Source organism: Protomyctophum parallelum (assembly GCF_964188405.1).
Source record: "Protomyctophum parallelum genome assembly, chromosome: 4".
NCBI classification, from domain to species: domain Eukaryota; kingdom Metazoa; phylum Chordata; class Actinopteri; order Myctophiformes; family Myctophidae; genus Protomyctophum; species Protomyctophum parallelum.
In genome coordinates, this window is record NC_139700.1 from 57,304,271 (window position 1) to 57,376,155 (window position 71,885).

Genomic DNA, 71,885 nt, shown 5'->3' on the forward strand with positions numbered 1-71,885 from the left:
GGTTGGGATAGAAGCTAGATGGCTCACTCTGGCCAATGGAGAGCGACGTTGCTACGTATATAAGCGTAGCTAGCATAGATAGGTCCTGACAGCCTAGCTATGTATATAAGCGTAGCTAGCATAGATTAGGTCCTGACAGCCTAGCTATGTATATAAGCGTAGCTAGCATAGATTAGGTCCTGACAGCCTAGCTATGTATATAAGCGTAGCTAGCATAGATTAGGTCCTGACAGCCTAGCTATGTATATAAGCGTAGCTAGCATAGATTAGGTCCTGATAGCCTAGCTATGTATATAAGCGTAGCTAGCATAGATTAGGTCCCGACAGCCTAGCTATGTATATAAGCGTAGCTAGCATAGATAGGTCCTGACAGCCTAGCTATGGCAAGAAAGGAATTTAATGACCTTAACGATGCCCTGGCAGCTGGTTAGCGGCAGACCCACCAGGCTGGTGTCGTTGATGGACATGATCTGGTCTCCAACGCTGAGCCTTCCAGAGCGAGCAGCCGGGCCTCCATTCAGCAGGCTGGCCAGGATGACGGTGGGCAGGATGGACCCCCACCCGGACTCTACGATGACCACCCCGAGACCCTCCCCACGATGCTTCTCTATGTACAGCTGTAGGAGACACAAACAACATGAGACCCTCCCCTCTCTATGTAGAGCAGTAGGAGACACAAACAACATGAGACCCTCCCCTCTCTATGTAGGAGACACAGAGAGTCCTGGAGTTACTTGGATTACTTTCGTACGTAATACGTACACACAGAGACGTGGTGTATTTATACATAAGATGGATAATAATAATATGTACATGTCTGTCTGTGTGTCTGTCTGTCTGTCACTGTGACTGCCGTAGCACCTCACTGCCTGCACCAATCACTCCCACTTTTCACACAGGCATTGGCCATAATAATATGGAGGTCTTAACGAAGCCCTTTTTTCGATTTGACACATTAATGATTAATAATGAATTTATTAGTGAATTAAAACACCGACTTAAACGCGCCACCTCGCACCCTGACACACCTCCGCCCCAATTAGCGACACCTGCATGACAGGCCACCGTTCTCACCGTTACCCCACTGGCATGCTTCCTCTAGCTACCGCCGCAACACAACAAAGAGTGCCCTATACAATTTGGCGCCACGGCACACACACACAGCTAGTTAAAAATTTTAAGTTAAAATTAAGAGCAATTAAATATATGTATGGGGGGCAATAGTCCACACAACGGGTAAGGACTAGTTTTTTATAATTTAAAAGTCTAAACAAACTAGTTAGAGAAGTGGATAATAATGTAATTAAATAAATTAGGCCACACCTCCTTGCAGTTGTCCGAGTTGGAGAAGTGGATGAGGTCATCGTTGTACATCTGCTGGGAGTTGATGATGTCACTGTATTGTTTCTGACTCAGGTCCTTAGGGTTGATCCCATTGGCTCTCAGGAACTCTCTGTAGGCCACGCTGAAGGCTTGACCAATGGACTGGGCGATGAGCTGAGCCTGTAGCCAATCGGATGAGAGTATACACATATACGCTGAACGCCTGGCCAATGGACTGAGCCATCAGCTGGGCCTGTAGAAACATATTAACCAATGAAATGAGACTATAGGAACATTCTGACCAATGAGAGGAGCCTAGCAACTGGATAGGTATGGAGTTATAGACTCCACCAAATGGCGGAGGTATGGAGTTATCTGGTGATTTAGCTCGGGCGCCCGAGCACATGACCTTCAGGGTCGCGACAGCGGCCAAATCCAATATGGCCACCACTAAAAAAAATGGTTTTGGTTGTACATTTTGAATCAGATGAGCTACAAATGCAAACGTGGGTGTCTAGTTCATGATTTTTGACCATTACAAACATGTTAGAATGCTTATAATTATTATTGGGTGTGTCTGGAACCCTAATTTGCAATAACATGTGATTTATATTAAATGATACTCATAATGTTATAATATTATGACTTTTTTTTTACGTTGGTTGTAGTTCCACTGTATTGTGACACTCACGTCCTCCGACTCAAATACGTAACAAATCATCCTGTACTGATTGGTTCCTTCATCGGGGGAGGGCAGGTCCTCTGTGAGGTCATCAGAGGGCGACTGTGACATCGTCCTCCCTGTGATGTCATCAGAGGGCGACTGTGACATCCTCCTCCCTGTGATGTCATCAGAGGGCGACTGCGACATCCTCCTCCCTGTGATGTCATCAGAGGGCGACTGCGACATCCTCCTCCCTGTGAGGTCATCAGAGGGCGACTGCGACATCCTCCTCCCTGTGAGGTCATCAGAGGGCGACTGCGACATCCTCCTCCCTGTGAGGTCATCAGAGGGCGACTGCGACATCCTCCTCCCTATGATGTCATCAGAGGGCGACTGCGACATCCTTCTCCTCGCCATCAGCACCACGACGCTTCCGATGTCTGCGATGTAGGAGATGGTCCTTAAAGAGCTGTCCATCATGGTCTCCTGATTAAAATATAGCATATTATACATTTAGTATATGTTTCCATCCAGATTCACTGTAGAACAGTATTCTCTAGCTTTAGCCTTGTTTCAAGCCTGATTCGCTCGTGCCGCCATTTGCTTTGTGACTGCTCTAATAGACTGACACCACGTTAGACAGGAACGCCCACAAATGTCACATCCGGTTTTAGCCTGGGGTAAGAATTTTCTATTGCTGGCAATGCAACTTGGTCCAATCCTTAATCACATACGGACAAACATCTATGCCGATAATATCTAACTTGCGGAGGTAACGTGCCTTGTCCACGGGCAACAGATCTTTCAACGTATGGCATTGTAAATACGTTTGATAATCGCTACTCTGCGCAATATTGTTTTGGAAATGCCGCAAATTGCATCGCAGTGAACGAGAGCAAATCACAACTTCCCCGGGGGGTGGTGACTCCGCCCTGAATACGCGCCGTGGTGTCAGTCTATGGCCAGCCTCCTGTTTGACTGGTATTTCATAACGTCACCTGTAGCAGTAGCAGTAGCAGCAGCAGCAGTAGTAGACTAGTAGTAGCAGTAGCAGTAATAGCAGTAGCAGTAGCAGTAGCAGTAGTAGTAGCAGTAGCAGTAGCAGTAGCAGTAGCAGTAGCAGTAGTAGCAGTAGCAGTAGCAGTAGTAGTAGCAGTAGCAGTAGTAGCAGTAGCAGTAATAGTAGTAGCAGTAGCAGTAGCAGTAGCAGTAGCAGTAGCAGTAGTAGTAGCAGTAGCAGTAGCAGTAGCAGTAGCAGTAGCAGTAGCAGTAGCAGTAGCAGTAGTAGTAGCAGTAGCAGTAGCAGTAGCAGTAGCAGTAGCAGTAGCAGTAGCAGTAGCAGTAGCAGTAGCAGTAGCAGTAGCAGTAGCAGTAGCAGTAGCAGTAGCAGTAGCAGTAGTAGTAGCAGTAGCAGTAGCAGTAGCAGTAGCAGTAGCAGTAGCAGTAGCAGTAGCAGTAGCAGTAGCAGTAGCAGTAGCAGTAGCAGTAGCAGTAGCAGCAGTAGCAGTAGCAGTAATAGTAGTAGCAGTAGCAGTAGCAGTAGTAATATATACCTGTGTATCTGCGTTGAGTACTTTGACAGCTTTAGTAGAAATGAACAGATCAACCTCTGTCACCATCTGACACTCTTCATCCTGAAACACAACACAGGGAGTGAAATTAAGCTCTAATCAAGCCCCGGATATCGCATTTTGGACTTTAGGTCTAGGGACTTTACCTTGATGCGGCTCACAGCCTCCTGGGCCTGCGTCATGCGGATGTTCTTAGAAGGGTTCTTGTCAGACAGAACGACGGTGCAGCCCAGGTAGTTTGCAGCGAAGATGATGCCGTCGATCAGGTCCTCTGGCTCGCACGGCCCGGGCACTGAAACACAATGACCTCATGTTACACTGACTCTACAACTTAATGGAAATGCATTATTTTTTACAATCTAAGAATAAGAAGTATTTACCGTCGACAAAGCTGGGGAAAGAGGCCGAGGCAGCTTCCTGGGTCTTATGGATGGGGAAAGAGGCAGCTTCTTGGGTCCTCTGGCTGGGGAAAGAGCCAGCCTCCTGGGTCTTCTCTCTGGGGAAAGAGCCAGCCTCCTGGGTCCTCTGGCTGGGGAAAGAGCCAGCCTCCTGGGTCCTCTGGCTGGGGAAAGAGCCAGCCTCCTGGGTCTTCTCTCTGGGGAAAGAGCCAGCCTCCTGGGTCCTCTGGCTGGGGAAAGAGCCAGCCTCCTGGGTCTTCTCTCTGGGTAAAGAGCCAGCCTCCTGGGTCTTCTCTCTGGGGAAAGAGCCAGCCTCCTGGGTCTTCTCTCTGGGTAAAGAGCCAGCCTCCTGGGTCTTCTCTCTGGGGAAAGAGCCAGCCTCCTGGGTCTTCTCTCTGGGTAAAGAGCCAGCCTCCTGGGTCTTCTCTCTGGGTAAAGAGCCAGCCTCCTGGGTCTTCTCTCTGGGGAAAGAGCCAGCCTCCTGGGTCTTCTCTCTGGGGAAAGAGCCAGCCTCCTGGGTCCTCTGGCTGGGGAAAGAGCCAGCCTCCTGGGTCTTCTCTCTGGGTAAAGAGCCAGCCTCCTGGGTCTTCTCCCTGGGGAAAGAGCCAGCCTCCTGGGTCTTCTCTCTGGGTAAAGAGCCAGCCTCCTGGGTCTTCTCTCTGGGTAAAGAGCCAGCCTCCTGGGTCTTCTCTCTGGGGAAAGAGCCAGCCTCCTGGGTCTTCTCTCTGGGTAAAGAGCCAGCCTCCTGGGTCTTCTCTCTGGGTAAAGAGCCAGCCTCCTGGGTCTTCTCTCTGGGTAAAGAGCCAGCCTCCTGGGTCTTCTCTCTGGGGAAAGAGCCAGCCTCCTGGGTCTTCTCTCTGGGTAAAGAGCCAGCCTCCTGGGTCTTCTCCCTGGGGAAAGAGCCAGCCTCCTGGGTCTTCTCTCTGGGTAAAGAGCCAGCCTCCTGGGTCTTCTCTCTGGGTAAAGAGCCAGCCTCCTGGGTCTTCTCTCTGGGTAAAGAGCCAGCCTCCTGGGTCTTCTCCCTGGGGAAAGAGCCAGCCTCCTGGGTCTTCTCTCTGGGGAAAGAGCCAGCCTCCTGAATAGAATAGAATAGACTTTATTGGGACATTTTGGAGCTCATCTCCCAGCAGGGTTAGCATTAAAAGAAAAAAACTTAAAATCCTAGAATAGTACCTCATAGTCTACCTAAAAACTCTGGTTTACCTTATAGGGGTGTGGTTAGGGGGGGTGTGGTTTACCTTGGGGGTGTGGTTTCTGTTCTCCATCTCCAGTGCAGCCTTGGTGTTGACCTCCAGGGGGAGCTCTTCACTCTGCCGAGTTGAAAAGAGCTCAAAGTAAAGTTACATTCAGTCTAAAGACCAGATAACAGGCAAACGCTGATACGAATAACCCAACACCGTTCTACCCTCTGGTTAACCACATTAGGGTCAATGTGTTAACCCTAATGGGTTAACACATTAACACAGGGGTTAATGTTCTACCCTCTGGTTAACCACATCAGGTAAATGTAATAGAAAATACAAACCTCTGGATGTCTCCGGGTGTCATCAGGGGCCGGGGGTGATTGCTGAACTCTGGAGTGGATTTCCTGGTCGTGTGGATCTGGAGCTGGGGGTGATTGCTGAACTCTGGAGTGGATTTCCTGGTCGTGTGGATCTGGAGCTGGGGGTGATTGCTGAACTCTGGACTGGATTTCCTGCTCGCGTGGATCTGGAGCTGGGGGTGATTGCTGAACTCTGGAGTGGATTTCCTGGTCGTGTGGATCTGGAGCTGGGGGTGGTTGCTGAACTCTGGAGTGGATTTCCTGGTCGTGTGGATCTGGAGCTGGGGGTGGTTGCTGAACTCTGGAGTGGATTTCCTGGTCGTGTGGAGCGGCAGCGGTTCTGGGAGGGGGAGGAGTCTCTCTACAGTGCTGCTGGACTGGTTCGGTGCGGCTCTGACCTTTGACTTGGGAATGGCTCTGACCTTGGGCTTGAACCTGCGTCTGGGTTTGACCCTGGGTTTTGTTCGGACCCTGGGTCTGGGTTTGACCTTGATACTGCAGCGGGCCTTGGGTATGGGGCTGGCCTTGGGTCTGGCCTTGGGTATGGGGCTGTGTATAGGTCTGGGTTGGATGGGTAGAAGGGTTACGGTTAGATGCATGTTGGGTCGATGGGTGTTGGGTCGATGGGTGTTGGGTCGATGGGTGTTGGGCCGATGGGTGTTGGGTCGAAGGGTGTTGGGTCGAAGGGTGATGGGTTGAAGGGTGTTGGGTAGAAGGGTGTTGTGCTGAAGGGTGTTGGGTAGAAGGGTGTTGTGCTGAAGGGTGTTGGGTTGAAGGGTGTTGGGCAGAAGGGTGTTGGGTTGAAGGGTGTTGGGTTGAAGGGTGTTGGGCAGAAGGGTGTTGGGTTGAAGGGTGTTGGGTTGATGGGTGTTGGGTTGAAGGGTGTTGGGTCGAAGGGTGTTGTGCTGAAGGGTGTTGGGTTGAAGGGTGTTGGGTTGAAGGGTGTTGGGTCGATGGGTGTTGGGTCGATGGGTGTTGGGTCGATGGGTGTTGGGTCGATGGGTGTTGGGTCGAGGTGGGTTTACCGCCTCTAGGTTTGGTCCTAGGAGGTTTTGGCGCCGCTGGATATTTGCCGTCTTTGGAGATCACCTTCAGATGTGAGACGTCCTGCCCCCTCCGTCCCCCTGAGTCCTCCTCCCCCCTCCGTCCCACTGAGTCCTCCGTCCCCCTTCGTCCCCCTGAGACGTCCTCCACTGCTGGCCTCCGTCCGCGGCCTCTGGTCTGTCGCTCCTTCTCCTTTGAAGACCTCTGAGAGGACGAGGAGGCTTCACAGGGAGGAGGCCTGTGGGACGAGGGCTTCCTAGCGCCCCCTGGTGGTTCATAGTGTCTGGCGGTGCGAGGAGGACCAGCAGCGCAATCCTCCCTCGTCCTGCCGTCTCCTCCTGGCTTCCTGACTCGCTCTGCGTCGCTGGAGCCGCGAGGAACCTTCTGCTCTGCGTCGCTGGAGCCGCGAGGAACCTTCTGCTCTGCCTCGCTGGAGCCGCGAGGAACCTTCTGCTCTGCCTCGTTGGAGCCTCGAGGAACCTTCTGCTCTGCCTCGCTGGAGCCTCGAGGAACCTTCTGCTCTGCCTCGCTGGAGCCTCGAGGAACCTTCTGCTCTGCCTCGTTGGAACCTCGAGGAACCTTCTGCCGGTCTTTCTCCTCCAGGTCTTCTATGAACCTGGCTCCGTCCAGCACCACTTCCTCCATCTCCTCCGGGTCGGCGCCCGAGTAGAAGCAGACCTTCTGGGTCTCCTCTAGCGCTGGTGTGTCTGAACCACCGGAGTAGAAGCAGACCTTCTGGGTCTCCTCTAGCTGACCCACCAGGCCGTCGGGGGGAGGAGGCTGACCCACAGCCCTGACAGCGTCGACCTGACACTTGGTGTAGCTGCCGTCCTCGGGGCAGTACTGGCTGTAGTACCTATAGTAGAAACAAATGTGTTTTATTATGCAAGTAGTAGTAGTAGTAGTATAGTAGTAGTAGTAGCAGTAGTAGTATTAGTAGTATCAGTAGTAGTATTAGTAGTAGTAGTAGTACTACTAGTTAAGGCTCATACATAGTCTGGATTTTCGGTGGTTAGGTGACCACCGAACTACAACATGACGTCACTGAGGTGACCACCGAACTACAACATGACGTCACTGAGGTGACCACCGAACTACAACATGACGTCACTGAGGTGACCACCGAACTACAACATGACGTCACTGAGGTGACCACCGAACTACAACATGACGTCACTGAGGTGACCACCGAACTACAACATGATGTCACTGCGGTGACCACCGAACTACAACATGACGTCACGAGCCGCGGTGAAGAGCAAACCACCGCCACCGCTCCAGCCCTTCTCTCTGTTTTTACTCACCACCGCTCAACGTTATTTCAGCTCCGGTGGTCATCTCACCACCGGAGCGGTGGTCACCTCACCACCGAGAATCCAGACTATGAACAGGCCTTTAGTGTTATAAAGTAGTACCTCCGGTCCACCACGGCTCCGTCTCGGACCACGTGCAGAACTTCGCTGTAGTCCTGCTCCACGTCGGAACCCACGTTGTCGTACTCGGAGCAGGTGTCCTCGTCCCCGTCCTCACAGTCCATCAAGTACTGACCCCCGGGACAGGGCGCAGGGTTCTGGGGACCCCCGGGACAGGGCGCAGGGTTCTGGGGACCCAGGAGGATCCTGTTCAGCGGTTCTGGTCTCTTTCCTTGAGCCATGGTGGCGCTGGAGCTTCTCCAATGAGCACTCAGTCCTGCATGGAGTGAAAGATACAATTACAATTTACAATTTAGGCATTTATCAGACGCTCTTAATCCAGAGCGACTTACATTTAAGCAAGAACAAAAGCATGGGAATACATCACATAAAAGCATTTATCATGAAACATGCATAAGCTAAGAAAGTAACAGTGGAATATCTATATAATTAAACTATACATACACTATACATACAAACTATACATATTTACTACTATGCTATACATATGTACTATGGCGTGCTATGACTATATACAATGCAATTATAGTGCTGTCTACATAACATGCTATAAGTCTGTATCAAATGCTATCTAAGTCTACAGAAATGCTATCTAAGGGGGTAGGGTAAGTGCTATGGGCCATGATGGAGTCTGAAAAGGTGGGTTTTCAGACTACGGCGGAAGATTGGGAGTGATGCTGCAGTTCTGACATTGTGTGTGTCAGTACAGTGCATTCCACAGTTTTGGAGCCAGAAGGGAGAAGAGTTTGGGACGTGTGGAGCGTTGTCCCGGCGTTGTTGGTTTTTAATTGAATGCACACAAAACACACATCACAGCTGTCACTCTATGCTTCCTCATCCAGGCGTCAGCCAATCAGACCCTTCCTAACCCAGGAGTCATGGCTCCCCCATATCCATATCTTGCACGTCTGATCGAACCCTACAAACCTTAGAGTATATATGAATAGAGAAGACATCCGAGTTCTCCTTCCATCCACTTGCATTAAGTTGCTCAAGAGCGCATGAGGCGATTTCACTCCTCCTTCCGGGTAGGAACAGAGTGCATTCTGGGATGGATTGCAATAGTGATTGGGCCCCAAACACATGAACGCGCTGCCGTTGAGCATGCACGAGCGTGCTTCCGTCGTGAACGTGCACAATGATAGTCAACGGACCAGCGCGCTCATGTGTTTGGGGCCAACTGCAATACCTTCATTCGGCCACTATGTCCATTTGGCCTCAGTGTTTCCTCTGGGTGCCTTCTCTATTCATATATACTCTAAGCTCTGGGTGCCTTCTCTATTCATATATACTCTAAGGTCTTATCTTATGTCCATTTGGCCTCAGTGTTTCCTCTGGGTGCCTTCTCTATTCATATATACTCTAAGGTCTTATCTTATGTCCATTTGGCCTCAGTGTTTCCTCTGGGTGCCTTCTCTATTCATATATACTCTAAGCTGGGTGCCGTCTCTATTCATATATACTCTAAGCTACAAACCCACCCGGGCACTCAGATCAGCTGACGCAGGGAAGCTGGAAGTACCTGTTGTGTGAAGGGTTAACACTGAAGAGCCAATGAGAACGCTCGATATACAGTAACACCAGGGTGTATCATGTCACGTCGTTATTATGCTGGCTTGAGAAGTAAACTGAACTACCTCACCCTCTGCCCTGTTATCATTAGACTAGGATAATAACATAACAGTAGCTTCACTAAAAACGCTCCACACATCCCAAACTCTGCTCCCTTATTCTGGCTCCAAAACTATAAGAACAGGTCCATAGATATTTATATTGCTGCTCACACATGAGATGAGTTAGAGAGAGAGAGAGAGAGAGAGAAAGAGAGAGACACGCGCACGCACGCACACACACACACACACACACACACACACACACACACACACACACACACACACACACACACACACACACACACACACACACACACACACACCTAGAAGGTGTATTAGGAGACTGACTGCAGATGCATGTTGTTTGTTGAGAAAAAAGATCCTTCTAACAACAGATGTAGAGACTATACTATAACACAGGCACGCACACGCAGCACACTGTGTCGTTCTAGAGGCAGAGAGACAGAGAGACATAGAGAGAGAGAGAGAGAGAGAGAGAGAGAGAGAGAGAGAGAGAGAGAGAGAGAGAGAGAGACTGCTTTCTAACGACGTCGTTTCTTGTGAACCAAAACATGACAGATCGTTACGACAAACTTTGCCGCAGCAGCTGAGCTGCAGCAGATATAAACTGGGCGGCAGGGGGCGCTGTTGTTCCACAACATCCACAGCAACGATGATGATCCAAACATAAAGCATTTATCATCAGACTGAATAATAATAATAATAATAATAATTAAGGACTGAAGTGAAATAAGCATCACACTAACATTAATATTAGTCTAGTGTTGCAATCCAGGATCATTAATTAATTTACTGTTTGTAGCCAAACCGTAGACTATATACCATAGCATTCAGATGGTAAATTACACCCTACCATAGCATTCAGATGGTGCATATTACAATACCATAGCATTCAGATGATAGAAATTACACCCTGTCATAGCATTCAGATGGTGCATATTACAGATGGTACATATTACAGATGGTACATATTACACCCTGCCGGTGCATATCAGATCTGCTGCAGCAGGTCCAGATGGTGCTGATCAGATCTTCATTAGGCTACGCTGCTATGGTGGTGCAAATTCAACCCTAGATGGTGCATATCAATTAAACCCTAGATGGTGCAAATTAAACCCTAGATGGTGCATATCAATTAAACCCTAGATGGTGCATATCAATTAAACCCTAGATGGTGCATATCAATTAAACCCTAGATGGTGCATATTAAACCCTACATGGTGCATATTAAACCCTACATGGTGCATATTAAACCCTAGATGGTGCATATTAAACCCTACATGGTGCATATTAAACCCTACATGGTGCATATTAAACCCTGCATGGTGCATATTAAACCCTAGATGGTGCATATTAAACCCTACATGGTGCATATTAAACCCTACATGGTGCATATTAAACCCTGCATGGTGCATATTAAACCCTAGATGGTGCATGTTGTTTCCATTAGGCTGCAGAGCTATTGTTTTAGCATCACAATAACAAAACGCATCCAGATGATGATGATGATGATGATGATGATGATGATGACATAATGAAGTCATTAAACAGATCACTGTACCTGCAGCGGGGATGGAGGTACCATGACGGAACCTCTGTGCCACTGTACCGCTGGTCCACTGTATCACTGTACCAGACCACTGTACCAGACCTACTGTACCAGAGGATGGACGCTGTTCTAGTGATCACATCCTCACAGCCTCCCGAACGACTGAGTGCGTGGACCACATTATCCACCCCGGAACATGTGTAGAGGCAATACAGATCACAATATCCACCCTGGAACATGTGTAGAGGCAATACAGATCACAATATCCACCCTGGAACATGTGTAGAGGCAATACGGATCACAATATCCACCCTGAAACATGTGTAGAGGCAATACGGATCACAATATCCACCCTGGAACATGTGTAGAGGCAATACAGATCACATTATCCACCCTGGAACATGTGTAGAGACAATACAGATCACAGTATCCACCCTGGAACATGTGTAGAGGCAATACAGATCACAATATCCACCCTGGAACATGTGTAGAGGCAGTACAGCCCACAATATCGAGCAGTGTTCCGCCAGCAGATATAAGCTGAGAAATATAAGAATTCCGTTGGACGATTTCTTCAAAATAAGAGTATACTCTCTAGAGAAAACGGAATCCATTGGAAAAACGATTTGTTTGCACATTAAAACTATAAATTAAGTATTTGAACGATGCTCTACAGCAGATACATGGGCAACTGGCGGCCCGGGGGCCACATGCGGCCCCCACCATCACTTTAATGCGACCGGGTTAATATCGGATATTGATTTCTGCTGTTAATTCCAAACATGACTCGCTTTAATTAATTCAGTCTATGCATGTAGCTGAATGACAAGTATTTTGTCAGTATTTTATTGTTTTTTATGTCCAATTTATTTGCATTTAAGTTCATAAAGTTAACATATGAACTAAATGTATTTGAAATATAATACAAATGTTACTTTGCAGGATTCAATTAAAAATAGCAAACAAAATAAATCAGGATTTAAATTCAAATATAGCAACAAAAAGAAAAACTCGATCTACAAGCTCAAAACTGGAGTGTAACCCTAACCCTATTTTAGACAAAAAGAAGAAAATAATAATAATACAATCTTATTCTGAAGGCAACCGGAAACCTTCTTTCAGCTAGCTCATAAACAGGAAGTGTAATTCGTGTTCACAGAACGGAGCTGAATCAACGTATAGAACCATAGAAACATATAACTCAGGGGTGGGCAACTGGTGGCCCGGGGGCCACATGCGGCCCCCACCTTCACTTAATGCGGTCCTCAGGTTAATGATTACTGATATAATATCGGTTTCAATTTCAGCTGTTTACAATTCCACAACATGCAAACATGACCTGCTTTAATTACTCCAGTCTAAATGAGTAGCTCCTTGCTCAACACACGTATAATTAAAGGCATATGAAATGACATGAAAATGTTAATTTTCAGGATTCCAATTCAAAAATAGCAAAAGTTCAAGATTTCAATTCGAACATAGCAAAAATAGCCGATCTACATGCTCAAAACGCGTCGCAGCGTGACCGCTTTGAGCTTGTAGATCGGCTATTTTTGCTACGACAGCAATATATGGCCCTATAGGCAGTTAGTGTGGAAATATAGTGGCCCTCTCCATCGTCAAAGTTGCCCACCCCTGATATTATAACTAATGAGATATTACATATTAATATATTAAACACTATTCTGATATAAACTAAATGTGGTAAATATTTGCGAGAATGATCCTTTCATTATTATTTTGTTTCTTCAGGTTTCTCTTGAGTCTTTGTGCACAATTTACACAAATTATACTATACTTGCCCTAAATATTAAAAACACCAACAACAGCAACATAGTATTTTTAGGTTAAGTATTTCTTGCGTGCGTTTGTGTGTGCGTGTGTGCGTGTGCGTGTGCGTGTGCGTGTGTGTGTGTGTGTGTGTGTGTGTGTGTGTGTGTGTGTGTGTGTGTGTGTGTGTGTGCGTGCGTGCGTGTGTGTGTGTGTGTGTGTGTGTGTGTGTGTGTGTGCGTGCGTGTGTGTGTGCGTGCGTGTGCGTGTGTGTGTGTGTGTGTGTGTGTGTGTGTGTGTGTGTGTGTGTGTGTGTGTGTGCGCGTGTGTGTGTGTGTGTGTGTGTGTGTGTGTGTGTGTGTGTGTGCGTGCGTGCGTGTGCGTGCGTGCGTGTGTGTGTGTGTGTGTGTGTGTGTGTGTGTGTGTGTGTGTGTGTGTGTGTGTGTGTGTGTGTGCGTGTGTGATCCATTACTCCTGGCTGTGTTCGGTGAGTCGGTGATCTGCTACGTGGTCTGTGTGTAGAAACCATGTCTGTTTATTTATAAACATCCTGATGATGTTTATAACTTTAATATGAATTAAATCGCAGATCTGTAAACAGGCGGAACGTCTCCAACAGGTCAGTTCTTTATCATCATGAGCACAGATTAATAAACCCTCTTTACTCTGTCATCTGTTCTCACTACGCTGTGTGTGTGTGTGTGTGTGTGTGTGTGTGTGTGTGTGTGTGTGTGTGTGTGTGTGTGTGTGTGCTCTGCTCTCTCTGCTGTTAGTTTTTATTGTCTTAATGCTGTGTTTTTATGCTACGTTTGTGTTTATATCTTATTATTTTTTGCCCTGTAATTAAGCATGCAAGCTAACCTTACTGAGCTAAACCAACTGCCTGTCACTGTGTGTAGTAGCCCTGGACGCTGGTCCAAGGCTTACAGCGAGCCTCTCTCTGACGCCTTGTGGAAGTACCTTCCACAGCCCTCTGGTCATATTTTCACTCCCGTGCGCTGTTTTTCTAATACCAGCAAATAAACAAAACGACGAAACCACTCATTGATTGATTGATTGATTGAAATATTTATTAACAGTTTGTAGAATTTACAGTACATTTTAAGCACAAACTCAATACAAAGACTGTCAACTGTGAGTGGACGACCCAATTAAGCATTATACACTTGTTTACAACAGGGTCCACATTGTTCAATTCATCAAAACATTTAAAGACATACAAACATTTAGAGACGTACAAATAGACATTTCTATGTAGCTAAAGTACAGAACAGGAATTCATCATATGGGAAGCAAAAAAGGGAAAAGATACAATATACAGTGACGGAAAATGGGGGGGGGGGGGGGGGGGGGGGATTCAGATTTTACAGAGGCCAGTTTCGAATTGCAGCCATCCGTAGGTGCCCTTTGAGAGCGGTTTTGAAGGAGTCAAGGGATTCACATGTCTTAATGACTGTTGGTAGGGCGTTCCACATTTTGGTGGCATAGGAGCGAAAATAATTTAGTCCCTTGTTTGTGCCAAATCTGGGTTGTACATGGTTTGTTGCACTCCCTCTGGTGTTGTGGGTGTGGACTTCGTTTACATTAAGGAAGTATTTAGACCGGTACATGGGTATCTTGGTGGTGTATCGAATCTTGTGGACCAGACCCATTGCAAGATGCTGTACTCTGTCATCGACCCTAAGCCATCCCAGCCTGTCAAAGTGGGCAGGGGTGAGGTGGGTTCGGGGGGTGAGGCCAAGTAGGAGCCTGACCAGTTTGTTTTGGGAGGTCTGGAGCCTTGTTTTAAGGGCCTTTGAGGTGCTGTGGTACCAAGAGGTGGATGCATAGTCAAAGAAACCTTGTACGAGGGCTCCTGTTAAGGTCTTCAAGGTGTTTTTGCTGACCAGTGAGGAGATCCTGTAAAGGAATCTTGTTCTTTGATTGACTTTTTTGATTACGTTGGTGGCCATTTTATCACCGGAAAGATTGGCCTCCAGGATGGAACCTAGGTAGGTAATTTGATCTTTTCGTGTGATAATATTGTCACCCACTCTAACCAAGAAGCCATCTGCCTTGCTGAGTTTACTATTTGATCCGAAGAGGATGGATTCAGTTTTTCCCAGGTGTAAGGATAGTTTGTTATCAGCGAGCCAGGTGCAGATTCTACCGAGTTCAGAGCTGAGGGTCTTTTCAACCTGCAGTTTGTTCCTGTCCGAGACCAGCAGTGCTGAGTCATCTGCGAACAGGAACAAGTTGCAGTCACAAGCTGAATTCATGTCGTTAACATAAATTAGGAACAGTAAAGGCCCTAGTATGCTTCCTTGTGGGACGCCACAGCTCACTGGGAGGGGAGGGGACAGTGTTCCGTTCACCTCCACCATCTGTTCTCTCCCCTCCAGGTAGGATTGCATCCAGCTCACTGATGTGCTATCAAAACCAATAGCTTTAAGCTTGTTAACCAGTATGGAGTGGTTCACGGTGTCAAAAGCCTTTTGGAGGTCCAGCATGACCATGCCGCAGTATTTTCCAGCATCCACCTCGTGTTTGATGTGATCGCTCAAATAAACACAGAAACAAAGCCTGCTAGACCTTGGTAAAAGTCTATTCTCGAACCTGGGAAGCGTCTCAGTTCCCCAGTTTCTCTCTAAAATGCACTTTGTGCCATTTTAATAACGCAATGTACCCTGAATTTAATGACGGTAACGCTATCCTACACTCGCGAACCGCCAGGATCCTGGCGGTTTCATTTTAGAGAGAAACTGGGGACCTGAGACGCTTCCCAGGTTCGAGAATAGACTTTTACCAAGGTCTAGCAGGCTTTGTTTCGGTGAGTGGTTTCGTCGTTTTGTTTATTTGCTGGTATTAGAAAAACAGCGCACAGGAGTGAAAATATGACCAGAGGGCTGTGGAAGGTACTTCCACAAGGCGTCAGAGAGAGGCTCGCTGTAAGCCTTGGACCAGGGCTATGTGTGTAGTAGGTAGTCCACAGTGTAACATTTTGTAATTTGTTTACAAACAATTTGTAATTTGTTTACAAACAATTTGTAATTTGTTTACAAACAATTTTGGATTTGTTTACAAATATTGTGGGATTTGTTTACAAACATTTTGGGATTTGTTTACAAACAACTTGTAATTTGTTTACAAATATTGTGGGATTTGTTTACAAACATTTTGGGATTTGTTTACAAACATTTTGGATTTGTTTACAGACATTTTGGATTTGTTTACAAACATTTTGGGATCTGTTTACAAACATTTTGTATTTGTTTACAAACATTTTGGGATTTGTTTACAAACATTTTGGATTTGTTTACAGACATTTTGGATTTGTTTACAGACATTTTGGATTTGTTTACAGACATTTTGGATTTGCTTACAAACATTTTGGGATTTGTTTACAAACATTTTGGATTTGTTTACAAACATTTTGGATTTGTTTACAAACATTTTGGATTTGTTTACAAACATTTTGGGATTTGTTTACAAACATTTGGGATTTGTTTACAAACAGTTTGAATTTGTTTACAAACAACTTGTAATTTGTTTTCAAATATTTTGGGATTTGTTTACAAACATTTTGGGATTTGTTTACAAACATCTGGTATTTGTTTACAAACATTTGGTATTTGTTTACAAATATCCGTGATTTGTTTACAAACATGTGCGGTTTGTTTACAAATAATTGGGATTTGTTTACAAACATTTTGGGATTTGTTTACAAACAACTTGTAATTTGTTTACAAACATTTTGGATTTGTTTACAAACATTTTGGGATTTGTTTACAAACATTTTGTATTTGTTTACAAACATTTTGGGATTTGTTTACAAACATTTTGGATTTGTTTACAAACATTTTGGGATTTGTTTACAAACATTTTGGCTTTGTTTACACACATTTTGGGATTTGTTTACAAACATTTTGTATTTGTTTACAAACATTTTGGGATTTGTTTACAAACATTTTGGATTTGTTTACAGACATTTTGGATTTGTTTACAGACATTTTGTATTTGTTTACAAACATTTTGGGATTTGTTTACAAACATTTTGGGATTTGTTTACAAACATTTTGGATTTGTTTACAAACATTTTGGGATTTGTTTACAAACATTTTGGGATTTGTTTACAAACATTTTGGATTTGTTTACAAACATTTTGGATTTGTTTTCAAATATTTTGGGATTTGTTTACAAACATTTTGGGATTTGTTTACAGACATTTTGGGATTTGTTTACAAACATCTGGTATTTGTTTACAAACATTTGGTATTTGTTTACAAACATGTGCGGTTTGTTTACAAATAATTGGGATTTGTTTACAAACATTTGCAAACAAGCTCTCAAGATTAGTTAGTTAGTTATGTATGTATTTAAAGCAGTGGCTCTCAAAGGTGTGATCCAGGGACCCTCATGGTTCCTTGAGGGGGTTCCAAATGGACCCTTATGGGTCTGTAACTCTGAGAGTGTAACACATGGACCCATTATAGGTCTGTAACTCTAAGAGTGTAACACATGGACCCAAATGGATGTACTAGTACAAATGGAACCAAATGGACCCTTTTATAACTTTTAACCCTGATACTGTACAATGGGACTCTTATGGGTCTATCTGGTTTTACTCTCAGAGTTATGGGGGTCCTTGAAATAAAAAGGTTGAAGAACCTGTATGCAATGGATAATGGCTCTTGTAAAAAGAGAGACCAGCCTATTCTCCAAACCATTATCTTATGCTTTGCTATAGGTTGTACAAAATAATATTGGGTAAATTTAATTTGCAGGACTCACCTCGCGCACAGAACTTTTATTTGTGACAGACACATAGTTTCTTTGCAGACAATACAATCTGCTTCTCATTGGTCAGTCACAAAGTTAAGAAAACAGTAGCCTACTTTTTCTGCATGTCAATGATGATGAGATAGTTCTTTGGCATTTCAAGCTTTCCTCACGTACACAACAGTCTATCTGCAGACAGCAGAGCAGCCAGCTCTGCTCTGCTCTGCGGTCGGGACCAGTGTTGTCAGACTCAGCGTGCAGCGCATGCAGAGTTATTGATAATACACATTCCGGGGTTCGGGCTGAAAGTCCACCTCTCACAGTGTTTTTCCACTACGAACCATTGAACGTGCATTTGTAATACACATTGGTCTGAACTCTGAATGGTCTCTGAGCGTAGCGATACATATACAGGCGATACGTGTAAAACCCCGGACATTTGAAGGAATTTATAAAACCCCCCCGGACTGCCCGGACAGCCCCCCAAAAGAGGACTTATCCGGGCAAAAGAGGACGTATGGTAAGCCTATGCTATGACAACGGGTATTGCATACTAGGTTCCCCAACTTGCATCGTTCCCAAGTAGGCCGGTGGAACACAAGGAGGGACTGGAGGTCCTTGAAATTTAACCTCTATTTCTCTTCTATCCATTCCTTCCAGCTATAGGAGCATATCCATCCGTTCCTTCCAGCTATAGGAGCATATCCATCCGTTCCTTCCAGCTATAGGATCTATAGTACCGTCTATTCCAGCTATAGGATGGCTGGTAAACCCAGAAGATGTTTATCTTTGTCCAACAAGAGGAAAGGAACCGCTAAGCGTTCTAAAGGTTCTTTAGCCGGGGCTCCGCCCACATCGACCGGCACTCCTCCAATCACCTCCTTCTTCGCCAACGCTGCTCCGCCCCCCAGGCTGGCCTGCCCGCTGTGCGGCGAGCTGGTTCCGAGGTACAGCGTCAACGAACACCTCGACCTGCGCTGCCCGCAGTTTGACCGGGACGGTTCTGGACCCGCTGGTCCTTCTGGACCTGCTGTGGCCTCGTCCAGTAGAAGCTTCGTCGTGGAGCCCAAGTTAAACCCCATCACCAACACCACAGAACCTCACCCTGCCCCCACCAGAACTCTAGAACCTCACCCTACCCCCACCAGAACTCTAGAAGCGGTGTCGCCTCCACGCGACGGAACCAAAGACGTGGAACCCTCCACCACCACCGCAACCAGTCCTTATTTCAAACCATGGAACTCTCAGCAGGCGCCATGCCGGGAGGTCAGCAGAACTGTGGTCAGAACCTTAGACGTGCAGGGGAGGAGCCTCTCCTCCAAGGGGAGGAGCCTCTCCTCCAAGCTGTCCAGATCTAGTAGTAGGAGGAAGAGGAAGAGGAGTCCTCCTGAAAGCACACAGAAACATGATGATGATGATGATGTAGTTCTGGTTGGTGTGACAGGCGAAGGCTCTGAGGCTCTGAGTCACTCCCAGAAGGAAAACCACCTGGTCCACCACAGCCACCTGGTCCACCACAGCCACCTGGTCCAGAGCTTACACCATGAAGAACACAGCCACCTGGTCCAGAGCTTACACCATGAAGAACACAGCCACCTGGTCCAGAGCTTACACCATGAAGAACAGAACCACCTGGTCCAGAGCTTACACCATGAAGAACACAACCAGCCGGTCCACCACAGCTTACACCATGAAGAACACAACCAGCCGGTCCACCACAGCTTACACCATGAAGAACACAACCAGCTGGTCCACAGCTTACACCATGAAGAACACAGCCAGCTGGTCCACAGCTTACACCATGAAGAACACAGCCAGCTGGTCCACAGCTTACACCATGAAGAACACAGCCAGCTGGTCCAGAGCTTACACCATGAAGAACACAACCAGCTGGTCCAGAGCTTACACCATGAAGAACACAACCAGCTGGTCCAGAGCTTACACCATGAAGAACACAACCAGCTGGTCCACCACAGCTTACACCATGAAGAACACAACCAGCTGGTCCAGAGCTTACACCATGAAGAACAGAACCAGCTGGTCCACAGCTTACACCATGCAGAGTGTCTGACGGTAACATCTGAGCCCACAACCAGCAGCGCTGTGAGGAACCCAGCAGAACATCTCCACAAGAAACCAGGAGATCTTCATGAAGAGGCCATCGTCATCCAACCCCCAGTCCCTTCTCCAAACACTATGTCTACTTCCTCCAAACTAACAAAGAGAAAGAAGACAGAGGGATCTAGGAGCAGGACTGCTGCCTTCAGCAAGAGAGCAAGAGAGGATGAGAGAGAGTCACTCACAAGACAAAAGAGGGAGAGAGAGTCACCCAAAAGGGACCAGTGTGACAACCAGATGAACTCGTCAGGTATTCCTCATGAGAGCTCCAATGCTTCCTCCTCCGTCTCCATCCTCGTCCACCTCCTCCCTCCAGAGAGCTTTGTAGATAACAGCTCAGACCCAGTCCTTCCTCCAGATCACAGCTCAGACCCAGTCCTTCCTCCAGATCACAGCTCAGACCCAGTCCTCCCTCCAGATCACAGCTCAGACCCAGTCCTCCCTCCAGAGAGCTGTGCAGATAACAGCTCAAATCCAGATGAAAGCAGCATGCCAGCGACGGACGGTAAGCTCACTGCTGACCCCTACAGGACACCCTACTACCTGCGCAACTTCCAGGCGGTCGTGGACAGTGTCCTGGACAACGAGGACGACAGACGTCTGTTTAACCACGAAGACCTGGAAGTGATAAATACCTTTAAGATGCTATCAGGTTAGTAAACATGGAGTTATCAGGTTAGTAAACATGGAGTTATCAGGTTAGTAAACATGGAGTTATCAGGTTAGTAAACATGGAGTTATCAGGTTAGTAAACATGGAGTTATCAGGTTAGTAAACATGGTGTTATCAGGTTAATAAACTTGGAGTTATCAGGTTAGTAAACATGGTGTTATCAGGTTAATAAACATGGAGTTATCAGGTTAGTAAACATAGTTATCAGGTTAGTAAACATAGTTATCAGGTTAGTAAACATGGAGTTATCAGGTTAGTAAACATGGAGTTATCAGGTTAGTAAACATGGAGTTATCAGGTTAGTAAACATAGTTATCAGGTTAGTAAACATGGAGTTATCAGGTTAGTAAACGTAGTTATCAGGTTAGTAAACATAGTTATCAGGTTAGTAAACAAGGAGATATCAGGTTAATAAACATAGTATCCTTGTTGCCATAGCGACCGCCCAGAAGCTGTACGTCAGGCTGTTCCAGAGGAAAGTCAAGTGGCTGCCGGTCAACAAGCTGGAGTACGAGGAGATAAGCTCTGACCTGGGGTCAGTTGTTATGGAGCTGGTGGAGGCTGCCTTCCTACAGACAGGTAACTACTGTCTCTGACCTGGGGTCAGTTGTTGTGGAGCTGGTGGAGGCTGCCTTCCTACAGACAGTAACTACTGTCTCTGACCTGGGGTCAGTTGTTGTGGAGCTGGACCAAAGAAACTCAAGCTGGGTTAAATTGTTTCATTGTTTCGTTCATATTATTTGTTTTTCTGTTGGACCTCCATGAGGTCATTGTTTATGATGATGTCACACAGAGCTGGACCTCCATGAGGTCGTTGTTTATAATGATGTCACACAGAGCTGGACCTCCATGAGGTCATTGTTTATGATGATGTCACACAGAGCTGGACCTCCATGAGGTCATTGTTTATAATGATGTCACACAGAGCTGGACCTCCATGAGGTCATTGTTTATGATGATGTCACACAGAGCTGGACCTCCATGAGGTCATTGTTTATAATGATGTCACACAGAGCTGGACCTCCATGAGGTCATTGTTTATAATGATGTCACACAGAGCTGGACCTCCATGAGGTCAGGGACGTCCTGGACCTTCTGTCGGCGCCGCAGCTCAAAGCCCTGGCCAAGACCTTCCACCTGGGGGCGACGGGGAGCACCAACAGACGTCTGCTGACGGACGCGCTGCTCGGTCTGAGCGCCCAGAAGTCGCTGTTCTCTCGCAGCGCTGCGGCAGGGAAACACAGCGTCCGAGAGGTCCTCCTCAGAAGGTAGAGATCAGACTGTCCTCAGAAGGTAGAGATTAGACTGTCCTCCTCAGAAGGTAGAGATTAGACTGTCCTCAGAAGGTAGAGATTAGACTGTCCTCAGAAGGTAGAGATCAGACTGTCCTCCTCAGAAGGTAGAGATTAGACTGTCCTCCTCAGAAGGTAGAGATTAGACTGTCCTCAGAAGGTAGAGATTAGACTGTCCTCCTCAGAAGGTAGAGATTAGACTGTCCTCCTCAGAAGGTAGAGATTAGACTGTCCTCAGAAGGTAGAGATTAGACTGTCCTCAGAAGGTAGAGATCAGACTGTCCTCAGAAGGTAGAGATTAGACTGTCCTCAGAAGGTAGAGATCAGACTGTCCTCCTCAGAAGGTAGAGATTAGACTGTCCTCCTCAGAAGGTAGAGATCAGACTGTCCTCCTCAGAAGGTAGAGATCAGACTGTCCTCAGAAGGTAGAGATTAGACTGTCCTCCTCAGAAGGTAGAGATTAGACTGTCCTCAGAAGGTAGAGATCAGACTGTCCTCAGAAGGTAGAGATTAGACTGTCCTCAGAAGGTAGAGATTAGACTGTCCTCAGAAGGTAGAGATTAGACTGTCCTCAGAAGGTAGAGATTAGACTGTCCTCAGAAGGTAGAGATTAGACTGTCCTCAGAAAGTAGAGATTAGACTGTCCTCCTCAGAAGGTAGAGATTAGACTGTCCTCCTCAGAAGGTAGAGATTAGACTGTCCTCCTCAGAAGGTAGAGATTAGACTGTCCTCAGAAGGTAGAGATCAGACTGTCCTCAGAAGGTAGAGATTAGACTGTCCTCAGAAGGTAGAGATTAGACTGTCCTCAGAAGGTAGAGATTAGACTGTCCTCCTCAGAAGGTAGAGATTAGACTGTCCTCCTCAGAAGGTAGAGATTAGACTGTCCTCCTCAGAAAGTAGAGATTAGACTGTCCTCAGAAGGTAGAGATTAGACTGTCCTCAGAAGGTAGAGATCAGACTGTCCTCCTCAGAAGGTAGAGATTAGACTGTCCTCAGAAGGTAGAGATTAGACTGTCCTCAGAAGGTAGAGATTAGACTGTCCTCAGAAGGTAGAGATTAGACTGTCCTCCTCAGAAGGTAGAGATCAGACTGTCCTCCTCAGAAGGTAGAGATCAGACTGTCCTCAGAAGGTAGAGATTAGACTGTCCTCCTCAGAAGGTAGAGATTAGACTGTCCTCCTCAGAAGGTAGAGATTAGACTGTCCTCAGAAGGTAGAGATTAGACTGTCCTCAGAAGGTAGAGATTAGACTGTCCTCAGAAAGTAGAGATTAGACTGTCCTCCTCAGAAGGTAGAGATTAGACTGTCCTCAGAAGGTAGAGATTAGACTGTCCTCAGAAGGTAGAGATTAGACTGTCCTCAGAAGGTAGAGATCAGACTGTCCTCAGAAGGTAGAGATTAGACTGTCCTCAGAAGGTAGAGATTAGACTGTCCTCCTCAGAAGGTAGAGATTAGACTGTCCTCCTCAGAAGGTAGAGATTAGACTGTCCTCAGAAGGTAGAGATTAGACTGTCCTCAGAAGGTAGAGATTAGACTGTCCTCAGAAGGTAGAGATTAGACTGTCCTCCTCAGAAGGTAGAGATTAGACTGTCCTCCTCAGAAGGTAGAGATTAGACTGTCCTCCTCAGAAGGTAGAGATTAGACTGTCCTCAGAAGGTAGAGATTAGACTGTCCTCAGAAGGTAGAGATTAGACTGTCCTCAGAAGGTAGAGATTAGACTGTCTAATGACTGTCCTCCTCAGAAGGTAGAGATTAGACTGTCCTCCTCCAGCAGCAGTCGTACCAGACAGACAAGCGCGTTTCGGCGCGCAGGCCTTCGTCAGTGTCAAAATTGGCCTATTTTGAGCTGCTTTTTGGTGTTAACATTATGTTATGCTTTAGCTATTGAAAAATAGCAGACCTACGAGCTTGTAGGTCTGCTATTTTTGAAAAATCGAAGAACAAACTGACATAGAAACATAGCTTTTTTAGAAAACTGTCAGGATGTAGAAGACATTTTTAGAATCTGATCTCAGGTCAGAATGTGCACATTTTATTCATTTTCTATAAGTCAGTATAAGTGATCATTGTTTCAACCAACCAATCAATCAATCAATCAATCCTGTGTCCTGAAGGGCCAATCAGCTGGCGGGTCCCTCCGTCCGTCTCCATGACGACCCCCGGCTGGTGTTCCGTCGCCTGCTCCTCCTCTTCTCTCTGACGGACAGCGAGGAGGAGGAGGAGCGCCAGGGACCCCCGCTGTGGACCACCATGCTGATGGTCAGCTCTGGACGTCTGGCCTTCCCTCAATACACCGTCCAGAGATGTACCAGACTGTTCCTGGACCGAGAGGACCTCCTGAGGTAAGAGATGTACCAGACTGTTCCTGGACCGAGAGGACCTCCTGAGGTAAGAGATGTACCAGACTGTTCCTGGACCGAGAGGACCTCCTGAGGTAAGCAGAGATGTACCAGACTGGTCCTGGACAGAGAGGACCTCCTGAGGTAAGCAGAGATGTACCAGACTGTTCCTGGACCGAGAGGACCTCCTGAGGTAAGCAGAGATGTACCAGACTGTTCCTGGACCGAGAGGACCTCCTGAGGTAAGCAGAGATGTACCAGACTGTTCCTGGACCGAGAGGACCTCCTGAGGTAAGCAGAGATGTACCAGACTGTTCCTGGACCGAGAGGACCTCCTGAGGTAAGCAGAGATGTACCAGACTGTTCCTGGACCGAGAGGACCTCCTGAGGTAAGCAGAGATGTACCAGACTGTTCCTGGACAGAGAGGACCTCCTGAGGTAAGCAGAGATGTACCAGACTGTTCCTGGACCGAGAGGACCTCCTGAGGTAAGCAGAGATGTACCAGACTGGTCCTGGACAGAGAGGACCTCCTGAGGTAAGCAGAGATGTACCAGACTGGTCCTGGACCGAGAGGACCTCCTGAGGTAAGCAGAGATGTACCAGACTGTTCCTGGACCGAGAGGACCTCCTGAGGTAAGCAGAGATGTACCAGACTGGTCCTGGACAGAGAGGACCTCCTGAGGTAAGCAGAGATGTACCAGACTGGTCCTGGACAGAGAGGACCTCCTGAGGTAAGAGATGTACCAGACTGTTCCTGGACAGAGAGGACCTCCTGAGGTAAGCAGAGATGTACCAGACTGTTCCTGGACCGAGAGGACCTCCTGAGGTAAGAGATGTACCAGACTGTTCCTGGACCGAGAGGACCTCCTGAGGTAAGCAGAGATGTACCAGACTGTTCCTGGATCGAGAGGACCTCCTGAGGTAAGCAGAGATGTACCAGACTGGTCCTGGACCGAGAGGACCTCCTGAGGTAAGCAGAGATGTACCAGACTGTTCCTGGATCGAGAGGACCTCCTGAGGTAAGCAGAGATGTACCAGACTGGTCCTGGACCGAGAGGACCTCCTGAGGTAAGCAGAGATGTACCAGATGTACCAGACTGTTCCTGGACCGAGAGGACCTCCTGAGGTAAGAGATGTACCAGACTGGTCCTGGACCGAGAGGACCTCCTGAGGTAAGCAGAGATGTACCAGACTGTTCCTGGACAGAGAGGACCTCCTGAGGTAAGAGATGTACCAGACTGTTCCTGGACAGAGAGGACCTCCTGAGGTAACCAGCATTAAGGGGTTAATAACACAAAATGCCCAGGAGATATTACTGGGCATCCTCTTGAATTCTTAACAGGTTGACTGCGGACCATTTACGGCTGTCTTTCAGGCTAGACTGCCTATCTGTTTAAAGTGACCTTTGAACAGCCACTGCACCGACCGCTGAGTTGGTTAAAGTGACCTTTGAACAGCCTCTGAGTTGGTTAAAGTGACCTTTGAACAGCCTCTGAGTTGGTTAAAGTGACCTTTGAACAGCCTCTGAGTTGGTTAAAGTGACCTTTGAACAGCCACTGAGTTGGTTAAAGTGACCTTTGGACAGCCTCTGAGTTGGTTAAAGTTCCCTTTGAACAGCCTCTGAGTTGGTTAAAGTTACCTTTGAACAGTCTCTGAGTTGGTTAAAGTTACCTTTGAACAGTCTCTGAGTTGGTTAAAGTTACCTTTGAACAGTCTCTGAGTTGGTTAAAGTTACCTTTGAACAGCCACTGAGTTGGTTAAAGTGACCTTTGAACAGTCTCTGAGTTGGTTAAAGTGACCTTTGAACAGCCTCTGAGTTGGTTAAAGTGACCTTTGAACAGCCACTGAGTTGGTTAAAGTTACCTTTGAACAGCCTCTGAGTTGGTTAAAGTTACCTTTGAACAGTCTCTGAGTTGGTTAAAGTGACCTTTGAACAGCCTCTGGGTTAAAGTGACCTTTGAACAGCCTCTGAGTTGGTTAAAGTGACCTTTGAACAGTCTCTGAGTTAAAGTTACCTTTGAACAGCCACTGAGTTGGTTAAAGTTACCTTTGAACAGTCTCTGAGTTGGTTAAAGTGACCTTTGAACAGTCTGAGTTGGTTAAAGTTACCTTTGAACAGTCTCTGAGTTGGTTAAAGTGACCTTTGAACAGTCTCTGAGTTGGTTAAAGTGACCTTTGAACAGTCTCTGAGTTGGTTAAAGTGACCTTTGAACAGCCTCTGAGTTGGTTAAAGTTACCTTTGAACAGCCTCTGAGTTGGTTAAAGTTACCTCTGAACAGCCTCTGAGTTGGTTAAAGTTACCTTTGAACAGTCTCTGAGTTGGTTAAAGTTACCTCTGAACAGCCTCTGAGTTGGTTAAAGTGACCTTTGAACAGCCTCTGAGTTGGTTAAAGTTACCTTTGAACAGCCTCTGAGTTGGTTAAAGTTACCTTTGAACAGCCTCTGAGTTGGTTAAAGTTACCTCTGAACAGCCTCTGAGTTGGTTAAAGTGACCTTTGAACAGCCTCTGAGTTGGTTAAAGTTACCTCTGAACAGCCTCTGAGTTGGTTAAAGTGACCTTTGAACAGCCTCTGAGTTGGTTAAAGTTACCTTTGAACAGCCTCTGAGTTGGTTAAAGTTACCTCTGAACAGCCTCTGAGTTGGTTAAAGTTACCTTTGAACAGCCTCTGAGTTGGTTAAAGTTACCTTTGAACAGTCTCTGAGTTAAAGTTACCTTTGAACAGCCACTGAGTTGGTTAAAGTGACCTTTGGACAGCCTCTGAGTTGGTTAAAGTTCCCTTTGAACAGCCTCTGAGTTGGTTAAAGTTACCTTTGAACAGTCTCTGAGTTGATTAAAGTTACCTTTGAACAGTCTCTGAGTTGGTTAAAGTTACCTTTGAACAGTCTCTGAGTTGGTTAAAGTTACCTTTGAACAGCCACTGAGTTGGTTAAAGTGACCTTTGAACAGTCTCTGAGTTGGTTAAAGTGACCTTTGAACAGCCTCTGAGTTGGTTAAAGTGACCTTTGAACAGCCACTGAGTTGGTTAAAGTTACCTTTGAACAGCCTCTGAGTTGGTTAAAGTGACCTTTGAACAGTCTCTGAGTTGGTTAAAGTTACCTTTGAACAGCCTCTGAGTTGGTTAAAGTTACCTTTGAACAGTCTCTGAGTTGGTTAAAGTGACCTTTGAACAGCCTCTGGGTTAAAGTGACCTTTGAACAGCCTCTGAGTTGGTTAAAGTGACCTTTGAACAGTCTCTGAGTTAAAGTTACCTTTGAACAGCCACTGAGTTGGTTAAAGTTACCTTTGAACAGTCTCTGAGTTGGTTAAAGTGACCTTTGAACAGTCTGAGTTGGTTAAAGTTACCTTTGAACAGTCTCTGAGTTGGTTAAAGTGACCTTTGAACAGTCTCTGAGTTGGTTAAAGTGACCTTTGAACAGTCTCTGAGTTGGTTAAAGTGACCTTTGAACAGCCTCTGAGTTGGTTAAAGTTACCTTTGAACAGCCTCTGAGTTGGTTAAAGTTACCTCTGAACAGCCTCTGAGTTGGTTAAAGTGACCTTTGAACAGCCTCTGAGTTGGTTAAAGTTACCTTTGAACAGTCTCTGAGTTGGTTAAAGTTACCTCTGAACAGCCTCTGAGTTGGTTAAAGTGACCTTTGAACAGCCTCTGAGTTGGTTAAAGTTACCTTTGAACAGCCTCTGAGTTGGTTAAAGTTACCTCTGAACAGCCACTGAGTTGGTTAAAGTGACCTTTGAACAGCCTCTGAGTTGGTTAAAGTTACCTTTGAACAGCCTCTGAGTTGGTTAAAGTTACCTCTGAACAGCCTCTGAGTTGGTTAAAGTTACCTTTGAACAGCCTCTGAGTTGGTTAAAGTGACCTTTGAACAGCCTCTGAGTTGGTTAAAGTGACCTTTGAACAGTCTGAGTTGGTTAAAGTTACCTTTGAACAGCCTCTGAGTTGGTTAAAGTGACCTTTGAACAGTCTCTGAGTTGGTTAAAGTGACCTTTGAACAGTCTCTGAGTTGGTTAAAGTTACCTTTGAACAGCCTCTGAGTTAAAGTTACCTTTGAACAGTCTCTGAGTTGGTTAAAGTTACCTTTGAACAGCCTCTGAGTTGGTTAAAGTGACCTTTGAACAGTCTCTGAGTTGGTTAAAGTGACCTTTGAACAGTCTGAGTTGGTTAAAGTTACCTTTGAACAGCCTCTGAGTTGGTTAAAGTGACCTTTGAACAGTCTCTGAGTTGGTTAAAGTGACCTTTGAACAGTCTCTGAGTTGGTTAAAGTTACCTTTGAACAGCCTCTGAGTTAAAGTTACCTTTGAACAGTCTCTGAGTTGGTTAAAGTTACCTTTGAACAGCCTCTGAGTTGGTTAAAGTGACCTTTGAACAGTCTCTGAGTTGGTTAAAGTGACCTTTGAACAGTCTGAGTTGGTTAAAGTTACCTTTGAACAGCCTCTGAGTTGGTTAAAGTGACCTTTGAACAGTCTCTGAGTTGGTTAAAGTTACCTTTGAACAGCCACTGCACCGACCGCTGAGTTGCTTGTCATGTAAATCCATTTTAAAACGGTGTATTCCAAGTATGTGGCGACCACAACAACAGACTAGGAAGCGCACGGCTTCCTCCTCTGGCAGCTTCTCCATCGTAAACAATGGGACTCAACTTCCCAGAACTCTTTGCACACTGATGCAACTGATTTAAAACGTGGATTAAACAATGAAAGTATAACTGGAGCAACTCGCGAATCGGAGGAAAAGTGTTCTACATTCAATTTGCTCGAGCAACTCGTGTTTAGAAGTGAAAGTGTTTTAAGAGGTGAGTCCAAGCTATAATAATCAGTTGAGAAAAAACTTTTACTGACGAAACCACGTTCAGTCAAAAATCACTATCTAGAAAAAAACCAATAAACAAGTTATAAAAAAAATCTATATCTATATTTATTAACAGGTATGAGGCAGCAGTCCACGCCCAACAGGAAGTGAGGTCATCAATGCAGGCGGGGCAGTGGGAGGAGTCTCTGGAGCTCTACTGTGCTGCTAAAAGAAGCTGGCAGCGAATCAGAGACACCCAGGACCTCAGGTGATTGTATCAGATTGTATCAGCCAATCAGAGACACCCAGGACCTCATCTTTGTGATTTTATCCCATAGAAAATAAAGGCAGGATACAACACTATTTGTTCTGTTTTTCTTCTTATAAATTATTTGATCGGCCCAAAACATTGTGTTCATTGTCATGATTTGTCACGATCCGAGTTGGCTTTGTCCGCGGCGTAACCGTCTTTAACTCATCGATTGCGCAAAACGCTCTAAAGCGTTTTATTAATCTCGAGCGCCGTCTGCGCATCACGCTCTAAAGCGTTTTATTGGTGTTTTTACTGTATACTGTACATCAACTTCTCTGACGCCCGGACAACACATAATGTAACACTGATCATCTCCAGAAAGATCCGCTGTGAGATCCGGGAGTTTAAAGCCCCCCACCTCCTGAAAAGAGGCCTGGTCTAACCACATTCCAGGCATGCCGTATCCATTACGACGTACTGGGGAGGCGGCATCGCCGTCCTGCACACGGCATAGACCAACGCAGATCAGGGGATCTAAAATGGAGCTACCCATTTTCTAGTGTGTGTGAAATTTGTGAATACACTCGATTACCCTTCCCCTCCTGTTTCTACATGGTTTCTCCCGAGGCATCTCTCCATCGCATTACAGTTTCTTCCCCCCCCCCCACTCATTCACACAGATCCACTCGACACAGCCCTCTCTAATTCTTTCCAACGACAACTCACCGGTCTGCCGCCTCATTCTCGGAAATATAAACCCGTATATAAACCAAGAATAATCTCCAACGGTCGATCGCCATTTCACGCACAGGTATACGCGAAACGAATGACGTATTCTCGAAGGACCGCCATAGGAGAAGCAGTATACATCTGACCAACTGTCTTTTTTTCGCCGTCGCGTCAGCCATGTTTGGACAAAGAAGCAGTATACTAGGCTAGCAGATATCACACCGTGGAACCCCCCCACACTGCGAGTTGCGATCGATCGTTTTGCAGTTTGCAATGCTACTCTCATTCTCGGAAAAAAGATTCTCGGCAGTTGATCACCATAATCGCCATAGCGCCTTCGCCAGCCAATTGCAGTGATAAGGCGTCTGGGACGTAATCGACCCGTTTGTAATGGATAACTAATACAATCCTAAGCTGCGGAAGCCATCGTGTTGTCTGTCATTTTGTCGAAATCACAGCCAGCCGGGCTACGCTTATCGCTCCTGTGGTTCATGTCCAGACATGTCGTGGAACCCCCCCCCCCCACTGCGAGTTGAGTCGCTCCTGTGGTTCATGTCCAGACATGTCAACCTCTCAAGTCACTGTTATGCTATCAAACGATCTGTTGATTTTGTTTACTGAGACAATGATCACATATGTGCATAGAATCATCATCATCATGACGTTATCATGACAGGCAGATATAAACATAAATAAATTATCATATACATACTACACACTGAATGAAAGCCCTAAATGTCTAATTTTAGGAGGAAAACAAATAAAATACACATATCCCATATACTGTTTGTCAATACTAGACTATTGAATCCATTTCATTTATAAAATTCTCTTTTTCAGAGAGAACTTTAGCCCATTCTGACCTGAGATCAGATTCATACGAGGTTTCCACTGGACACACACTGGTCTGATTAGAGAAAGCATGGACCTATAGAACTATTATTCACAAAATAAGGCATATAGCGACATGTACATACTATATACCGTATGAAACAGAAGACTCTCTGCTTTCATAAGAAAAAAACTAATACTGTAATAATAATAAAAATCACACCCATGTGAAGTGAGCAGTGCAACATTGCACTGCTCACTTCACAGGGGTGTGATTTTCATTATTATTACAGTAGAAGTATTTTTCTTATGAAAGCAGAGAGTCTTCTGTTTCATACGGTATATAGTATGTATAGGCCTTATTTTGTGAATATTTAGTTGTCAGTTCCTTGTCTTGTCTAAAATACTCTGAGGATTTCAGAAAATGCATGGACCTGAAGAACCATTATTCACAAAATAAGGCCTATAGCGACATGTACATACTATATACCGTATGAAACAGAAGACTCTCTGCTTTCATAAGAAAAATACTTCTACTGTAATAATAATAAAAATCACACCCATGTGAAGTGAGCAGTGCAATGTTGTGCAACATTGCACTGCTCACTTCACAGGGGTGTGATTTGTATTATTATTACAGTAGAAGTATTTTTCTTATGAAAGCAGAGAGTCTTCTGTTTCATACGGTATATAGTATGTACATGTCGCTATAGGCCTTATTTTGTGAATAATGGTTCTTCAGGTCCATGCATTTTCTGAAATCCTCTCTGGTGGGCGCAAGCTGCATTCAACAGCCAATTACTGACAAACTATACATGGGACCATGTGTATTTGTTTTCCTCCTAAAAGTAGACATTCAGGGCTTTCATTCAGTGTGTAGTATGTATATGATATTATTTGTGTTCATTTTTATATCTGTCTGTCAATGTCTGTCAACTTCAACCTTCCATATCTCTGCTGTTTTTTCAAAAGAGCAGCGTGCAGTGAAAAGCAGGTTTTAGAAAAAGGTCAATATCTCCAGAATGGAAGATGGTAGAATCATATTTTTTTTTTTAAATTGAAGTGGACTAGTTTGGCTTCCTTTTGATTTATGCAATGTGCGATGTGCTATAAGAGGCCCCTCGCTGTGGGCCCCTAAAAAGTTAAAAAGTCCAATGTTAATCGCTTAGCAGAAGCAATCCTGAGTAGAATTTCAAAAGTTAGCAATCAATGTGTTAAATAAATACTTTAAGAAAAGCCTATGGGCAAAATGCATTGGGATTCATTTCCTGGGCCACTCGTCGTTCTGAAAGGGGGAGGGACTGCTCTATAGTAATGGTGTTGTAACTGTGGTGTCTCCATTCATCCACCAGGAGGCTCTATCTGTGTTGTAACTGTAGTGTCTCCATTCAGCCACCAGGAGGCGTTCCCTGTGTTTCTACGCTGTTTCACCACAGGAAGTGTTTACACTCGTATTATCTCCAGAGGAGTCGACGTCCTACAACGGCTGCGGCGATACGAGGTCAGAGTTTACACACAACACGCAACACGCTACACAACACGCAACACAACACGTAGCATGTACACGCTACACAACACCCACACGCAACACAACACGTAGCATGTACACGCTACACAACATGATACACAACACGCTACACACAACACGCACACGCAACACAACACGTAGCATGTACACGCTACACAACATGCTACACACTACACACACGCAACACAACACGCACACGCAACACAACACGTAGCATGTACACGCTACACAACACGCATGTTATTTATTGATAATGATTAAATGGTTCATTATGTGATTAATTAATGATTAAATGGTTCATTATGTGATGAATTAATTATTATTAAATGGTTCATTATGTGATTAATTAATGATTAAATGGTTCATTATGTGATGAATTAATTATTATTAAATGGTTCATTATGTGATTAATTAATGATTAAATGGTTCATTATGTGATTAATTAATGATTAAATTATGTTCAACAGGAAGCCGTCAGTGAGCTGAGGGCTCTACTGGCTCAGAGTGTTTACTGTCTGGACAGCAGAGGGCGCTGGTGGGACAGGCTGGCATTGAACCTGCAGCAGCATCTCAAACTACCTGAACAGGTGTGTTAATTAGCCTCAAACTACCTGAACTGGTGTGTTAATTAGCCTCAAACTACCTGAACTGGTGTGTTAATTAACCTCAAACTACCTGAACTGGTGTGTTAATTAGCCTCAAACTACCTGAACAGGTGTGTTAATTAGCCTCAAACTACCTGAACTGGTGTGTTAATTAACCTCAAACTACCTGAACTGGTGTGTTAATTAGCCTCAAACTACCTGAACTGGTGTGTTAATTAGCCTCAAACTACCTGAACTGGTGTGTTAATTAACCTCAAACTACATGGGCATGTAAATACACTTGACGCCTTTATTCTAAAGGTAGTTTAGCCTGAACACTGTTTCATCTCAAACTACGGTTTAGGTTTTAGTAAACTCTCGTCCTCAGGCTGTAGTGGCCATCGGTCAGGGTCTCAGGGTTAGTGAACAGGGTCTCAGAGAGTCAGGGTTAGTGAACAGGGTCTCAGAGAGTCAGGGTTAGTGAACAGGGTCTCAGGGTTAGTGAACAGGGTCTCAGAGAGTCAGGGTTAGTGAACAGGGTCTCAGAGAGTCAGGGTTAGTGAACAGGGTCTCAGAGAGTCAGGGTTAGTGAACAGGGTCTCAGAGAGTCAGGGTTAGTGAACAGGGTCTCAGGGTTAGTGAACAGGGTCTCAGAGAGTCAGGGTTAGTGAACAGGGTCTCAGAGAGTCAGGGTTAGTGAACAGGGTCTCAGGGTTAGTGAACAGGGACTCAGAGAGTCAGGGTTAGTGAACAGGGACTCAGAGAGTCAGGGTTAGTGAACAGGGTCTCAGAGAGTCAGGGTTAGTGAACAGGGTCTCAGAGAGTCAGGGTTAGTGAACAGGGTCTCAGAGAGTCAGGGTTAGTGAACAGGGTCTCAGAGAGTCAGGGTTAGTGAACAGGGTCTCAGAGAGTCAGGGTTAGTGAACAGGGTCTCAGAGAGTCAGGGTTAGTGAACAGGGTCTCAGGGTTAGTGAACAGGGTCTCAGAGAGTCAGGGTTAGTGAACAGGGTCTCAGAGAGTCAGGGTTAGTGAACAGGGTCTCAGAGAGTCAGGGTTAGTGAACAGGGTCTCAGAGAGTCAGGGTTAGTGAACAGGGTCTCAGAGAGTCAGGGTTAGTGAACAGGGTCTCAGAGAGTCAGGGTTAGTGAACAGGGTCTCAGAGAGTCAGGGTCAGTGAACAGGGTCTCAGAGAGTCAGGGTTAGTGAACAGGGTCTCAGAGAGTCAGGGTTAGTGAACAGGGTCTCAGAGAGTCAGGGTTAGTGAACAGGGTCTCAGAGAGTCAGGGTTAGTGAACAGGGTCTCAGGGTTAGTGAACAGGGTCTCAGAGAGTCAGGGTTAGTGAACAGGGTCTCAGAGAGGCAGGGTTAGTGAACAGGGTCTCAGAGAGTCAGGGTCAGTGAACAGGGTCTCAGAGAGTCAGGGTTAGTGAACAGGGTCTCAGAGAGTCAGGGTTAGTGAACAGGGTCTCAGAGAGTCAGGGTTAGTGAACAGGGTCTCAGAGAGTCAGGGTTAGTGAACAGGGTCTCAGGGTTAGTGAACAGGGTCTCAGAGAGTCAGGGTTAGTGAACAGGGTCTCAGAGAGTCAGGGTTAGTGAACAGGGTCTCAGGGAGTCAGGGTTAGTGAACAGGGTCTCAGAGAGTCAGGGTTAGTGAACAGGGTCTCAGAGAGTCAGGGTTAGTGAACAGGGTCTCAGAGAGTCAGGGTCAGTGAACAGGGTCTCAGAGAGTCAGGGTTAGTGAACAGGGTCTCAGAGAGTCAGGGTTAGTGAACAGGGTCTCAGAGAGTCAGGGTTAGTGAACAGGGTCTCAGAGAGTCAGGGTTAGTGAACAGGGTCTCAGAGAGTCAGGGTTAGTAAACAGGGTCTCTTGTGGCCCCCAGGCCATCGGAGCCATTGGTCAGGGTCTCATGGTTAATAAACAGGGTCTCTTGTGGCCCCCAGGCCATCGGAGCCATCGGTCAGGGTCTCATGGTTAATAAACAGGGTCTCTTGTGGCCCCCAGGCCATCGGAGCCATCGGTCAGGGTCTCGGGGACCCGCTGGTGAGGACCGCCCATCGTCTCTCTCTCCACCAGAGGGCCGTCCGGATGACGGAGTCTCCTTCCTTTAAGAAGCTCCGCCCACAGCTCAGAGCCCTGCCCACTGTCAGCGTCCAGGACGTCCCACACGTGAGTCACATGACTGTTTAAGCTCCGCCCACATGTGAGTCACATGACCCATCAATCCACTGGTATACAGGTTTCCGAACTGCCCACAGCCCTCCTATGAGACACAGACTGGTTTCTGAACTGCCCACAGCCCTCCTATGAGACACAGACTGGTTTCTGAACTGCCCACAGCCCTCCTATGAGACACAGACTGGTTTCTGAACAGCCCACAGCCCTCCTATGAGACACAGACTGGTTTCTGAACTGCCCACAGCCCTCCTATGAGACACAGACTGGTTTCTGAACCACCCACAGCCCTCCTATGAGACACAGACTGGTTTCTGAACCGCCCACAGCCCTCCTATGAGACACAGACTGGTTTCTGAACCGCCCACAGCCCTCCTATGAGACACAGACTGGTTTCTGAACCGCCCACAGCCCTCCTATGAGACAGACTGGTTTCTGAACCGCCCACAGCCCTCCTATGAGACACAGACTGGTATCTGAACTGCCCACAGCCATCCTATGAGACACAGACTGGTTTCTGAACTGCCCGCAGCCCTCCTATGAGACACAGACTGGTTTCTGAACAGCCCACAGCCCTCCTATGAGACACAGACTGGTTTCTGAACTGCCCACAGCCCTCCTATGAGACACAGACTGGTTTCTGAACAGCCCACAGCGCTCCTATGAGACACAGACTGGTTTCTGAACCGCCCACAGCCCTCCTATGAGACACAGACTGGTTTCTGAACCGCCCACAGCCCTCCTATGAGACACAGACTGGTTTCTGAACTGCCCACAGCCCTCCTATGAGACACATACTGGTTTCTGAACCGCCCACAGCCCTCCTATGAGACACAGACTGGTTTCTGAACTGCCCACAGCCCTCCTATGAGACACATACTGGTTTCTGAACTGCCCACAGCCCTCCTGTGAGGCACAGACTGGTTTCTGAACTGCCCACAGCCCCTCCTATGAGACACAGACTGGTTTCTGAACTGCCCACAGCCCTCCTATGAGACACAGACTGGTTTCTGAACCACCCACAGCCCTCCTATGAGACACAGACTGGTTTCTGAACTGCCCACAGCCCTCCTGTGAGGCACAGACTGGTTTCTTAACTGCCCACAGCCCTCCTATGAGACACAGACTGGTTTCTCAACTGCCCACAGCCCTCCTATGAGACACAGACTGGTTTCTGAACAGCCCACAGCCCTCCTATGAGACACAGACTGGTTTCTGAACCGCCCACAGCCCTCCTATGAGACACAGACTGGTTTCTGAACCGCCCACAGCCCTCCTATGAGACACAGACTGGTTTCTGAACTGCCCACAGCCCTCCTATGAGACACATACTGGTTTCTGAACCGCCCACAGCCCTCCTATGAGACACAGACTGGTTTCTGAACGGCCCACAGCCCTCCTATGAGACACAGACTGGTTTCTGAACTGCCCACAGCCCTCCTATGAGACACAGACTGGTTTCTGAACTGCCCACAGCCCTCCTGTGAGGCATAGACTGGTTTCTGAACTGCCCACAGCCCTCCTATGAGACACAGACTGGTTTCTGAACCGCCCACAGCCCTCCTATGAGACACAGACTGGTTTCTGAACCGCCCACAGCCCTCCTATGAGACACAGACTGGTTTCTGAACTGCCCACAGCCCTCCTATGAGACACAGACATAGTAGGAAAAAATTGTGCTATTTTATCATGAACATTAGTGAGGACAGGTTGAAAAGTGGTGAAGTGGTCCTTTAACTTGTTGTTAACCCTTTAGGTGACAATCTGTGGACAGCTGTTTCCACATGAAGGCGGGACGGGGAAGAATGTGTTCCTCATGCAGCCACAGGGAGGCGCTGACGAGGCCACAGTCATGTGCACCGTGGAACAACTGTCACTGGCACACTACCGCAGGCTGGGCTTTGACCAAGGTACTATTACTGTACTGTACTGTACTGTACTGTACTGTACTGTACTGTACTGTACTGTACTGTACTGTACTGTACTGTACTGTACTGTACTGTACTGTACTGTACTGTACTGTACTGTACTGTACTGTAATGATACGGTAATACTGTACAAGCCATTTGTACTTAGACATGCATGGCTTAATCTTTGAGACAAGCATTATGCTACTGGCAGGACCAATCAGGTAGGCTTCCTGTTAGCCTTATGCTATTGGCAGGACCAACCAACCAGGCCAGGCCTGCAGTAGGCTATGCACTGGACACATGTCTTCTAAATCTAGTCTACCAGGCCTGCAGTAGGCTATGCACTGGACACATGTCTTCTAAATCTAGTCTACCAGGCCTGCAGTAGGCTATGCACTGGACACATGTCTTCTAAATCTAGTCTACCAGGCCTGCAGTAGGCTATGCACTGGACACATGTCTTCTAAATCTAGTCTACCAGGCCTGCAGTAGGCTATGCACTGGACACATGTCTTCTAAATCTAGTCTACCAGGCCTGCAGTAGGCTATGCACTGGACACATGTCTTCTAAATCTAGTCAACCAGGCCTGCAGTAGGCTATGCACTGGACACATGTCTTCTACATCTAGTCTACCAGGCCTGCAGTAGGCTATGCACTGGACACATGTCTTCTAAATCTAGTCAACCAGGCCTGCAGTAGGCTATGCACTGGACACATGTCTTCTACATCTAGTCTACCAGGCCTGCAGTAGGCTATGCACTGGACACATGTCTTCTAAATCTATTCAACCAGGCCTGCAGTAGGCTATGCACTGGACACATGTCTTCTAAATCTAGTCAACCAGGCCTGCAGTAGGCTATGCACTGGACACGTGTCTTCTACACCTAGTCAACCAGGCCTGCAGTAGGCTATGCACTGGACACATGTCTTCTAGATCTAGTCAACCAGGCCTGCAGTAGTCTATGCACTGGACACATGTCTTCTACACCTAGTCAACCAGGCCTGCAGTAGGCTATGCACTGGACACATGTCTTCTACACCTAGTCAACCAGGCCTGCAGTAGGCTATGCACTGGACACATGTCTTCTACATCTAGTCAACCAGGCCTGCAGTAGGCTATGCACTGGACACTGGACACCCTAGGGTGTCACGTCACCCACTTAGAGAAGCAGAGCTCTAATCCTGGTGAATCATGTCATGTGACAACAGGGATCCATGGAGAGGGAGGGACCTTCTCTACCTTGCTGGCTCTTCTGCTCTGGGACGTTCTCTTCATGGAGGGAGTCCCAGATGTGTTCCGAAACCCCTTCCAGGTAAACCCTACCAAACCCCTACCAGGTACCAAACCCCTTCCTGGTAAACCCTACCAAACCCCTACCAGGTACCAAACCCCTTCCTGGTAAACCCTACCAAACCCCTTCCAGGTAAACATAATGTCGGGTGGGTTTCATCTGTGTGAGATGAGATGAGCTCTGGTTCCATCTTTTCTGGTGTGAGATTCACACCTCATTGTTTCTATTGTTCCCGACAGACGTGTCCTCTGGACCTGCTCACTGACGGTTTCTATTGTTCCCGACAGACGTGTCCTCTGGACCTGCTCACTGACGGTTTCTAATGTTTCTGACAGACGTGTCCTCTGGACCTGCTCACCGACGGTTTCTATTGTTTCTGACAGACGTGTCCTCTGGACCTGCTCACCGACGGTTTCTATTGTTTCTGACAGACGTGTCCTCTGGACCTGCTCACCGACGGTTTCTATTGTTTCTGACAGACGTGTCCTCTGGACCTGCTCACCGACGGTTTCTATTGTTTCTGACAGACGTGTCCTCTGGACCTGCTCACTGACGGTTTCTATTGTTTCTGACAGACATGTCCTCTGGACCTGCTCACCGACGGTTTCTATTGTTTCTGACAGACGTGTCCTCTGGACCTGCTCACCGACGGTTTCTATTGTTCCCGACAGACGTGTCCTCTGGACCTGCTCACCGACGGTTTCTATTGTTTCTGACAGACGTGTCCTCTGGACCTGCTCACCGACGGTTTCTATTGTTTCTGACAGACGTGTCCTCTGGACCTGCTCACCGACGGTTTCTATTGTTTCTGACAGACGTGTCCTCTGGACCTGCTCACCGACGGTTTCTATTGTTTCTGACAGACGTGTCCTCTGGACCTGCTCACCGACGGTTTCTATTGTTTCTGACAGACGTGTCCTCTGGACCTGCTCACCGACGGTTTCTATTGTTTCTGACAGACGTGTCCTCTGGACCTGCTCACCGACGGTTTCTATTGTTTCTGACAGACGTGTCCTCTGGACCTGCTCACCGACGGTTTCTATTGTTCCCGACAGACGTGTCCTCTGGACCTGCTCACCGACGGTTTCTATTGTTTCTGACAGACGTGTCCTCTGGACCTGCTCACCGACGGTTTCTATTGTTTCTGACAGACGTGTCCTCTGGACCTGCTCACCGACGGTTTCTATTGTTCCCGACAGACGTGTCCTCTGGACCTGCTCACCGACGGTTTCTATTGTTCCCGACAGACGTGTCCTCTGGACCTGCTCACCGACGGTTTCTATTGTTTCTGACAGACGTGTCCTCTGGACCTGCTCACTGACGGTTTCTATTGTTTCTGACAGACGTGTCCTCTGGACCTGCTCACCGACGGTTTCTATTGTTTCTGACAGACGTGTCCTCTGGACCTGCTCACCGACGGTTTCTATTGTTTCTGACAGACGTGTCCTCTGGACCTGCTCACCGACGGTTTCTAATGTTTCTGACAGACGTGTCCTCTGGACCTGCTCACCGACGGTTTCTATTGTTTCTGACAGACGTGTCCTCTGGACCTGCTCACCGACGGTTTCTATTGTTTCTGACAGACGTGTCCTCTGGACCTGCTCACCGACGGTTTCTATTGTTTCTGACAGACGTGTCCTCTGGACCTGCTCACCGACGGTTTCTATTGTTTCTGACAGACGTGTCCTCTGGACCTGCTCACCGACGGTTTCTATTGTTTCTGACAGACGTGTCCTCTGGACCTGCTCACCGACGGTTTCTATTGTTTCTGACAGACGTGTCCTCTGGACCTGCTCACCGACGGTTTCTATTGTTTCTGACAGACGTGTCCTCTGGACCTGCTCACCGACGGTTTCTATTGTTTCTGACAGACGTGTCCTCTGGACCTGCTCACCGACGGTTTCTATTGTTTCTGACAGACGTGTCCTCTGGACCTGCTCACCGACGGTTTCTATTGTTTCTGACAGACGTGTCCTCTGGACCTGCTCACCGACGGTTTCTATTGTTTCTGACAGACGTGTCCTCTGGACCTGCTCACCGACGGTTTCTATTGTTTCTGACAGACGTGTCCTCTGGACCTGCTCACCGACGGTTTCTATTGTTTCTGACAGACGTGTCCTCTGGACCTGCTCACCGACGGTTTCTATTGTTTCTGACAGACGTGTCCTCTGGACCTGCTCACCGACGGTTTCTATTGTTTCTGACAGACGTGTCCTCTGGACCTGCTCACCGACGGTTTCTATTGTTTCTGACAGACGTGTCCTCTGGACCTGCTCACCTCATTGTTTCTATTGTTCCCGACAGACGTGTCCTCTGGACCTGCTCACCGACGGTTTCTATTGTTTCTGACAGAGGTGTCCTCTGGACCTGCTCACCGACGGTTTCTATTGTTTCTGACAGACGTGTCCTCTGGACCTGCTCACCGACGGTTTCTATTGTTTCTGACAGACGTGTCCTCTGGACCTGCTCACCGACGGTTTCTACGCCAGCAGAAAGGAGGCGTTTGACGCGCGCGTGCAGCTGCTGGAGGAGGCGTGTGTGGAGACGTTGTGTGACATGTTGGAGGAGGTGTGGAGAAAACACCAAGGAACCCTTTGTTCCCTGGTGACCTGGGAGCTGTTCTCCTCCCTGCAGCAGGCCAAGGTACGGTTCTCCTCTCTAAGGTACGGTTCTCCTCTCTAAGGTACGGTTCTCCTCTCTAAGGTACGGTTCTCCTCTCTGAGGTACGGTTCTCCTCTCTAAGGTACGGTTCTCCTCTCTAAGGTACGGTTCTCCTCTCTAAGGTACGGTTCTCCTCTCTAAGGTACGGTTCTCCTCTCTAAGGTACGGTTCTCCTCTCTAAGGTACGGTTCTCCTCTCTGAGGTACGGTTCTCCTCTCTAAGGTACGGTTCTCCTCTAAGGTACGGTTCTCCTCTAAGGTACGGTTCTCCTCTAAGGTACGGTTCTCCTCTCTGAGGTACGGTTCTCCTCTCTAAGGTACGGTTCTCCTCCCTAAGGTACGGTTCTCCTCTCTGAGGTACGGTTCTCCTCTCTGAGGTACGGTTCTCCTCTCTAAGGTACGGTTCTCCTCTCTGAGGTACGGTTCTCCTCTCTAAGGTACGGTTCTCCTCTCTAAGGTACGGTTCTCCTCTCTAAGGTACGGTTCTCCTCTCTGAGGTACGGTTCTCCTCTCTAAGGTACGGTTCTCCTCTCTAAGGTACGGTTCTCCTCTCTAAGGTACGGTTCTCCTCTCTGAGGTACGGTTCTCCTCTCTAAGGTACGGTTCTCCTCTCTAAGGTACGGTTCTCCTCTCTGAGGTACGGTTCTCCTCTCTAAGGTACGGTTCTCCTCTCTAAGGTACGGTTCTCCTCTCTAAGGTACGGTTCTCCTCTCTAAGGTACGGTTCTCCTCTCTAAGGTACGGTTCTCCTCTCTAAGGTACGGTTCTCCTCTCTAAGGTACGGTTCTCCTCTCTAAGGTACGGTTCTCCTCTCTAAGGTACGGTTCTCCTCTCTAAGGTACGGTTCTCCTCTCTGAGGTACGGTTCTCCTCTCTGAGGTACGGTTCTCCTCTCTGAGGTACGGTTCTCCTCTCTAAGGTACGGTTCTCCTCTCTAAGGTACGGTTCTCCTCTCTAAGGTACGGTTCTCCTCTCTAAGGTACGGTTCTCCTCTCTAAGGTACGGTTCTCCTCTAAGGTACGGTTCTCCTCTCTAAGGTACGGTTCTCCTCTCTAAGGTACGGTTCTCCTCTCTAAGGTACGGTTCTCCTCTCTAAGGTACGGTTCTCCTCTCTGAGGTACGGTTCTCCTCTCTAAGGTACGGTTCTCCTCTCTAAGGTACGGTTCTCCTCTCTGAGGTACGGTTCTCCTCTCTAAGGTACGGTTCTCCTCTCTAAGGTACGGTTCTCCTCTCTAAGGTACGGTTCTCCTCTCTAAGGTACGGTTCTCCTCTCTAAGGTACGGTTCTCCTCTCTAAGGTACGGTTCTCCTCTCTAAGGTACGGTTCTCCTCTCTAAGGTACGGTTCTCCTCTCTAAGGTACGGTTCTCCTCTCTAAGGTACGGTTCTCCTCTCTAAGGTACGGTTCTCCTCTCTAAGGTACGGTTCTCCTCTCTAAGGTACGGTTCTCCTCTCTGAGGTACGGTTCTCCTCTCTGAGGTACGGTTCTCCTCTCTAAGGTACGGTTCTCCTCTCTGAGGTACGGTTCTCCTCTCTAAGGTACGGTTCTCCTCTCTAAGGTACGGTTCTCCTCTCTGAGGTACGGTTCTCCTCTCTAAGGTACGGTTCTCCTCTCTAAGGTACGGTTCTCCTCTCTGAGGTACGGTTCTCCTCTCTAAGGTACGGTTCTCCTCTCTAAGGTACGGTTCTCCTCTCTGAGGTACGGTTCTCCTCTCTAAGGTACGGTTCTCCTCTCTAAGGTACGGTTCTCCTCTCTAAGGTACGGTTCTCCTCTCTAAGGTACGGTTCTCCTCTCTAAGGTACGGTTCTCCTCTCTAAGGTACGGTTCTCCTCTCTAAGGTACGGTTCTCCTCTCTAAGGTACGGTTCTCCTCTCTAAGGTACGGTTCTCCTCTCTAAGGTACGGTTCTCCTCTCTAAGGTACGGTTCTCCTCTCTAAGGTACGGTTCTCCTCTCTAAGGTACGGTTCTCCTCTCTAAGGTACGGTTCTCCTCTCTAAGGTACGGTTCTCCTCTCTGAGGTACGGTTCTCCTCTCTAAGGTACGGTTCTCCTCTCTAAGGTACGGTTCTCCTCTCTAAGGTACGGTTCTCCTCTAAGGTACGGTTCTCCTCTCTAAGGTACGGTTCTCCTCTCTAAGGTACGGTTCTCCTCTCTAAGGTACGGTTCTCCTCTCTAAGGTACGGTTCTCCTCTCTAAGGTACGGTTCTCCTCTCTAAGGTACGGTTCTCCTCTCTAAGGTACGGTTCTCCTCTCTGAGGTACGGTTCTCCTCTCTGAGGTACGGTTCTCCTCTCTAAGGTACGGTTCTCCTCCCTGAGGTACGGTTCTCCTCTCTAAGGTACGGTTCTCCTCTCTAAGGTACGGTTCTCCTCTCTAAGGTACGGTTCTCCTCTCTGAGGTACGGTTCTCCTCTCTAAGGTACGGTTCTCCTCTCTAAGGTACGGTTCTCCTCTCTAAGGTACGGTTCTCCTCTCTAAGGTACGGTTCTCCTCTCTAAGGTACGGTTCTCCTCTCTAAGGTACGGTTCTCCTCTCTAAGGTACGGTTCTCCTCTCTAAGGTACGGTTCTCCTCTCTAAGGTACGGTTCTCCTCTCTAAGGTACGGTTCTCCTCTCTGAGGTACGGTTCTCCTCTCTGAGGTACGGTTCTCCTCTCTAAGGTACGGTTCTCCTCTCTAAGGTACGGTTCTCCTCTAAGGTACGGTTCTCCTCTCTAAGGTACGGTTCTCCTCTCTAAGGTACGGTTCTCCTCTCTAAGGTACGGTTCTCCTCTCTAAGGTACGGTTCTCCTCTCTGAGGTACGGTTCTCCTCTAAGGTACGGTTCTCCTCTCTAAGGTACGGTTCTCCTCTCTAAGGTACGGTTCTCCTCTCTAAGGTACGGTTCTCCTCTCTAAGGTACGGTTCTCCTCTCTAAGGTACGGTTCTCCTCTCTGAGGTACGGTTCTCCTCTCTAAGGTACGGTTCTCCTCTCTGAGGTACGGTTCTCCTCTCTAAGGTACGGTTCTCCTCTCTAAGGTACGGTTCTCCTCTCTGAGGTACGGTTCTCCTCTCTAAGGTACGGTTCTCCTCTCTAAGGTACGGTTCTCCTCTCTAAGGTACGGTTCTCCTCTCTAAGGTACGGTTCTCCTCTCTAAGGTACGGTTCTCCTCTCTAAGGTACGGTTCTCCTCTCTAAGGTACGGTTCTCCTCTCTAAGGTACGGTTCTCCTCTCTAAGGTACGGTTCTCCTCTCTAAGGTACGGTTCTCCTCTCTAAGGTACGGTTCTCCTCTCTAAGGTACGGTTCTCCTCTCTGAGGTACGGTTCTCCTCTCTAAGGTACGGTTCTCCTCTCTAAGGTACGGTTCTCCTCTCTAAGGTACGGTTCTCCTCTCTGAGGTACGGTTCTCCTCTCTAAGGTACGGTTCTCCTCTCTAAGGTACGGTTCTCCTCTCTAAGGTACGGTTCTCCTCTCTAAGGTACGGTTCTCCTCTCTAAGGTACGGTTCTCCTCCCTGCAGCAGGCTAAGGTACGGTTCTCCTCTCTAAGGTACGGTTCTCCTCTCTGAGGTACGGTTCTCCTCTCTAAGGTACGGTTCTCCTCTCTAAGGTACGGTTCTCCTCTCTAAGGTACGGTTCTCCTCTCTAAGGTACGGTTCTCCTCTCTAAGGTACGGTTCTCCTCTCTAAGGTACGGTTCTCCTCTCTAAGGTACGGTTCTCCTCTCTAAGGTACGGTTCTCCTCTCTAAGGTACGGTTCTCCTCTCTAAGGTACGGTTCTCCTCTCTAAGGTACGGTTCTCCTCTCTAAGGTACGGTTCTCCTCTCTGAGGTACGGTTCTCCTCTCTAAGGTACGGTTCTCCTCTCTAAGGTACGGTTCTCCTCTCTGAGGTACGGTTCTCCTCTCTAAGGTACGGTTCTCCTCTCTAAGGTACGGTTCTCCTCTCTAATGTACGGTTCTCCTCTCTAAGGTACGGTTCTCCTCTCTAAGGTACGGTTCTCCTCTCTAAGGTACGGTTCTCCTCTCTAAGGTACGGTTCTCCTCTCTAAGGTACGGTTCTCCTCTAAGGTACGGTTCTCCTCTCTGAGGTACGGTTCTCCTCTCTAAGGTACGGTTCTCCTCTCTGAGGTACGGTTCTCCTCTCTAAGGTACGGTTCTCCTCTCTAAGGTACGGTTCTCCTCTCTAAGGTACGGTTCTCCTCTCTAAGGTACGGTTCTCCTCTCTAAGGTACGGTTCTCCTCTCTAAGGTACGGTTCTCCTCTCTGAGGTACGGTTCTCCTCTCTAAGGTACGGTTCTCCTCTCTAAGGTACGGTTCTCCTCTCTAAGGTACGGTTCTCCTCTCTAAGGTACGGTTCTCCTCTCTAAGGTACGGTTCTCCTCTCTAAGGTACGGTTCTCCTCTCTAAGGTACGGTTCTCCTCTCTGAGGTACGGTTCTCCTCTCTAAGGTACGGTTCTCCTCTCTAAGGTACGGTTCTCCTCTCTAAGGTACGGTTCTCCTCTCTGAGGTACGGTTCTCCTCTCTAAGGTACGGTTCTCCTCTCTGAGGTACGGTTCTCCTCTCTAAGGTACGGTTCTCCTCTCTAAGGTACGGTTCTCCTCTCTAAGGTACGGTTCTCCTCTCTAAGGTACGGTTCTCCTCTCTAAGGTACGGTTCTCCTCTCTGAGGTACGGTTCTCCTCTCTAAGGTACGGTTCTCCTCTCTAAGGTACGGTTCTCCTCTCTAAGGTACGGTTCTCCTCTCTAAGGTACGGTTCTCCTCTCTAAGGTACGGTTCTCCTCTCTAAGGTACGGTTCTCCTCTCTAAGGTACGGTTCTCCTCTCTAAGGTACGGTTCTCCTCTCTAAGGTACGGTTCTCCTCTCTAAGGTACGGTTCTCCTCTCTAAGGTACGGTTCTCCTCTCTGAGGTACGGTTCTCCTCTCTAAGGTACGGTTCTCCTCTCTAAGGTACGGTTCTCCTCTCTAAGGTACGGTTCTCCTCTCTAAGGTACGGTTCTCCTCTCTAAGGTACGGTTCTCCTCTCTAAGGTACGGTTCTCCTCTCTAAGGTACGGTTCTCCTCTCTGAGGTACGGTTCTCCTCTCTGAGGTACGGTTCTCCTCCCTGAGGTACGGTTCTCCTCTCTAAGGTACGGTTCTCCTCTCTAAGGTACGGTTCTCCTCTCTAAGGTACGGTTCTCCTCTCTAAGGTACGGTTCTCCTCTCTAAGGTACGGTTCTCCTCTCTAAGGTACGGTTCTCCTCTCTAAGGTACGGTTCTCCTCCCTGAGGTACGGTTCTCCTCTCTAAGGTACGGTTCTCCTCTCTAAGGTACGGTTCTCCTCTCTAAGGTACGGTTCTCCTCTCTAAGGTACGGTTCTCCTCTCTAAGGTACGGTTCTCCTCTCTAAGGTACGGTTCTCCTCTCTGAGGTACGGTTCTCCTCTCTAAGGTACGGTTCTCCTTTCTAAGGTACGGTTCTCCTCTCTAAGGTACGGTTCTCCTCTCTGAGGTACGGTTCTCCTCTCTAAGGTACGGTTCTCCTCTCTAAGGTACGGTTCTCCTCTCTAAGGTACGGTTCTCCTCTCTAAGGTACGGTTCTCCTCTCTGAGGTACGGTTCTCCTCTCTAAGGTACGGTTCTCCTCTCTAAGGTACGGTTCTCCTCTCTAAGGTACGGTTCTCCTCTCTGAGGTACGGTTCTCCTCTCTAAGGTACGGTTCTCCTCTCTAAGGTACGGTTCTCCTCTCTAAGGTACGGTTCTCCTCTCTGAGGTACGGTTCTCCTCTCTAAGGTACGGTTCTCCTCTCTAAGGTACGGTTCTCCTCTCTGAGGTACGGTTCTCCTCTCTGAGGTACGGTTCTCCTCTCTAAGGTACGGTTCTCCTCTCTAAGGTACGGTTCTCCTCTCTAAGGTACGGTTCTCCTCTCTAAGGTACGGTTCTCCTCTCTAAGGTACGGTTCTCCTCTCTGAGGTACGGTTCTCCTCTCTAAGGTACGGTTCTCCTCTCTAAGGTACGGTTCTCCTCTAAGGTACGGTTCTCCTCTCTAAGGTACGGTTCTCCTCTCTAAGGTACGGTTCTCCTCTCTAAGGTACGGTTCTCCTCTCTAAGGTACGGTTCTCCTCTCTAAGGTACGGTTCTCCTCTCTAAGGTACGGTTCTCCTCTCTAAGGTACGGTTCTCCTCTCTAAGGTACGGTTCTCCTCTCTAAGGTACGGTTCTCCTCTCTAAGGTACGGTTCTCCTCTCTAAGGTACGGTTCTCCTCTCTAAGGTACGGTTCTCCTCTCTAAGGTACGGTTCTCCTCTCTAAGGTACGGTTCTCCTCTCTAAGGTACGGTTCTCCTCTCTAAGGTACGGTTCTCCTCTCTAAGGTACGGTTCTCCTCTCTAAGGTACGGTTCTCCTCTCTAAGGTACGGTTCTCCTCTCTAAGGTACGGTTCTCCTCTCTAAGGTACGGTTCTCCTCTCTAAGGTACGGTTCTCCTCTCTAAGGTACGGTTCTCCTCTAAGGTACGGTTCTCCTCTCTGAGGTACGGTTCTCCTCTCTAAGGTACGGTTCTCCTCTCTAAGGTACGGTTCTCCTCTCTAAGGTACGGTTCTCCTCTCTAAGGTACGGTTCTCCTCTCTGAGGTACGGTTCTCCTCTCTAAGGTACGGTTCTCCTCTCTGAGGTACGGTTCTCCTCTCTAAGGTACGGTTCTCCTCTCTAAGGTATGGTTCTCCTCTCTGAGGTACGGTTCTCCTCTCTGAGGTACGGTTCTCCTCTCTAAGGTACGGTTCTCCTCTCTAAGGTACGGTTCTCCTCTCTAAGGTATGGTTCTCCTCTCTAAGGTACGGTTCTCCTCTCTAAGGTACGGTTCTCCTCTCTGAGGTATGGTTCTCCTTAAGGTACGGTTCTCCTCTAAGGTACGGTTCTCCTCTCTAAGGTACGGTTCTCCTCTCTAAGGTACGGTTCTCCTCTCTGAGGTACGGTTCTCCTCTCTAAGGTACGGTTCTCCTCTCTAAGGTACGGTTCTCCTCTCTGAGGTACGGTTCTCCTCTCTAAGGTACGGTTCTCCTCTCTAAGGTACGGTTCTCCTCTCTGAGGTACGGTTCTCCTCTCTAAGGTACGGTTCTCCTCTCTGAGGTACGGTTCTCCTCTCTAAGGTACGGTTCTCCTCTCTAAGGTACGGTTCTCCTCTAAGGTACGGTTCTCCTCTCTAAGGTACGGTTCTCCTCTCTAAGGTACGGTTCTCCTCTCTAAGGTACGGTTCTCCTCTCTAAGGTACGGTTCTCCTCTCTGAGGTACGGTTCTCCTCTCTAAGGTACGGTTCTCCTCTCTAAGGTACGGTTCTCCTTTCTAAGGTACGGTTCTCCTCTCTAAGGTACGGTTCTCCTCTCTAAGGTACGGTTCTCCTCTCTAAGGTACGGTTCTCCTCTCTAAGGTACGGTTCTCCTCTCTAAGGTACGGTTCTCCTCTCTAAGGTACGGTTCTCCTCTCTAAGGTACGGTTCTCCTCTCTAAGGTACGGTTCTCCTCTCTAAGGTACGGTTCTCCTCTCTAAGGTACGGTTCTCCTCTCTGAGGTACGGTTCTCCTCTCTGAGGTACGGTTCTCCTCTCTAAGGTACGGTTCTCCTCTCTAAGGTACGGTTCTCCTCTCTAAGGTACGGTTCTCCTCTCTAAGGTACGGTTCTCCTCTCTAAGGTACGGTTCTCCTCTCTAAGGTACGGTTCTCCTCTCTAAGGTACGGTTCTCCTCTCTAAGGTACGGTTCTCCTCTCTAAGGTACGGTTCTCCTCTCTAAGGTACGGTTCTCCTCTCTAAGGTACGGTTCTCCTCTCTAAGGTACGGTTCTCCTCTCTAAGGTACGGTTCTCCTCTCTAAGGTACGGTTCTCCTCTCTAAGGTACGGTTCTCCTCTCTAAGGTACGGTTCTCCTCTCTAAGGTACGGTTCTCCTCTCTAAGGTACGGTTCTCCTCTCTAAGGTACGGTTCTCCTCTCTGAGGTACGGTTCTCCTCTCTGAGGTACGGTTCTCCTCTCTGAGGTACGGTTCTCCTCTCTAAGGTACGGTTCTCCTCTCTAAGGTACGGTTCTCCTCTCTAAGGTACGGTTCTCCTCTCTGAGGTACGGTTCTCCTCTCTAAGGTACGGTTCTCCTCCCTGCAGCAGGCTAAGGTACGGTTCTCCTCTCTAAGGTACGGTTCTCCTCTCTAAGGTACGGTTCTCCTCTGTGCAGCAGGCCAAGGTAAAATGTGAATGCAAATAAAGATGTTAAATGTGTGCGTGCGTGCGTGTGTGCGTATGTGCATGTGTACGTGTGCACAGGGCGTGGTGTGCTGTCTGGGAGGCGTGTTCTTAGCAGGGATGATGAAGAGGATGATGAAGGACTACAGACACCGTCGAGGAGGTTTACCCGATCTGATCGTTTGGAACTCTAGAACCTCCGAATATAAGGTTATTATTATTATTATTATTATTATTATTATTAACTCTAGAACCTCCGAATATAAGGTTATTATTATTATTATTATTATTATTATTATTATTAACTCTAAAACCTCCGACTATAAGGTTATTATTATTATTATTATTATTATTATTAACTCTAAAACCTCCGACTATAGAGCGTCGCAGTCCCTCCCCCTTTCATGACGACGCCAGGCCCAGGAAATGAATCCCAATGCATTTTTCCCCCATAGACATTTCAAAACGTATTTATTTAAAGACCTTTTAAGCGTCGTACGAAGCCAACTCGTGACAAATCATGACAACACACACAATATTTTATATTTTGTGTGTGTCTAATTATTTGTTCAGCCCGAAAAATTGTGTTTGTTGTCATGATTTGTCACGACAAGAGTTGCCTTGTCCGCGGCGTAAACGTCTTTAAATAAATACTTTCTGAAAAGTCTATGAGGAAAATGAACGGGGATTTATTTTCCGGCTCTCTCGAGGGGGCGGGGCTGCGACGCTGGTGGAGGTGTAGGGGCCCAGCGACCGTACTGATTGGTTAATGATTGAATGATTGATTGATTGATTGATTGACAGCTGGTGGAGGTGAAGGGACCCAGCGACCGTACTGATTGGTTAATGATTGATTGATTGATTGATTGATTGATTGATTGACAGCTGGTGGAGGTGAAGGGACCCAGCGACCGTGCTGATTGGTTAATGATTGATTGATTGATTGATTGACAGCTGGTGGAGGTGAAGGGACCCAGCGACCGTACTGATTGGTTAATGATTGATTGATTGACAGCTGGTGGAGGTGAAGGGGCCCAGCGACCGTCTGTCTCAGAAGCAGCAGATCTGGTTGGACGAGCTGACGACGCTCGGGGCTCAGGTGGAGGTTTGTCATGTGACCTCTCAGGGCGCCAGAGGGGGAGGAGCCTGTGTGGAGTGATGACCCGATGACCACGCCCCCTGCAGAGCGACTGTCCAAACGTTGTGGAAGCTGCCACTGACTGGCTGCCCTACTGCCCTACTACTACAAACTACTGCCACTGACTGCCCTACTGGCCGAAAGTGGAACTGCAGAACGTTCCTGGAGGTGGACGGACGTTCAGTGACGTCCTGTGCGGGGACTACAAATGCCACGCCCCCAAATGAGACGGCGGCCCCACTTCATGTCCGTTAGAACTACAAATGTCACGTCCGTTAGGACTACAAATGTCACGCCCCCAAATGAGACGGCGGCCCCACTTCATGTCCGTTAGAACTACAAATGTCACGTCCGTTAGGACTACAAATGTCACGCCCCCAAATGAGACGGCGGCCCCACTTCATGTCCGTTAGGACTACAAATGCCACGCCCCCCAAATGAGACGGTGGCCCCACTTCATGTCCGTTAGAACTACAAATGTCACGTCCGTTAGGACTACAAATGTCACGCCCCCAAATGAGACGGCGGCCCCACTTCATGTCCGTTAGGACTACAAATGCCACGCCCCCCAAATGAGACGGCGGTCCCACTTCATGTCCGTTAGAACTACAAATGCCACGCCCCCCAAATGAGACGGCGGCCCCACTTCATGTCCGTTAGGACTACAAATGCCACGCCCCCCAAATGAGACGGCGGCCCCACTTCATGTCCGTTAGAACTACAAATGCCACGCCCCCCAAATGAGACGGTGGCCCCACTTCATGTCCGTTAGGACTACAAATGCCACGCCCCCCAAATGAGACGGCGGCCCCACTTCATGTCCGTTAGGACTACAAATGCCACGCCCCCCAAATGAGACGGCGGCCCCACTTCATGTCCGTTAGGACTACAAATGCCACGCCCCCCAAATGAGACGGCGGCCCCACTTCATGTCCGTTAGAACTACAAATGCCACGCCCCCCAAATGAGACGGTGGCCCCACTTCATGTCCGTTAGGACTACAAATGCCACGCCCCCCAAATGAGACGGTGGCCCCACTTCATGTCCGTTAGGACTACAAATGTCACGCCCCCCAAATGAGACGGCGGTCCCACTTCATGTCCGTTAGGACTACAAATGCCACGCCCCCCAAATGAGACGGCGGCCCCACTTCATGTCCGTTAGGACTACAAATGCCACGCCCCCCAAATGAGACGGTGGCCCCACTTCATGTCCGTTAGGACTACAAATGTCACGCCCCCCAAATGAGACGGCGGTCCCACTTCATGTCCGTTAGGACTACAAATGCCACGCCCCCCAAATGAGACGGCGGCCCCACTTCATGTCTGTTAGAACTACAAATGCCACGCCCCCCAAATGAGACGGCGGCCCCACTTCATGTCTGTTAGAACTACAAATGCCACGCCCCCCAAATGAGACGGCGGTCCCACTTCATGTCCGTTAGGACTACAAATGCCACGCCCCCCAAATGAGACGGCGGCCCCACTTCATGTCTGTTAGAACTACAAATGCCACGCCCCCCCAAATGAGACGGTGGTCCCACTTCATGTCCGTTAGAACTACAAATGCCACGCCCCCCAAATGAGACGGCGGCCCCACTTCATGTCCGTTAGGACTACAAATGCCACGCCCCCAAATGAGACGGTGGCCCCACTTCATGTCCGTTAGAACTACAAATGCCACGCCCCCCAAATGAGACGGCGGCCCCACTTCATGTCCGTTAGGACTACAAATGCCACGCCCCCCAAATGAGACGGCGGCCCCACTTCATGTCCGTTAGGACTACAAATGCCACGCCCCCAAATGAGACGGCGGCCCCACTTCATGTCCGTTAGGACTACAAATGCCACGCCCCCCAAATGAGACGGTGGCCCCACTTCATGTCCGTTAGAACTACAAATGTCACGCCCCCCAAATGAGACGGTGGCCCCACTTCATGTCCGTTAGGACTACAAATGCCACGCCCCCCAAATGAGACGGCGGCCCCACTTCATGTCCGTTAGGACTACAAATGTCACGCCCCCCAAATGAGACGGCGGCCCCACTTCATGTCCGTTAGGACTACAAATGCCACGCCCCCCAAATGAGACGGTGGCCCCACTTCATGTCCGTTAGGACTACAAATGTCACGCCCCCCAAATGAGACGGCGGCCCCACTTCATGTCCGTTAGGACTACAAATGTCACGCCCCTCAAATGAGACGGTGGCCCCACTTCATGTCCGTTAGGACTACAAATGCCACGCCCCCCAAATGAGACGGCGGTCCGTTAGAACGCTGCACTGCAGCTGTCAATGCAATCCCAATGAGAATTTCACCGGTCCATTACTGAGGCTGTAGCGATTTCTTTGTCTTCTAATAAAGTGTCCCATAATGTTTGATTTGTCCTTTTCAATGTCACATACCTATTAAGAAAAGAATAAAGAAACTGCCTCCCCCTGGCCAGCCCCCGCCTGATGGAGGGGAAAGGAACTGGTTGGAATAACGTGTTCCTTCCACGCGCTACGTCCAACCAGGGAAACTCCCCCCTGTCAGGTGAAAAGGAGCAACTTGGACACTCAGGCATGAAGGAAGCATGAGTTCAAGTCCGTTGCTCTCCCCTTGTCCCCCATATATGGGGACTAGGTTGGTCTCCCCTTGTCCCCCATATATGGGGACTAGGTTGGTCTCCCCTTGTCCCCCATATATGGGGACTAGGTTTCTCTCCCCTTGTCCCCCATATATGGGGACTAGGTTGGTCTCCCCTTGTCCCCCATATATGGGGACTAGGTTGGTCTCCCCTTGTCCCCCATATATGGGGACTAGGTTGATCTCCCCTTGTCCCCCATATATGGGGACTAGGTTGGTCTCCCCTTGTCCCCCATATATGGGGACTAGGTTGGTCTCCCCTTGTCCCCCATATATGGGGACTAGGTTGCTCTCCCCTTGTCCCCCATATATGGGGACTAGGTTGCTCTCCCCTTGTCCCCCATATATGGGGACTAGGTTGCTCTCCCCTTGTCCCCCATATATGGGGACTAGGTTGGTCTCCCCTTGTCCCCCATATATGGGGACTAGGTTGCTCTCCCCTTGTCCCCCATATATGGGGACTAGGTTGGTCTCCCCTTGTCCCCCATATATGGGGACTAGGTTGGTCTCCCCTTGTCCCCCATATATGGGAACTAGGTTGGTCTCCCCTTGTCCCCCATATATGGGGACTAGGTTGGTCTCCCCTTGTCCCCCATATATGGGGACTAGGTTGCTCTCCCCTTGTCCCCCATATATGGGGACTAGGTTGGTGGAGGGTGTGTAGAGCCCAGGATCACATTAGATGATTGACACAGGGGTGAAAAATGGGTTACAAAATTGTGTGATAAAAAATATATTTAATAAAAAAAATAAGGGAAGCTCCGCACACTCAGATCTGCGCACAATCAATGTATTTATTTAGCAAGCTTTCGGTCTACTGACCTTCTTCAGGCAATGTCACATACCTGCCATCTGAATATACAAACCACAATGTACTATAATATACTCCATCATCAGTTTGTGAAAAGTGCTAGCATTGTAAATCAGTCAAAGTGGTCGCACGGTATATACCTCAAGGTTTTCAATACCCAGATATATTTGTTGCGTTTAACCCATTCTGACCTGAGATCAGATTCATACGAGGTTTCCACTGGAAACACATTGGTCTGATTGACCCATTCTGACCTGAGATCAGATTCTAAAAAATGTCAGTCGTTCTTCGATTTTTCAAAAATAGCAGACCTACAAGCTCGTATCGCGCCACTCGGTGGCGCGATATGAGCTTGTAGATCTGCTATTTTTCAATAGCTAAAGCATAACATGATGCCGACACCAAAATGGGTGCCCGTTCAGAATGGGTTAATTTTATAGGCTATGTATTTGTGGGAAATGATTCAAACAGCATCTTGCAAGACGCATTAATACTCATCTGGAGAATTCACTAGGTCGTTGAAAATGTCAGGATATGCCTACATACTGTATCTATGTATAGTACATGTTCAGCGAAGTGATGTAAATAGGTTTTCAATGTAATGAGACCCGGGATGCAGGGATGGTCTTTTAGAAATGAGTCCCAGGATGCAGGGATGGTCTTTTAGAAATGAGTCCTAGGATGCAGGGATGGTCTTTTGGAAATTAGTCCCAGGATGCAGGGAGTCTTTTAGAAATGAGTCCCAGGATGCAGGGATGGTCTTTTAGAAATGAGTCCCAGGATGCAGGGATGGTCTTTTAGAAATGAATCCCAGGATGCAGGGATGGTCTTTTAGAAATGAGTCCCAGGATGCAGGGATGGTCTTTTAGAAATGAGTCCCAGGATGCAGGGATGGTCTTTTAGAAATGAATCCCAGGATGCAGGGATGGTCTTTTAGAAATGAGTCCCAGGATGCAGGGATGGTCTTTTAGAAATGAATCCCAGGATGCAGGGATGGTCTTTTAGAAATGAGTCCCAGGATGCAGGGATTGTCTTTTAGAAATGAGTCCCAGGATGCAGGGATTGCAGCATTTAACTCCCATTTCATTTTATATAGTTATAATGTGGTTATATTATTCATGTGGAAAACAAGAAGCAATGATTATTATAACTAAAGCTAGCAAAATAAAAAGTAGAATAAAAAACAGTACAGTAGTACAGTAGTGCATCCCGTGGATGCAGAGGTCGTTGTTTTATTGCGTCCCTTAATCCATTTTGGGCGGGAATGAGTTTGTAGGTCTGCTATTTTTGAAAATGTGCCTGAAACTCAAAGTTTCAGTTTTTTACTCAAATCTTTGCTTCTGGGGTGTCCCTGGAACAACATATTTTGAAATATTGAGAAGCACTGATATAGAAACATGAGGTTTTTCAGACAAAAATAAATTTAAAAATGTTTTTTTTTTTCATTTTGACGTCAGGCCTAAATGGGTTAACTATAAACTGTGTTTTGGGATGCAAAATGCACCCTATTTTATTCTCTGTGTATTCCAGGTAAAATAACCACGTCTCGGTGAGATAAATGTATCTAATTTATGAGAATAAATCCCGTAATATAAATGTCTTATTGGACACAGACCTAGCATTAACCCATTCTGACCTGAGATCAGATTCATACGAGGTTTCCACTGGACACACACTGGTCTGATTAACTAGAAAAAGTGCCCTCTGGGCACAGGTCTCCACCAGGAGGATAGGAATGTTTAGGAGTAATATAAACATGTTTTTTGTTCGTTTGTTCCAATCTTTGCCAATCAGGATGGAATATGGGAAATGGTGCAGATCCGTGTTGATCGCACGCATGCACAATCCACCTGTTGGTGGCGCTATAACAGGCCAATGTGAATTGGGTGGGTATATTCCTCAGCCTAGTAGGAAAGTGCGTGAAAGATTTCACGTCAAATTGCACGCTGCGTTCATGATTTGAGGCTTTTTGTTCAAAACAGGCCAATCCTGCAAAATTTGAAAGCCAATGTTAGCCAATTAGGATGGAATATGAAATATCAGACACATCCGTCTTGAGCACATGACTATGGAGATACTGTGTAACGATTTGCGGGATTTTTTGACAAAATCCAGAGGAGTGATATCCAAAAATGTGTTTACAAAAGTCGGCCTCCTGGTGGCGCTCTAAAAGCCAGATGTGAACTAGAGAGACTGTGTACCAATTTGCGCGATGTTTGGACAAAATCTGTAGGTGTACTGTGCAAAAACTTGTTTTGCACAAAGCGGCCTCCTGGTGGCGCTATAACAGGCCGTTCTGGAAATTTTGGGGCAGAGGTTCATCGTTGGCATCCAGGGAGTGTGTGTGCAAAATTTGGCATCGACCGGGTTAACGGTGCCGGAGATTAGCTGCTCACGGACACACACACGGACGGACACACGGACGGACGGACGGACGGAGTGCAAAACATACTCTCCCCCCATGCCTTCAGCCTGGTGGAGACAATTAATGCCATCTTTAAAATAGCTGTTTTTATCAGAAACTGTGACTAGTAGATATAACACGTTTTAGACAGTGTGAATAAGATGGATGAGAGGCTGGTTTTTGATGGAGGAAGGCTTTATGGTTTCAGGGTAAAACTAGAAAAAGTGCCCTTCTGGGCACAGGTCTCCACCAGGATTTCTTCCTCAGCCTAGTGGGAATATGCGTGCAGTTTCATCGCAATTGGACGCTGCGTTGAGGAGTTGTGGCGATTTGTACAAAACGGGCTACTCCTGAGAACTGTAGGAGCCAATCGTGGCCAATCAGGATGGAATATGATAAATCAAACAAACCTGTCTTGATCACATGACTATGGAGATCATGTGTACCGATTTGCGTGAAATTTGGATAAAATCTGAAGGAGTAATAATAGAAAATGTGTTTTACATATGTCGGCCTCCTGGTGGCGCTATAAAGAGCAGATGTGAAAAATTTCAGGCAAAGGTTTTTCCTTGGCCTCTAGGGAGTTGGCATACAAAGTTATCCACAGATCCGTGCAGTTAGAGGTAAAAACACTTTTGGGCCAGTTATAGCGCCACCTTGAGGCTGAGTTGAAATTGTTCATGTGGCATTTCGTCCTCGGCCTAGTGGGAATGTGGGTGCACAATTTCACGGAAATCACGCGATGTGTTTGCAGCATTTTGTTTGAAACTGAGCACTCCTGTGAACTTTGGAAGCCAATCTTAGCCAATCAGGATGGAGTCTGAGAAATCTGAAAGACCGGTTTTGTTGAATGGCTCTAGAGAGACTGTGTACCAATTTGCGTGATGTTTGGACAAAATCTGTAGGTGTACTGTGCAAAAACTTGTTTTGCACAAAGCGGCCTCCTGGTGGCGCTATAACGGGCCGTTCTGGAAAGTTTGGGGCAGAGGTTGATCGTTGGCATCCAGGGAGTGTGTGTGCAAAATTTGGCATCGACCGGGTTAACGGTGGCCGAGATTAGCTCCTCACGGACGGACACACACACGGACGGACACACACACGGACGGACGGAGTGCAAAACATACTCTCCCCCCATGCCTTCGGCCTGGTGGAGACAATAAGTGTCTGAGCTGAAATCGACATGTAAATATGAAATAAATGCTTAAACATGTAGCTATAGGTGTAAAGACCACAAGTGAACCTTTCACGCCTGTTTTCTCAACTCGCTGTTTCTCTGTAAGACATTGCTCTATAAGCCATATCTCCAAAACTGGTGGGTGAAACTGAACATGACCAATATGTCAATTTGAAGCTTCAAGCTATGATTCCCTGCTTTCATATATATTTCATATTGTGGGTGTGCAAAGGTGCAAATTCCCAAAAGAGAATTAGTTTATTTACTTATGTAGTGAAAAATGGGAACAAAACGAATGGAAATAATTACACACATATATATGATTATTATTACTACCATAGCCCATAGCCATATAGAAACTCAGACTTTCTTTGTTTAAAAAAGAACCTTGGGGGATTAATAAAGTGACAACTTTTACAATATCTCCATTACCATTATCCAAATTAATTCCTTATGCATTTATGGCCTAAACGGCTTCCCATACTCGACTAAAGAGCCTTGATCCTATAGCCGGGTAGTAGAGCAGCACCATATAGCCTAGTCGACACTAGCATAGTACAGGCAGGATTGATTGATTATTTTGCAGAATTACAGTACATTTCACTGTACAACTCAATACAATAACTGTTAACTGTGAGTGGACGACACCATAAAGCATTACACTTGTTTACAATAGGGCCCACCATTTTCAATTCATCAAAATTAGACGTACAAATATACACGACTACTATAAATCCGACAATGTTCCATGATTTAAACACTCTCAGAGAACAAATTAACCCTGATTTTACAATATAAATTGGGGGTCCCAGAGATAGAAATAGCCTACCACTAAATGGGGGTAGCCTAATGCATGTCAAACTAGCCCTAACAATAACCTCACAAAACAACTAGTCGGTGTTGTTGGAAAGTAATCAACGGGGCTCGAACCGGCAAAGTTAAGTTGCTAGGTTTAGAGATAGAGTTCTATATTGTCTATGTAAGCCATGACGTCAGCGTCAGCCGCCCTTCCAGAGCCACTTCCGGACACGTGTACAGTTACGTTAATAATTCTACTCGAGTTGGAAGCATTAAAGACCCATTTAACCCTCATTGGCTTCCTTTCTTTTCCCTTTTTGCTTCCTATATGATGAATTCCTGTTCTGTTCTTTAACTATATAGAAGTGTCTATTTGTATGTCTCTAAATGTTTTGATGAATTGAACAATGTGGACCCTGTTGTAAACAAGTGTAATGCTTAATTGGGTCGTCCACTCACAGTTAACAGTCTTTGTATTGAGTTTGTGCTTGAAATGTACTGTAATTCTACAAACTGTTAATAAATAGGGGAGGGGAGGGGAGAGGAGAGGAGAGGAGAGGAGAGGAGAGGAGAGGAGAGGAGAGGAGAGGAGAGGAGAGGAGAGGAGAGGAGAGGAGAGGAGAGGAGAGGAGAGGAGAGGAGAGGAGAGGAGAGGAGAGGAGAGGAGAGGAGAGGAGAGGAGAGGAGAGGAGAGGAGAGGAGAGGAGAGGAGAGGAGAGGAGAGGAGGAGAGGAGAGGAGAGGAGGAGGGGGAGGAGGGGAGGAGGAGGAGGAGGATGGGAGGAGGAGGAGGAGGGGGAGGAGGGGAGGGAGGGGAGGGGGAGAGGAGAGGAGAGGAGAGGAGAGGAGAGGAGAGGAGAGGAGAGGAGAGGAGAGGAGGAGAGGAGAGGAGAGGAGAGGAGAGGAGAGGAGAGGAGAGGAGAGGAGAGGAGGATCGGGAGGAGAGGAGGAGGGGGAGGAGGGGAGGAGGAGGAGGAGGATGGGAGGAGGAGGAGGAGGAGGAAGGGGTGGGGGAGGGGGAGGAGGAGGAGGGGGGAAGAGGGAAGAGGAGGAGGAGGAGAAGGAGGAGGGGGAGGGGGAAGAGGAGGAGGAGGAGGAGTAGTGACTCTGAGTCACAGTTCCATAAGGGTCCATTTGGTTCCAAACTATAATTTAGCTGGGGGACCCCTGGAACTCCCTCAAGGACCCCTGGGGGTCCCCGGACCCCACTTTGGGAAGGGAACCCCTGGCCTATAGGGGCCTAACTTAGTACTCATTGTAAGCCATCTGACTCAACCCATTTAGACCTGCAGGACGATTCTACAAATGTCTTCTATAAATCCTGACAGTGTTCTGATAAACCTCATGTTTATATATATGTCGTTCTCAAAACATTTTCATGTCAAGGACCCCCAAAAAAATATATTAATTGGCTGCCGACCCACATCTGAAAATGTGTTGTTCCAGGAACACCCACCAGTGTTGTTTTCGTCGACTAAAACTAAGACGAAAAATGTTCGTCGACTACCTTTTTTCACTCATTAAAACGAAATTAAAACGAATCTATGATGACTAAAACTAAGACTAAATATACTGACAATTTCGTCAACAAATACAAACTAGACTAAAATGTTAGTAAGGGACTAGTGGACAAGAGATCCAGTTTTATGCTGGGTTGCAGCGCGACGCGTTGTGAGATTGTATATCTGCTATTTTCAGCATGCAAGCAAAGTGTAAAATATGTCATTACAACGACATCAAGGCCTGTCAAAACACATTTTAGTCGACTAAAACAACTGTAGATTTAGTCGACTGAAATCGTATGACATTTAGTCGACTAAAACTAGACTAAACACTATAGAACATTCACTAAAATGTGACTAAAACTAAGTGAAAACTATTCAAGAGACTATGACTAAAACTAAAATAGAAATTTGCTGCCAAAAACAACACTGCCCCCCACTGCGTCCCCTGCAGCGGGAATCGAACACAGGACAGGAGGGTATGCCCTTATTGTCGAGGTCCCGACGCTAGAAAACCAACGCTTGTCCAATGACAGGAAACCACGCGCATAATGGCTGAACTGGCCAGAATGGGTTCGACTCCAGCCTGAGACAATGTGTTGAAATATTATTATAGTCTCATTAGCATATCCTACCGTAACGTTGGTTGTCTAACTTGTAGATGCTCCCAGCCACTGAACATGTTTGTAGTCTAATAGACGTCTAAATGGCTAAAACATTTGTCTAAAAACGGGGGTAAAATAATCTCTATAGGCTTAGATTAGTTGAAACAACGTCTACTCTAATTAAACAACGTCGTTTCAACGTCTATATATAGACGGAAACGACGTTGTTTCAACGTCTAATCTAAGCCTAGACTGCTAAAAAACTCATTTTTAGACAGTTTTTACATACACTCTTTCAATGATGCACGTAACGTTGCGTAATTTGCGTTGCCTATAATTTCAAAGCGAGAATATAATACTTTTATGTATCACCCCAAAATTAACATGACATGAAAGCAGTCATTGCGGAATGAGCTATTTAAAGTATTTTGGTGCGCATGCATCCTTGGATTTCTTTCTGACAAGCAGTCCAATGCGTTCTTTCAAGTGTATAGGCTACTCTCGTTAATTGTTTGTTTTATAGCTATATATCTCTCTCACCTTCGTAATATTATGTGCCGTTAGAATGTCAACAATAAGCAGCACGCGGCCAAAGTAACCCCCTTGTACAAAAAAGGGAGTAAATTAGAACCCGGCAACTACCGCCCTATTTCTATTCTAAGCTCCATCTCGAAAGTGATGGAAAAAATAGTCTATGAACAGGTTGAAAAGTATCTTGCCACTAATAAATTGCTGTACGAGTTCCAATCTGGTTTCAGAACATCCCACTCCACTGACACATGCCTCCTCTATTTGAGCGACCACATCAAACACGAGGTGGACGCTGGAAAATACTGCTGCATGGTCATGCTGGACCTCCAAAAGGCTTTTGACACTGTGAACCACTCCATACTGGTTAACAAGCTTAAAGCTATTGGTTTTGATAGCACATCAGTGAGCTGGATGCAATCCTACCTGGAGGGGAGAGAACAGATGGTGGAGGTGAACGGAACACTGTCCCCTCCCCTCCCAGTGAGCTGTGGCGTCCCACAAGGAAGCATACTAGGGCCTTTACTGTTCCTAATATATGTTAACGACATGACTTCAGCTTGTGACTGCAGCTTGTTCCTGTTCGCAGATGACTCAGCACTGCTGGTCTCGGACAGGAACAAACTGCAGGTTGAAAAGACCCTCAGCTCTGAACTCGGTAGAATCTGCACCTGGCTCGCTGATAACAAACTATCCTTACACCTGGGAAAAACTGAATCCATCCTCTTCGGATCAAATAGTAATCTCAGCAAGGCAGATGGCTTCTTGGTTAGAGTGGGTGACAATATTATCACACGAAAAGATCAAATTACCTACCTAGGTTCCATCCTGGAGGCCAATCTTTCCGGTGATAAGATGGCCACCAACGTAATCAAAAAAGTCAATCAAAGAACAAGATTCCTTTACAGGATCTCCTCACTGGTCAGCAAAAACACCTTGAAGACCTTAACAGGAGCCCTCGTACAAGGTTTCTTTGACTATGCATCCACCTCTTGGTACCACAGCACCTCAAAGGCCCTTAAAACAAGGCTCCAGACCTCCCAAAACAAACTGGTCAGGCTCCTACTTGGCCTCACCCCCCGAACCCACCTCACCCCTGCCCACTTTGACTGGCTGGGATGGCTTAGGGTCGACGACAGAGTACAGCATCTTGCAATGGGTCTGGTCCACAAGATTCGATACACCACCAAGATACCCATGTACCTGTCTAAATACTTCCTTAATGTAAACGAAGTCCACACCCACAACACCAGAGGGAGTGCAACAAACCATGTACAACCCAGATTCGGCACAAACAAGGGACTAAATTCTTTTCGCTCCTATGCCACCAAAATGTGGAACGCCCTACCAACAGTCATTAAGACATGTGAATCCCTTGACTCCTTCAAAACCGCTCTCAAAGGGCACCTACGGATGGCTGCAATTCGAAACTGGCCTCTGTAAAATCTGAATCCCCCCCCCCACCCCATTTCCCCTCACTGTATATGTATCTTTTCCCTTTTTGCTTCCTATATGATGAATTCCTGTTCTGTTCTTTAGCTACATAGAAGTGTCTATTTGTATGTCTCTAAATGTTTTGATGAATTGAACAATGTGGACCCTGTTGTAAACAAGTGTAATGCTTAATTGGGTCGTCCACTCACAGTTAACAGTCTTTGTATTGAGTTTGTGCTTAAAATGTACTGTAAATTCTACAAACTGTAGAATTTACAGTACATATTTCAATCAATCAATCAATCAATATATAATCAAAGCGAACGATGCTCGACTTGTAGCCTACAATGCCAGCCAGTGGCAGTGGGCATATAGCCTATACACCACGAATGATCCACGATAGCACATGGCTAATTAACATATATTTAAATTAGTATGCAAATTAGCCATGCGCGGCATATGCCACATGGAAAGAGTGCACATTGCGTAACATAACATAGCTTACTCGTTTTTCATTGCATGTCAGATAAGACAACATTACAATTTACAATGTAGGCATTTAGCAGACGCTCTTAATCCAGAGCGACTTACATTAAGCAAGAACAAAAAAGCATGGGAATACATCACATAAAAACATTTATCAAGAAACATGCGTAAGCTAAGAAAGTAACAGTGGAATATCTATATAATGAAACTATACATATAAACTATATATATATATATATATATATATACTATGCTATACATAATGTACTATGACGTGCTATGACTACAGTCATACAATGCAATTATAGTGCTGTCTACATAACATGCTATAAGTCTGTATCAAATGCTATCTAAGTCTGATTCACATTGATGTGAGTGAGATGATACAAACATAATGAAACATTACTTACACACGATGCTTGACTTGAATGAATAACATACATATGATACTACCATAGAATACAAGTGTGATGCCGCCTACCAACACCATCAGTGATATTTTATTACTAATGAATAAAAACAAAAACAAAAAAAACAGTGCAGTAATATTTTTTATAGTAGGCCTAGGCCTATATACAACAATTTAGGCCTAGTAAATATATCATATATCATCAAATAAATGTTTAACAAAATATTCTTTATTTTGGGGTCTGAGAGGCTAGATTTAATTGAAAGGTGGTCCATGGCTCATATTCCTCATAATGTCAATTGATTATATATTGATATGAGAAAGGTTTAAAACCACTGATGAGATATTTCTGCCTGACAGCAACGATATAATTGCCTATATAACATTTAACATAATATAAAATGCAACTGTATTACTTACATTTTTAAACCAGGTAGGTTTACTTAAAATAGTTAGAAATAGTGCTTTTTAGCTTGTAAACATAATATAAAATACAACTTTTTAGGTAGTTTTAACTTGTAGCATATAAATCGTAGCTTGTAATGCCCATTAGAGCTATGGACCAGAGCTAGACGACACCATGATATATTATTAGGAGTACAATAACGTTGCATTGTGAATATAAAGGCAGCCACAGTGTGGTTGGTTGCAGTGTGTAATGCTGAAGGTTTAATCACAGGGCTGCCTGCTTCATGTATTTATGATTAAATAAACGTGCATTCTGGTATTGTGAATCAATGATTGAGAAAAACATCAGAGGGGTTTGAACCCGTGAAGTTATATAAAGTTCGTTTTCAAAAGTCGGGTGTCATACATTTTCTTGTTTACACTTTACGGTTACATTAATAATTCTACTCGAGTTGGAAGCATTAAGACCCATTTTGACCCTCAATGGCTTCCTTTCTGAAAAATAACGTTATTGTAAAAAATAAAAAAAATAAAAAAGATTCACGCGTTCAGAATCATATGTAGCTATAGAGGCGGACGGGACCCGGATGTAACGTAAGATGACTACAATATGACTACATAAGAAAATCGCGGCAAAAAACTCGTGGGCGTGGCCTCACGTCACACCGGAAGGAAGTGACGGCCCCCTTCAAATACGGAAGAGAAACGTGGAGGGGGGTTTGGTCAGTGTTTGTTGGATAGTTGCCACGTCACCATGTCCGCCGCCTCGTCGTCGTGTCCGCAGCAGCAAGGTAAGCAATGAAATGTTATTTAATACTTAAACGTTGTTGTTGTTGTTGTTCAAACATCTGTTATCACTTTATATGATGTTAGTAGTTGTGATGTTTATATATTATGTTCGTACTACTCTGTAACACCGTGTTCCAGTAGCCGAACGGTTAGCGTCGGGGGTTAGTGAACCAAAGGGCCCGGGTTCTAGTCCCACTCGAGGACTGAGAGTTTTCTTCTTTCTTACCGGTAAAAAAACACAATTCTTTTTAAGCATCTCGTCGAGGTCCATTATTCATTCAGTATTTGAGCCTCAAATGGTGGACCGTGGCTGAGATACTGAATGAATAAAGGACCTCGACTTGAAGCAAAAACAGTTTTGTTTGTTAAGAAGAAAACAAACTCAGTCCTCGACTGGGAGGAGAATCCGGGCCACGATGTTCACATGCCATGACTGTAAACATTCGGCTACTAGATCACTGTATTAAAAAGTAGTAGTATCATTTATAAACACAACAAGTAACTTCATAGTTAACCTGACGCTGCCCAGATCCAAGAAGCTTGCTACACAAATTTGTTTCACAGCTTAATACCGCCCCCATCTGGCAGCGTCGGGTTAGAAAAGAGTTTTGTTTGGTTGGTAAAAGCACAAACATTCTGGTAAATTGTCGGGAAGCAAACAAACATTCTTTGAAATTGGCCGGAAAAGGTCCCGGGCACTAATGTTAATAAGGCTAACCGCTCTCCTACAGTAATACATACAAAACATCAACAAAGGATTAAAAGCAATCTTCTACATTCTCTGTTTTTTTTGGGAAATTAAGCAGATGCTTAACAATTAAACTATTGAGAGTGTAAAGATCTACTATTGGAGTCCATTTGGTTACCTAAATGAAATTGCTCTGTATTGTGACAGTAATCATTGCTATAGAGTGTGTTCAGTAACAGTGTTAAATAGCTCTATATTGTGACAGTAATCATTGCTATAGAGTCTGTTCAGAAACAGTGTTAAATAGCTCTATATTGTGACAGTAATCATTGCTATAGTGTGTGTTCAGTAACAGTGTTAAATAGCTCTATATTGTGACAGTAATCATTGCTATAGAGTGTGTTCAGTAACAGTGTTAAATAATTCTATAGTGTGACAGTAATCATTGCTAGAATGTGTGTTCAGTAACAGTATTAAATAGCTCTATATTGTGACAGTAATCATTGCTATAGTGTTTGTTCAGTAACAGAGAGAACTTTTTCTGAAACGGCAATTTTATCCAATCAATCAGGAACGCAGTCAGGATACAGATTAAACAAGTGGAATTGTAATGTAACAGACACAAATAGAACTGGAACATTAAGCTCATAAATAGCTACTTTCTCCTGATTGGCTGAAAATGTGTCACATACCTGATTTTTATTTTAAAACCCCTTTCTATTTATTAAAGAGCTGGAGAGACAGGAATATTCATACACTGTTACTGAACACACACTATAGCAATTATTATTGTCACAATAACTTTGTAATGCTACTGATGATTGTGTGCAACATTTGAGCTGACAGGCCTTTTTATGTCAATCAATCAAGTCACCTTAATTCAAGTGATAGATTATATACAGGGGCATGCCATACCTGCACAGTAGAGCTGGGACTCGATTAAAAAAATTAATCTAATTAATCAGAGGCTTTGCGATTAATTCATCTAGATTAATCGCATTTTAATCGCATATCAATATTCAACCCGAGAACAGCGAGAAACCTTTTTTTTATGTTTTTTGGTATCCCAGTGAATCAATGAATAGTGACTACAGGATACCACTCATTTTCAACATTTTACTGTCATTAATATACCTGTTGTGGAAATAATAATAAAAGTCACCCCATTCTGTGTTGCCTAGAACTGGAGGTCTGAAAAAAAAATTGTAACAGTAACAAGTACATCTCAGTGACATTACAGGACTAAGGAGCTGTACTTACTTTTTTTCAGACCTCCAGTTCTAGGCAACACAAAATGGGGTGACTTTTTATTATTTCAAGTTTTCAGTACTATAGAAAAGCGCCCAGTGAGAAACGTTCCTCGGTGAAAAAAAAGGTGCGATTAATTTATCTGTAGTTAATCGCGATTCATTTTTCTGTAGTTAATTAATCTAAATTAATCGCAATTAGTCCCGGCCCTACTGCACAGCCTTTGTGATCTACTGGTAGATCACAATGTAAATGTGGGCACCCCTGCAATACAGGATTCCTGTCCAGAATTGTTTTATTAAATATAGAGGGTTTAAGTCGTTCTAAATGTGTGTTTCTTTTTCTGTCTTTCTTTCTTAGGACGGAGATCAAGGTAGACAGCTAGCCTGCCTGCAACTTGAATGAGGTGTGTAAACATTTATTTCACGGGTGTGGGTGTTGACCTTGGCTTTTGTGTTCTCCAGATGTTTTTTTAAAGGAGTGTCCTGTCCAGTGCAACTCCAAGTTACATGGGGTGGGTATGGTTGGAGAGTTTGTGACCATCCCAAGTGACGCTCAGTTCTTTTATCCCGTCTCGGTTCCTCAGGTGGAAGCTGCATAGTTGGGTTTTTGATGGGTTGGGTTTCACGTGGTTGTCTTGTAGTAGCTTGACATTTCTTGGAGGGCACTTTCAAGGACAGACTCAATCTTCTGGAAGTCTGCTTGTTGGGTGGTAATGCAGAGGTCGTCGGCGTAGATGAAACGCTGGCATTCTGTGGGTAGTGGCTGGTCGTTTGTGTAGATATTGAAAAGGAGGGGGGGCGAGCACGCTACCTTGTGGGAGGCCGTTCTTTTGGGCTTTCCATTTAATCCTCTGGTCATTTAACTGGACATAGAAGCGCCTGTTGTTGAGGAGGCTTTTCCTGACCATTGTGCAGTGTTGGACAGTGTCGTAGGCAGCAGAGAGATCTCTGAATACTGCTCCAGTTATTTGTTTTCCCTCAAACCCATCCTCAATGTGTTGGGTGAGGTTGAGCTCTGTCCAGCACAGGAGCGGCCGGGACGGAAACCAGCTTGGTCTTTAGTCAGCTTGGTATCTATGAGTGGCAACGAGGCGTTGGAGTAGCAGCCTCTCATAGAGCTTGTAGGTGATGCATAGGAGGGAAATGGGTCGGTAGCTCTTTGGGGATAATGGGTCTTTGCCAGGTTTAGGGATTGCAACCACTTTGGCCTATTTCCAGACAGAAGGGATGGTTTTCTGTGCTATGCATGTGTTCAGCATCCCCACAAGCCAGGTCTTTGCGTTGGGTCCCAAGTGCTGTATCATTTCTGCCAGTAGGTCATCAATCACTGCTGCTTTTCCGGGTTTCAACTTTCCCATTGCAGTTTCAAATTCTTCTAGGTCGAAGGGTTTGGTTTAAGGGCTGGCTGATTGTGGTTGGTCTGATACCACTGTGCGATGGTATTCTCCTGTGGGTCGGTGGCGGTCTTGGTCACAACTGGTGGCCAACAGTCATAACCAACACCGCCACCGACCCACATAGAATACCATCACACAGTGGTATCAGACCAACCACAATCAGCCAGCCCTGAAACCAAACCCTTCGACCTAGAAGAACTTGAAACTGCAATGGGAAAGTTGAAACCCGGAAAAGCAGCAGGGATTGATGACATACTGGCAGAAATGATACAGCACCTGGAACCTAACACAAAGACCTGGCTTGTGGGGATGCTGAACACATGCATAGCACAGAAAACCACCCCTTCTGTCTGTAAAAAGGCCAAAGTGGTTGCAATCCCTAAACCTGGCAAAGACCCATTATCCCCGAAGAGCTACCGACCCATTTCCCTCCTCTGCATCACGTCTTTCTTATACCTGTGGTGTGTGGGCTCCATCCAATACCTACACCAGTTTTGATGCAACAGAGTTTGCTGTGACCGTTGTGAATTATGGGTGTTGTGGTCTTTGCCAAGACGGTGGATTGTGGCCCATGCCTTCCTGCTGTTATTTGTCATGTTGGTGTTCTCTATATCTTTTCGTCCTGGGCATGACGTTAAACTGTTCCGTTCGAGAGGACCGGCGACCCTCGAATGTAAACAGGTGTTGGGACAGGGACAGGTGTTGTCTTGATGCATCCTGTGATGATGCCACAGGTGTCATTTAGGGCTGTGTCGACCAATTTGGTGTGACGTGATCGGCTCCAGCTTGAGCAGGCATACTCTGGTGTAGAGAAAGACAGGGCCATGGCAGTTGCACGGATTGTTTGTGGGTCTGCGCCCCACTTGGAGTTCACTAGTTTTCACAGGATGTTATTGTGGTAGTTTACCGTGGCTTTTGTGTTCTCCAGGTGTTTTTTGAAGAAGAGTGTCCTGTCCAGTGTAAATCCAAGATACATGGGGTGGGTATGGTTTGAGAGTTTGTGATGCGCAATTATTATTTTGCGTCTCGGTTCCTCAGGTGGAAGCTGCATAGTTGGGTTTTTGATGGGTTGGGGTTCAGGTGGTTGTATTGTAGTAGATTGACATTTCTTGGAGGGCACTTTCAAGGACAGACTCAATCTTCAGGAAGTCTGCTTGTTGGGTGGTAATGCAGAGGTCGTTGGCGTAGATGAAACGCTGGCATTCTGTGGGTAGTGGCTGGACGTTTGTGTAGATATTGAAAAGGAGGGGGGGCGAGCACGCTACCTTGTGGGAGGCCGTTCTTTTGGGCTTTCCATTTACTCCTCTGGTCATTTAACTGGACATAGAAGCGCCTGTTGTTGAGGAGGCTTTTCCTGACCATTGTGCAGTGTTGGACAGTGTCGTAGGCAGAAGAGAGATCTCTGAATGCTGCTCCAGTTATTTGTTTTCCCTCAAACCCATCCTCAATGTGTTGGGTGAGGTTGAGCTCTGTCCAGCACAGGAGCGGCCGGGACGGAAACCAGCTTGTTCTTTAGTCAGCTTGCTATCTATGAGTGGCAACGAGGCGTTGGAGTAGCAGCCTCTCATAGAGCTTGTAGGTGATGCATAGGAGGGAAATGGGTCGGTAGCTCTTTGGGGATAATGGGTCTTTGCCAGGTTTAGGGATTGCAACCACTTTGGCCTTTTTCCAGACAGAAGGGATGGTTTTCTGTGCTATGCATGTGTTCAGCATCCCCACAAGCCAGGTCTTTGCGTTGGGTCCCAGGTGCTGTATCATTTCTGCCAGTAGGTCATCAATCCCTGCTGCTTTTCCGGGTTTCAACTTTCCCATTGCAGTTTCAAATTCTTCTAGGTCGAAGGGTTTGGTTTAAGGGCTGGCTGATTGTGGTTGGTCTGATACCACTGTGCGATGGTATTCTCCTGTGGGTCGGTGGCGGTCTTGGTCACAACTGGTGGCCAACAGTCATAACCAACACCGCCACCGACCCACATAGAATACCATCGCACAGTGGTATCAGACCAACCACAATCAGCCAGCCCTGAAACCAAACCCTTCGACCTAGAAGAACTTGAAACTGCAATGGGAAAGTTGAAACCCGGAAAAGCAGCAGGGATTGATGACATACTGGCAGAAATGATACAGCACCTGGAACCTAACACAAAGACCTGGCTTGTGGGGATGCTGAACACATGCATAGCACAGAAAACCACCCCTTCTGTCTGTAAAAAGGCCAAAGTGGTTGCAATCCCTAAACCTGGCAAAGACCCATTATCCCCGAAGAGCTACCGACCCATTTCCCTCCTCTGCATCACGTCTTTCTTATACCTGTGGTGTGTGGGCTCCATCCAATACCTACACCAGTTGTGATGCAACAGAGTTTGCTGTGACCGTTGTGAATTATGGGTGTTGTGGTCTTTGCCAAGACGGTGGATTGTGGCCCATGCCTTCCTGCTGTTATTTGTCATGTTGGTGTTCTCTATATCTTTTCGTCCTGGGCATGACGTTAAACTGTTCCGTTCGAGAGGACCGGCGACCCTCGAATGTAAACAGGTGTTGGGACAGGGACAGGTGTTGTCTTGATGCATCCTGTGATGATGCCACAGGTGTCATTTAGGGCTGTGTCGACCAATTTGGTGTGACGTGATCGGCTCCAGCTTGAGCAGGCATACTCTGGTGTAGAGAAAGACAGGGCCATGGCAGTTGCACGGATTGTTTGTGGGTCTGCGCCCCACTTGGAGTTCACTAGTTTTCACAGGATGTTATTGTGGTAGTTTACCGTGGCTTTTGTGTTCTCCAGGTGTTTTTTGAAGAATAGTGTCCTGTCCAGTGTAAATCCAAGATACATGGGGTGGGTATGGTTTGAGAGTTTGTGATGCACAATTATTATTTTGCGTCTCGGTTCCTCAGGTGGAAGCTGCATAGTTGGGTTTTTGATGGGTTGGGGTTCAGGTGGTTGTATTGTAGTAGCTTGACATTTCTTGGAGGGCACTTTCAAGGACAGACTCAATCTTCTGGAAGTCTGCTTGTTGGGTGGTAATGCAGAGGTCGTTGGCGTAGATGAAACGCTGGCATTCTGTGGGTAGTGGCTGGACGTTTGTGTAGATATTGAAAAGGAGGGGGGGCGAGCACGCTACCTTGTGGGAGGCCGTTCTTTTGGGCTTTCCATTTACTCCTCTGGTCATTTAACTGGACATAGAAGCGCCTGTTGTTGAGGAGGCTTTTCCTGACCATTGTGCAGTGTTGGACAGTGTCGTAGGCAGAAGAGAGATCTCTGAATGCTGCTCCAGTTATTTGTTTTCCCTCAAACCCATCCTCAATGTGTTGGGTGAGGTTGAGCTCTGTCCAGCACAGGAGCGGCCGGGACGGAAACCAGCTTGGTTTTTAGTCAGCTTGCTATCTATGAGTGGCAACGAGGCGTTGGAGTAGCAGCCTCTCATAGAGCTTGTAGGTGATGCATAGGAGGGAAATGGGTCGGTAGCTCTTTGGGGATAATGGGTCTTTGCCAGGTTTAGGGATTGCAACCACTTTGGCCTTTTTCCAGACAGAAGGGATGGTTTTCTGTGCTATGCATGTGTTCAGCATCCCCACAAGCCAGGTCTTTGCGTTGGGTCCCAGGTGCTGTATCATTTCTGCCAGTAGGTCATCAATCCCTGCTGCTTTTCCGGGTTTCAACTTTCCCATTGCAGTTTCAAATTCTTCTAGGTCGAAGGGTTTGGTTTAAGGGCTGGCTGATTGTGGTTGGTCTGATACCACTGTGCGATGGTATTCTCCTGTGGGTCGGTGGCGGTCTTGGTCACAACTGGTGGCCAACAGTCATAACCAACACCGCCACCGACCCACATAGAATACCATCGCACAGTGGTATCAGACCAACCACAATCAGCCAGCCCTCAAACCAAACCCTTCGACCTAGAAGAACTTGAAACTGCAATGGGAAAGTTGAAACCCGGAAAAGCAGCAGGGATTGATGACATACTGGCAGAAATGATATAGCACCTGGAACCTAACACAAAGACCTGGCTTGTGGGGATGCTGAACACATGCATAGCACAGAAAACCACCCCTTCTGTCTGTAAAAAGGCCAAAGTGGTTGCAATCCCTAAACCTGGCAAAGACCCATTATCCCCGAAGAGCTACCGACCCATTTCCCTCCTCTGCATCACGTCTTTCTTATACCTGTGGTGTGTAGGCTCCATCCAATACCTACACCAGTTGTGATGCAACAGAGTTTGCTGTGACCGTTGTGAATTATGGGTGTTGTGGTCTTTGCCAAGACGGTGGATTGTGGCCCATGCCTTCCTGCTGTTATTTGTCATGTTGGTGTTCTCTATATCTTTTCGTCCTGGGCATGACGTTAAACTGTTCCGTTCGAGAGGACCGGCGACCCTCGAATGTAAACAGGTGTTGGGACAGGGACAGGTGTTGTCTTGATGCATCCTG

At 46.8% G+C, this 71,885-nt stretch overlaps 1 protein-coding gene across 1 annotated transcript; it reads left to right on the forward strand.

The window, feature by feature from the left end:
* Positions 1–13,450: 13,450 nt before the first annotated feature.
* fan1 (FANCD2 and FANCI associated nuclease 1) lies at positions 13,451–50,423 on the forward strand. Its single transcript, XM_083762917.1, has 14 exons — positions 13,451–13,548; positions 18,348–20,457; positions 20,916–21,056; positions 21,535–21,745; positions 23,882–24,109; positions 29,028–29,159; positions 32,097–32,205; positions 32,700–32,819; positions 34,819–34,983; positions 36,746–36,899; positions 38,110–38,213; positions 40,641–40,835; positions 49,099–49,227; positions 50,033–50,423. The coding sequence occupies exons 2-14, from the start codon at positions 18,447–18,449 to the stop codon at positions 50,174–50,176; spliced, it is 3,843 nt and encodes a 1,280-aa protein (XP_083619043.1). The 5' UTR covers positions 13,451–13,548; positions 18,348–18,446; the 3' UTR covers positions 50,177–50,423.
* The last annotated feature ends 21,462 nt before the right edge of the window (positions 50,424–71,885 follow it).

What these genes read in the sequence shown, in the direction of transcription:
- fan1 (XM_083762917.1), top strand. Translation starts at nt 18,447, where the DNA reads ATGGCTGGTAAACCCAGAAGATGTTTATCTTTGTCCAACAAGAGGAAA. An exon ending in AGAGACACCCAGGACCTCAG is followed by an intron (nt 29,160 to 32,096) that starts GTGATTGTATCA and finishes GTCTCCATTCAG; the next exon opens with CCACCAGGAGGCGTTCCCTG. An exon ending in TGTTCCGAAACCCCTTCCAG is followed by an intron (nt 38,214 to 40,640) that starts GTAAACCCTACC and finishes TGTTTCTGACAG; the next exon opens with ACGTGTCCTCTGGACCTGCT.